At 27.0% G+C, this 72,089-nt stretch overlaps 1 protein-coding gene and 2 long non-coding RNA genes across 4 annotated transcripts; 1 reads left to right on the top strand and 2 right to left on the bottom strand.

Annotated features, from left to right (window-relative positions):
* Window positions 1-4,825: 4,825 nt before the first annotated feature.
* LOC135927376 (uncharacterized) lies at window positions 4,826-5,609 on the bottom strand. Its single transcript, XR_010572064.1, has 3 exons — window positions 5,295-5,609; window positions 4,963-5,249; window positions 4,826-4,920 (listed from the first exon to the last, which is right to left on the bottom strand). It is a non-coding gene; the product is annotated as an uncharacterized LOC135927376 (long non-coding RNA).
* An 8,230-nt stretch (window positions 5,610-13,839) lies between these two features.
* On the top strand, window positions 13,840-30,442 carry LOC135926349 (uncharacterized). Of its 2 annotated transcripts, XR_010571846.1 has the most exons (5): window positions 13,840-14,101; window positions 14,149-14,301; window positions 14,346-14,489; window positions 28,951-29,901; window positions 30,054-30,442. It is a non-coding gene; the product is annotated as an uncharacterized LOC135926349 (long non-coding RNA). The 2 variants fall into 2 exon arrangements; XR_010571845.1 differs by having other exon boundaries at window positions 28,951-30,442.
* A 1,478-nt stretch (window positions 30,443-31,920) lies between these two features.
* On the bottom strand, window positions 31,921-69,470 carry LOC135925729 (betaine--homocysteine S-methyltransferase 1-like). Its single transcript, XM_065461193.1, has 9 exons — window positions 69,372-69,470; window positions 69,152-69,290; window positions 65,004-65,122; window positions 46,105-46,299; window positions 45,792-45,876; window positions 41,067-41,129; window positions 40,429-40,611; window positions 39,833-40,091; window positions 31,921-32,203 (listed from the first exon to the last, which is right to left on the bottom strand). The coding sequence occupies exons 1-9, from the start codon at window positions 69,381-69,383 to the stop codon at window positions 31,960-31,962; spliced, it is 1,299 nt and encodes a 432-aa protein (XP_065317265.1). The 5' UTR covers window positions 69,384-69,470; the 3' UTR covers window positions 31,921-31,959.
* Window positions 69,471-72,089: the final 2,619 nt, after the last annotated feature.

Below are 72,089 nucleotides of genomic sequence, written 5' to 3'. Positions count from 1 at the left end.
ACGAAAATGCTCGAACTATCTTTGAACACCAAATTTAAGCTTTTTATTAAAGTATCATAATTTATCATTTCTAAATTTATTGGAAAGTGAAAGTTCTTAATTTTGATAAGATTGTCTGTTCCGATATAGGCTAAAAGCAGGTCTTTTTTTGTATTTAAATCTATAATATTTCTTACTTTATAAATTAACTCCAAGTTAAATAAGTAGTCCTGAATATTTACTTTTTCTTTGACGAATTCTGGAATATGGAATTTAATAGGAACTACTTCCATTGAGTCTTTAACTTTAATAGGGACTACTTCCATTGAATCTTCAACTTTAATAGGAGCTACTTCCATTGAGTCTTTTACTTTAAATTTAATAAATCAAATAAATCTTCTCTAAAAATCGTCGCCAATGAAGTGTTTTATTAAATAAGTAAAATAGGTAAAGTAAGTAAAAGTATATTTAATACAAAATATCACGTATATATATATCATGAATTCAATCCTTCAGGTTATGTAATTTACAAACGAAAAGTTAATATTATATTCAATTTAAATTCAATTTACAATTACATTTATATTACACATGATATATTAAAAATTCATTTATTTGTGTTATAAACGTATCTGCATCTAAGATATACTCTTCTACTGATCCTATATTAATGTTTTAACGATGAACTTGCCTTGCTACAAGTTGAGGGAGACAAATATTAAACACGTATAGCTCTGCTTTTGACTCAACAATAAAATATGAAATTCTTCATCAATATTAGCCCTAATTTCCTTGAGTTCTGATAAAATGCTCTCTGCTATTCTCATCTTCTTAATCAAATCAATGTCATGTTTTTGAAAAGTAATACTTAAAATAGTTGTATAATTAAATAATACATTCTAATGAGAAATAAAATTTGGAATAAGCATTGAATCCAATAATTTTCTTGCTTCTGATGAAATATCTCTTTCAGGCTATTGTGATATTTCAGTAATAGCAAATAATTGGCTCTTCTAATTCCTTAATAGCTGTTAGTGATGGAAGAGGCTCTATCTCGATTTTCAAGGTTGCAATTTCTTTTTCCCTGTTGGACCAGAAGTTTCAGATATAATTATTATTTGACTAGAAATTATGGTAGATAAATATTAGGCCACTAAAGATTTGAAAATAATAAGTAAATATTACGCCGGAAAACTTGAATGTGATAATATATGTAATAAAATATACATTTAATATGTGATACGAGTAAATATTAACAAATATAAATTAATATAAACAATAATATTTTTGAAAAATATATCCCATTTTTTGGCTTTTTTTTGGGGGGGGGGGATATGTCCCCCTGCCCCCCCCCCTCCCGCTGCGTATGCCAATGTATATATAATATTTTGATATGTTATTACAATTTAAAATTTAACGAAATAACATATCTTAAGGATATACAACAAAAATTTAAAATATTAAATAATTTAACATTTAAAAAAAACAAAAATGCAAAGAATATGGGTGGTTACGATATTGCGCGAGGTGCGAGTCAGTAAAAATATATTTTATTAACTAATTTCTTTTTCTTTTGTTAAGGTATTTATACATTTTCTAACATATAAATTAGAATATAAAACGAAATACAAAAAAGTAAAATAATATATAAAAAAGTAAGGTTACGCCGTTTATAAAATAAAATTAGATTATAACAAAAATAATAAAAGTTCAAATGCAAAAAACAAAAAATAAGATAAAGGAATAACGCAACATTCTCCCTCTTCTGATAATTTCATCGGAGAAGTCATAGAGAGTTTGTTGTTCTAGAAGTTTTTCCCGTTTCGATTGTATTCGGTTTCTTCTTGGTTAGCGCATAAGTCTCAAATGTTCTCGTAGGTTTGATGAAATCGTTGAACGTTATCGTTAGCTTGATATCCTTCACATTTCTCAAATTTCATAATTAATCCAGTCGAATATTGGAATTTGGAATAAATCGGAATATATAATTTGGAATAGTTGATCAAATCAAATATATGAATAATATGCACGAATAAAATTTTGAATTTTGGAACAATAAAATATATAATAAGGAATGATAATTTATGGAATAAGGAATAAAATTTTAATCCAGAATAAGGAACGATAAATCATAATAATTATTATATTATTTTTAAGTTAATCATAGCGTTTTATACTTTTAGCGTTTTATATTTTTAGCGATTTATATTTTTTGCGTTTTACATTTTTTAGCATTTCATATTTTATAAGCGTTTAATTTTTCGTGTTTTAGTGTTTAATTAATTTTTGTTTATTATCTATCTCCCAGGTTAAAATATGCAAATAATATATTATTCACATTTCCCTCTCTTTAAATAAAATTTTAAATTTCACACCCTAATTTTAATTCAAAAAAAAAAATTCTTCATAAGATAGTTTTGAAAATTCACCACATAATTTAAATATATTTTTCTAAAATGAATGTTTTTTTACATAACTTTTTGTCTTCAAAGCTTTTAATTTCAAAAACTTTTTATCATATTAAGTATTACTTATGAAGGTTATTTGAATCAATCATGTGATTTAAAAATTACATTTTAACATATTTAAAATTAAGTTTTATCTTCTTGTTTAGGATTTTTAATATTTTTAATTATATTTAAGAATTCATCTTTAGGTTTTGTTAATTAACAACAATTCGTCATTATTCAAGAAATCAAAAAAAATATCAATATTATCCATTATGATTTTACATTTTAGTAATTTTAAAAATTTATAACATGCCTTTATCCTGGCATAAAATTTTAATTTTTAATAACTTTTCTTCTTACGTGGATTAGAATAATAAGTAATCATCATTGGTCTCACAATATAGAATTCATAACCTATCGTTCAACTTCCATATCAGTTCTTCCTAGGTTGTCACATTAGGTTAGGTGCTGGCTATTATATTCCAGTCCAACATCCAGAGCCGGGACACCATAAAGAAAGAAGCTTTTTGCATGAAAGAACGTACTAAGGTTTGATTCTTGGTCATCTCAGTAGTTTAGGTAGTCACAATAGATAAGGTAGTCATAACATCACAATAGATAAGGTAGTCATAATAGGTAGTCATCTCCATAGGTTAAGCACAAGGTAGAGTCATAATAGGTAGTCATCTCCATAAGTTAAGCAATCAACACAATAGGTAGTCATATAAATAGAGTCATCACAATGGATTAAGCAATCGTCACAATAGGTAGTCATATAAATAGAGTCATCTCAATGGATTAAGCAATCGTCATAGATTAGATACATAATAGGTAGTCATATCAATAGATAAGGTAGTCATTTCAATAGGTAAAGCAGTCTCTATAGGTTAGATAGTCGTCACAATAGGTAGTCATCTTTTTCTAGTCCACCACCCAAGGGGCACCATGCAAAGAATAAGGTTGGTGACGATATGGTGCGAGGTGCGAGTCAGTAAAAATATATTTTATTAACTAATTTCTTTTTCTTTTGTTAAGGTATTTATACATTTTCTAACATATAAATTAGAATATAAAACGAAATACAAAAAAGTAAAATAATATATAAAAAAGTAAGGTTACGCCGTTTATAAAATAAAATTAGATTATAACAAAAATAATAAAAGTTCAAATGCAAAAAACAAAAAATAAGATAAAGGAATAACGCAACAAAAAATCAATCATATTAACATTCCATCCTCTGAGGCAACCCTTCATACTGTTCCTCATTTTATTCCTTTTTACCCAGCCTTCGGCCGGGTTATTAATCCTATATATATTTTAGAAAATTTTTAACAAATAATAAGCATTTTTATTAGTTTATTGTTAATAAAGATAGATCACACAAAAATGTGGTATTAATTTATGTTATGTCGTAGGATAGATCATACAAAAACGTGGTAATAATTTATGTTTTGTGTAATATAAGATAGATCATACAAAAATGTGATAATAATTTATAATGTTACATCTAATTTTCTTTTAGAATTTGATAATTCATTAATTATTTCAGTATTATCTGGTGTTAATTCCTGATGAATATTTTATAGCTGCGAGGTAGTATTTCGTAAGTATGTTTTTAGTCTTCTTAAATTAGAGAAAGTTCTTTCATCTGTACATGTCGTAATTGGGAGGCATGCTAAAATTTGAAATAATTTTGTTATGTTTGGAAAATCAATTAGTGTGTGTTTACAAATATTCAGTGCATTTAATGCATTATCAGGCTTTATATCCATTCTTTTTAAATTGGCAAACCAATATTTAAATTCACTTATTACTTCTAATTCGGTCCCTACCATATCTTGCAAATAAAAATTATATAAATACTGAATTTTATTTCTAATGTCATCCGAAATGTTCACAGATGGATTAGAGGATAACAATTGAAAGTTACTTAGCAAAAGTTTATGGTTTAATAAACGTTCTTTAATCTGAGTTAAAAAAGTGTCCATAAGTGGTATAGAAATAATAATTTTGTAATACTCCTCAATTGATTGTAAGGAAATATTATTCCTATATACTTGTCTTGATACTATTATTGGCATGCTTATTATCATATTATAAGATTGCACTTTTTTTTGAACTTTGTTAAAAATCGTTCTAAATTCACAATCAGCATTTTTTCTTATCTGTAAAATAGCATTATATGCATCTTCAGCTAAGTCAATGCCAGAACCATATCTTGGTTCACTCTTTGCAAGGCTCTGCATAATAATATTGTGTGGCAGAAGAGAGTGTTAATGCAATTAATGGCCAATAAAAACTCAGGATCTTGAATCGCGGGTCAACTAATTCAAGAAAAACTGCAGATTCATGTCGTAGGATCCATCTTGTAGGGCAAATTTTCACAAGTTTATGATGATTATTGCCAAATTCTTCCTTTGCCAAAATATTTTTGAGGACATAAGATCTTTTTGGATACTTGAACATATTATATACCTTGCCTATTGTGCCTCTTTAAATATATGATTATAATTAAAATAAAAGTTTAATAAACCCATGGTACTACGAATAACGGGAATTGAGCAACAATCAGAAATGGCTAGATTTAGGGAATGCGATGCACAATGTACATAAATTGCAGTAGGATATTTTTTTATTAAATGTGATTGGACACCATTTAAATGTCCACTTATAGCAGGGGCACCATCATATCCTTGTCCCCGCATAAAATTAACATTAATTTTAAATTTTTTAAGATGAACATCAATTGTGTTAGCAAGACATTCACCTCTCATATCTTGAATCGGAATAAATTGCAGTCTTCTTTTATTTGAACTTCATCTATATAAATGATAATAATTTATATAAATTAAATAGAAATTTTACCATTTTCAGAACATAAATATCGAGCACACAAGGACATTTGCTCTATGCCAGATATATCAGTTGATTCATCTGCCAAGACTGAAAAGAATGGAGACTTGTTAATGTTGGCAACTACCTTTCTTAATATTAAATCATTACACACATCAATGATTTCGTTTTGAATGGTGGGGCTTAAATATGGATCTTTTTTCGGTACATTTAACAGTTAATCCTGAGCTCATCATCTCCAATTGCTCGGTTTCTGAGAATAGCTCTAAAGTTCCCATCATTTTCATTTGTATCATCCTTAAATATACAATCTGAATATTGATGACCTCTTAATGCCATACATTAATTATTGCATCTATTAGAGGAGATATTTTCGTCTATTTTCATTTGCTATTTTCTTTTTATCTTGATCTTTATAAAAAATAAATAATTATAAGGCCATAAAATATGAAACCCAAAAGGTTGGCCAATTAAACTGGTACCTTTGTGGGTCTCTTATAATAATTTTTAATGGTTTACCTATTATATGAATGATAGAATCTCTATCATTAGCATTAATTGCTCTAAGAGATGATATAATATTTTGTGTATTTTTATGGTATAAATTGTTTTGTTGATTTTCAAAATTCTCTCCTGCATCTTTCCAACGTCTATATGGGCAATTCACAAGTCGCTTTAATTTTTGTTCACCTTTACCAGCATATTTTGGTCCAAATAGAACACAATATTTACAATAAGCCCTTTGTGAAGGTGAGTAAGCCAACCAAGGTCAAGTGGTAAACCAATTAAATTGAAATTTTAATTTCCTGCTAGAAAGATCTCTTGGAAATTTATAATTATTGGGTGACCTATATATACTCTCTAGTATATTAAAGTCTTTGGGGGCTACATCCAATTGAACATAATTGCTTATGTCAAATGGTAAAATACCTAAAATTTACATATTTTTAAAATAGAAATTTTACTATCCATATTTTGAACTCTTGACTGTATAAGATTTACTGCAGATCTTTCATCAACAACATTAACTTAAAAAAATGCAAATTACATAATGATATTAAAATAAAATACCTATTGGGACTACCTGGATGATAGGATTACTTTTCTCATTCTCTAGCACAATCTCTAATATTTGATCATCTTTTTGAAAATCAATAACAACTAATAATAATGATTATGTTAATATTCAAATAGTTTTTACTTGAATCAAGGTCTCTTATATTTAGAGAATTATTATCGCCCAGCAACATCACTAAAAAAAGATATATAAATTCATTATATTATAAAATATACGTTCGTCAATCCTTGTTAAATTTATTCTAATTTCCTTCTTTTTTGATATATTTTCATGATTGTTACATAATATTTCTGATACCCTATTTTCACTTGAAATTGAATCAATTTTCTTGCTATGATGATCTTGGTAGGAAATTAATGTTTATTATAATCAATATAGAATTACCTTTTTCATTTACATTCTTTAAAAGATATTTTCTGATGTCCATATCAACTTAAAACAAATATAATGCTTGTTGCTCGGTCAAAAAATTGCAAAATATATTTTAAAAATAAATTGGAAGGAAATTTAAAAAAATGGGAATATGGTTATGTTAATTTTTTATTAAATTTATAAATTAATTTTATTAAAAATTTTGGAATTAAATTTTACTTTTATTAAGAAAAATAAATTAAAATAATTCACTATATAAAATTATAATAAATCATATTTATATATTATTTTACTTAGTATTTTTATAGATCTATTAATAGTAATTATATAAAATTGACTTTTGTCTTATGACTTATATATGGCTTATATTTCATTTTTTAAAATACCTTTTTGGTATCACTTTTTTTATATATATTTATATATAAATCTTTAAAAAAAAGAATTATAGTAATAGTTTAAGTTTAAAAAATTATTAACTCTCATTATTTCTTGCATTATTGTTTAAGAAGATATATGCATACATTTTTGAGAGACAGGGAGTGGGGAGGGAACTAAGGAACGTATTTTTTATTAGTTTAAAATAATATTTAAGAAAAGTGTTATATTTTTGAAGGGGGGGGGGGAATTTCCCCTTGCCCCCCCCTTGGCTACGCCTATGTAAACAGAGTTTGTTGTTTTTCCTCTTTATTTTTTTGAGTAGAGCTCATTTGTTGAGTAGAGCTCATTGTTATTCCTCGATTGAGTAGAGCTCGTCGTTGTTCCTAATTATATTATGGTTTAGATAGTCATCATTATTTTGATTAGTTTATGCTTCACTTTTAATAATATAAACTTCCTTTTATTCCTGTTTTATATATTTTATTTTTTATGTTTTATGTTTTATTTTTTATGTTTTATTTTTTATGTTTTATTTTTTATGTTTTATTTTTTATGTTTTATTTTTTATGTTTTATTTTTTATGTTTTATTTTTTATGTTTTATTTTTTATGTTTTATTTTTTATGTTTTATTTTTTGTTTCATTTTTAAATTTAATTTCTTGTATTTCACATTTTATTTTTTATATTTTACTTTTTATATTTTGTTTTCTATATTTTACTTTGACTTGTTTAATTTTATATGTCATATATTATTTATTTTAAATATATTTTTTCATTATGATTTAATTTTTTAATATAACTTATATCGTTTATTTGTTTCTTTTATACTTTATATTTTCAAACATTTATTTTTAAGTCATCACATTCTTTCCCCTCTCTCTTGTAGAGGAAGTGCCGACTTTCAGCACAATTTGTATTAGAATGTGGAATCAGAAGGGGTTTAAATTTAATTAATTAAATAGATGAAAGATAGAAATTTCTCTTTAAAAGCTTTTGATAAGTTTTTATAAATTATATTATTAATTTTTAAAATTCTCAGTAATAATTCTTTTATATTATTGAATAGTTCATTTCTCTTTTCCTTGTTCGAATTGGATATCTCCATAAAGTAGTGCTGGGAGCATGTGATTATCATTTCTTTGTGTTAATAATATAAATAATATTTCGTTTAATGGTATTATCAAAAAAAGAACTAGCTATCTTCCTAATGGATTTTTCATATCTTTTGCCTATTATGATAACGCAAAATTTAAATATTTCTTAGTTAACGCGAGGGCGCAAGTTTGAGACTCGTCTTGGCCAACATAATGAAATCTTGGTCATCCGTTTATAAACGTGATCTAAAAATAGATTTGACTTATTTTTTAACGTTACATTTTAATATTCTAATCAAATAATTTATAAAGCGTAAATATTTAAAAAATTACATTTGTCTATTTTAAGGCGAGGGCGCAAGCTTGAGACTCGTCTTGGCCAACATAATGAAATCTTGGTCATCCGTTTATAAACATGATCTTAAAATAGATTTGACTTCCTTTTTAACGTTACAATTTAATATTTAATCAAATAATTTATAAAGCGTAAATATTTAAAAAATTACATTTGTCTATTTTTTTTTCTTTTCTACCATGACAATAAGAATCAATAGTTACATTTTTATTATCTGCTTTTACAAGTATATATATATAAATAATATTTTAATATATTAATACAATTTACAACTTAACGAAAAATAAATGGAAACATATCTTAAGGATAAACAAAAATTTAAATATTAAGTAAGTTAAACATTTAAAAATAAAAACAAAATGCAATCATATTAACAGAGTATAACGTTATTTGTGGATTTTGCCCAACTGCGCACAACTTCCAATGAATATATTTTAACCTTAACATTTAGGCAAGGGTATTAGGGAAAAGCTTTTAATATATTTAAATCATAAAAATAGGCTGAGGGCAAATATGGAATATGATAAATTGGAGGCATTTCTATTGATATCTGTTTAAAGAGAATTGTTGCGCAGATTTAAAAGAAAACATATTAGTTTGCCTAGTTTAATATTTATATCATTCGTCATCATTTATTTATAGTCTATTTGTGAAATTATATAAAGTTTCCAATTTTATATGTATAATAATTCTTATTCTCGGTGCAATATGATATAATAAATTATTAAAATTTTATAGTGCTATATAAGTAATAAATTTATATATGAGATTAGCATTTTATAGTAGAGAGCATGATTTTAAATGTGAAATTCATAAAATATGTGATTATCTTGTCAAACAGCTACAAAATATAGTGTTTAGTCATCGTTTTATACATATTTTTGTCGAATGTAAGAATAATAAAAATTTTATATAATAGGAATAAACTAAAGAACTTGCCGTAACCCAGCAAAATGGGGAGTATGAGAGCAAAATCCTCCAAAAAACGCTGCTAGAAAAAATGCTCACTAGACCACAGCAAATGACTTTTAAGGTTAAAATTGTTAAATTACGGCACTTTTAAATTGGTTAAAAATTTTAAAAATTGGGTATATAAATTTAGTTCATAAAATCTAATGCAATTTTAAAATTTATATAAATCTATCATAAAATATTCCACATATTTTTATTCAAAAATAATTCCTTAAATAAAAATATATAATAATAAAAATTTTAAACAAAAAAGCATCTAATTTTTATTGTATTATTTTTCTGTTTAGTTTTCTAATAGAAGAAATATTATTTTATAAATTAATTCAGTTTTACATTTTAAAATTTTATTAACCAATTTGTAAAAGGGAATACAAATAACAACAACTTCAATGTAATCGACGATGCCAGGTAAAGACGCAACCTCCCTATAAGGAATACAATTTTAAAAAAATTCCCCTGATTAAAAATTTTTTATTGGACATATTAGATATTCAGCTGCTTCACACTAAAATTATGTGCATCCTTAAATTTGATTTCCAGAATGCTTTAAACTATATTCACCGTGATCTTTTTATTCTGGAATTCCTAAAAATTTCGTGAACTAGTTTGATATATTTTTAAAGTTTAATCAAGACCTCATTAACCTTGAAAAGGAAATCAACAAGAAGAACCCTTGGTCCTGCTCATTTCTCTGTTAGCCTGGGCATTATAAAATATAAAAAAAATAAAATCAACAATCTCCTTATATTAGGTCTTACTATTTGGTATGTACGGAACTCTTGTCCCTCTCCGAACTCTTCAGAATACTTAAAATGATTGAGGAGCGTTCTTCCCAAATAAGCTATATTCTCAATATTGACACACAAAGCATATATATATTAAAATTTATATCTTCCTCATTATTTTCCTTTCCAAAACGGGATATATGGGGTTTTTCGTTCCATCTTTCGATCGAAACCTTCACAAGGCTTCCAACCATGACGACGCGTCCATAGAAGCAAGGGATTGTAAGTTTTCGTAAAAAATATTCAAACATTAATACAATTTTTTAAGTTGAAAAAAACTAATATTATTAAAAAAATATATGACTACTTTTTTACCATTTAAAAAAAATGAATAGTGTTTTTACTGTTAGAAAATAATATATTACATTACTTAAAAAGGTTGCACTAAAAAAAGGATATGATATTCGTCTAATTGTCATAAGGTGGGACTTTTAAGAAAGATTCTGTTAAAATTCATATGCAAACTTGAACATGTCTTTGTCAGATGTTGTTATATCAACTAATCCCAAGCCAATTTGGTTTTGAAATCAAAGATAGGTTGAAGCAGTAAACTATCCAACAAGAATCACCTTCGAAAACCTGCCACTCGTCACCCATTTATCAAGTTTGATATAACTAACGCGTTCAACACACTGAATAGTTCCATATTAATTAAAAGATTTTTTTAGATAAATACCCTGATTATTTTAATTTCATACGTTCATTTAAAAACGATGATTCATATCCACATCGAGGTTTCAAGAAGAGGTACCTGTATGACAACAATATCAGGACATTAACAATAATAGTAACCATCCTTCGATGTCGTTGTTTAGATAATGCCTCTATTTCTTACTCTTATAATGTATTAATAAAACACTAGGGATTTTCATTTTCAATTTTCAACATATAAACTTTTCAAAATTTTTTTAAAAAATTCAAAATTTATCTAGCCATACAATTTTTGCATTCATCTTTGACAAATTTATGCTCATAATAAAAACGAAATTTGGGTCTCAATTATGGGGTTCAGATAGAATCCAAGTTTTAAAAAAATGTTCACGCCTCAAAGGTAAATGGTGTAACTGTTTACCTTCGCCTCAAGCATTTTATTTATTCAATTTTTTTTACTATTCCCAAGCATATTTATTTGCTTTTGGACACCCAGAACCATTATATTTCTCAATTTCTCTATGCTACAAAACTAAAACGAAATAAATATACTGAAGAATATTAATCGTAAATTTTGCGAAAAAACGAAGTTGCCTTCCAACAAAATTAGGAGGGCTAGACATACATTCCTCTTTACTCTTATCAATTGCATCCAATATATGATATTCATTTTATGATTTATAACATCACTTATACTAACCAAGAACTCATCTTCAAATTAATAAGATCTACCGATTTATTACTCTATCTGGCATATTTTGCTAAACCACAAATGTAAATAAAAATTTGATTGTCCAACTTACAGATCATGAAATGATTGATGCAGCTTTCATGTTACACCGTTAATTACTATCTTTAGAGCAATTACACCCAGCCAGCGTCTACATGACAGGATGTTCACTGGATGCAAACCCCCTTCAGAAACCTTTGCCTACCCCCCTAAAAATTATCATTATTTTCAAATATTTATTTATTGATACTCTTTTCAAAGAATTTATAAATAACTTAAATTAATGTATCTCTACTACCAACTATCGATATTTTGTGAATATAAAGAATTTATTTTTTAGATAATAAATTCAATTAAAACCTCCATTTTTACAATGAATTAATTATTATGGCATTATGAGCTTGCTAAAATATCTAAACCTTTTAAATTACATTTAAATGGATAGTTTATTTGGAAAACAATGTGTATGTGTTTGCAATATATAGACTTGGTCGATGAATTGTATAATAATAATACTATAATAAAAGTATTAATTTTTACAGCAATAAATTTTGTCCTATTTCATCTCAAAATTTAACCCCCCCCCCCCCCAAATTTGTCCTACATCCATTAGAGCAGCTAACCTCCTACCCCCTCAAAAAAATAGGATGCAAACTGTTCCTATCCCTCCCGCTCATGTAGACGCTGCACCCAGCAGCTTACAAACCTTGGCTCTTTTTAGGGTTGGATAAAAGGCTACCAATTATAGCAATTGCTACCCGAATTGATGCAATTATAACTAAATAATTGTATTCAGCAGATATAAATAAATTGAACATAATAAAATCAATATAAAATAAACCGACGTTTTATCAGATGCTGACGGATTCACTTTTATGTAATGCAGTGGCGTAGCTAGGAATTTTCCTTAGAGGGGGTCCATACATATGTAAACCTGGCCGGGTTTATCCTAAAAATCATAACCATATCTTCGATAATATATTTCAAATATATTTTTTAAATGCATAAATAATATGTTATTATAATTTAGTAGATTATTCTCAAAGACTTTATAATAATACTATCCAGAATAACTTCAATAGTAATATAATATCCTTCCACAGACATCAAAATCAGAAAAATATAAATATTAATGGTATTTATTTGATATAAAGTCACTTTTAAGTCTTTTGAACGTATAATCTAAAAAAAAATTTTGCTCTGGGAGAGGTCCAAACCCGAAAACCACCCCCGTAGCTACGCCACTGTAAGTAATGATTAATTATATGTAATTTTACGTGATATGGCAGTTTGATTGATCATGTGTTTTTGACCATACGTTATGTGAAACAAGTGAAAGAATTTAATTATGATGTGATAGAAAATTAGAAACCATTTTTTTCTATATTTATGTTAAATTGTTGGTTTTAGAAGATTTTTGAGTTATTAGTTTTACTATAATTTAAAGTCTAAAACATGTACTTTTTTTATCTTCTATATAGATTTATTAATAACCTATCCAACTACACAGTGGCGTAGCTACGGGGGTAGTTTTCGGGTTTGGACCCCTCCCAGAGCAAATTTTTTTTTTAGATTATACGTTCAAAAGACTTAAAAGTGACTTTGTATCAAATAAATACCATTAATATTTATATTTTTCTGGTTTTGATGTTTGTGAAAGGATATTATATTACTATTGAATTTATTCTGGGTAGTATTATTATAAAGTCATTGAGAATAATCTACTAAATTATAATAACATTATCTACTAATTTATAATAACATTATCTACTAAATTATAATAACATTATCTACTAAATTATAATAACATTATCTACTAAATTATAATAACATTATCTACTAAATTATAATAACATTATTCATGCATTTAAAAATATTTATATATATTGTCGAAGATGTGGTTAGGATTTTTAAGATAAACCCGGCTGAAGGCCGGGCAAAAGGGCCGAAGGCCCGTTTAAGGGGGTCTGGGGGTGAAGCCCCCAGGATTTTATATGTATGGACCCCCTCTAAGGAAAATCCTAGCTACGCCACTGATTACTTATTTGTAAATATGTCATGAATTACCGTTTAATAATAATTTAAAAATAATTTTATTGTATTTTGAAGAGGTGATTCATGCATATTTTTAAAATACTAATATGTGTAAAATAAAAAATAAATAAAAATATATTCCTCTGCTCCTTGAAAAATGCGTATAAACTATTAAATATTTTTTATAAGAACACTTCTTGTTAAAATTTTTATGAACAAGTTCGGTTCTCCACATGCTGAATTGAATGGAAAATGTTGAATCAAAGAAGTTGGGAAGTAATCAAAATGCTTCATATAAATATGTTGATTCATTGGTCAATATAATTGATAATAATGATGTATCATTAATAATCGAAAATCAAGCAGTTATGTGAGTTATTCAATGTATATTTATAATTAGTATTTTATCAAATTAAGTTTAGAACGTTTTGAAAAATCAGATGAAATGCTTGCCAATTTAAATAGCTTATTAAAATCACGATACGATATTACGATGTTACAAATTAGAAAACATGCCAACATTTTAATATTAATTAGAAAAGATTTAGAATATATTCATAAAAAAATTAAGTAAATTGCTCATATTATAACAGTTTTTAATTATATTTATACAGATCAATTAAATTAAAATTGTCATGAAAATATATCCTCAGATTACAAAATTATGTGAATTTGAATAAATATTTATTACAATTAAACAATCTTATATTTACTAATATTTGGCCCATTAAGATGACATATTAATCAGTCTTTAATAGGTACTGATCTGCTAATTATTCACAGATATATGATATTTTTAAATATTAATTCAACATTGATCTGATAATTGATATTTATTTACCATCTATCAATCATTGAACCAATCTCATAAGAAAATAATTGTTTTCTTTATATTGAAAAATTCTTATTGAAAATATAAAATAATTCATTCCAAAATATATTGACAGAATTTTTTAAATAATTTTTAGATTATAATTATAATAATCTAATGATAAAGAACATGCAATCAAGTTCAAAAATAAAATGTATAATAATATATGCTATGCCAATTTTTAAGGTTGAATTGAATATATAGCATAAGAAAAATATATTATCTTTCATATTTTTTTATTTTTGATCCAATTATTAGTATAATTTAAATTTCAAATATTAACACATCTATAGAGAATTTAATTTTTGAATAGAATATTTTATCTTATATTAATAATTATGTAAATATTTTATCATGTTCTATGGTTTCGCTTTAGGATATGTCTTGGTCCTAGACAAATTATTTTCAGGGGTAACTGGTATAGTTAAGATTTTAAGGCAATGTCATGATTAAAATCCACCTATCATATTTAAATAAAAATTATAAATATCAGAGACCTGCAGAAGTACATTTGTAGACCTGGCCCAGATTTTTTTCACCCAGGCTTAGGTTTTATATTTTCAAGCTTGGTTTTATCTGGATTTTTTTTAAAAAATTATTTATTTTTAATTTTTGTAGACAATAATGGTGATTTAAAATATTTGGTTTTAAAATATCAGGCCCAGCTCAGGTATCATTTTTAAACAAACTTTTGTAGGCCCAGCCCACTACAGATATTTAAAAAAAATTAGGCTTGTGGGTGAATATTCGGGGCCGAATAAGCTGGTTTCCCGAACGATGGGGTGGGGAGGGTTCTATCACTATCGAATCTTGGTGATTTTTCAGGGTGAGGATCTGGGGGTCCAACTTTGGCGGTGCTTTCACCATAGTTTATAACAACGTGTAAATAGACGACAATAATCGCATCCCAGTATCAACAGGGGTTTGGTTAAATAAAAATGGTAAACCACGATCGTAAGCAATTAAATTCTTAGTTGATCCGTAATTCTTTATACGGCAACCAAGTCCTATATGTTGATCCGTAATTCTTTATACGGCAACCAAGTCCTATATTTTATAACGGTGATGGCAACGCCTCTCCCCAGTATAAGTGCGGATTTCATATTAACTTGTAAACGAAGGAACGGATTGCTCCTCGCCGAAAGATTTGTGTGGCTTTCATCTATATTTAATTTAGTGGGACGGTACAGAGCCGATCTACATCATAGTCTGTAATATACGTTACCAATTAATTTTTAAGTAAAATAAAAAAATACATTTTTCGTAATTTATTTTTCTTCAGTCAAATGAATTAAACTACGTAATAGCAGATAAAATAAAACTAACGTTTTTGGTAAAATAAAAATAAGATCCCAAATTACATATCCTCGTATATAATATATATATACAAAAAGTTGGTCGAAAACAACCTTTTGTTCTCGCAATTATTAATCTGGATTGGACCAGTTTCTAATCGCTAATGGTCATGTGAAAATAATAAATAATGTTTTATAAAACCGTTTATGTCGTGGGAAGATGTAAAAGAAACATGTAAACAAATTGCCTTATCAAACAAATTATATAAAAAAACTAGGACATAACACTGGCTATATATACAAAAACTAAAACACCCCAGCCTGGGTGCCCGGGCTTATGCCCGGGCCTGCAGATCTTTGATATGATAAATAATTATTTCTATAATGAATACTAAATATAATAAAATAAATTTTTTGAAAAAACTTATGCGTATGTTTTAATTAAATTTTATAAGTAGACATTCTGAATTTTTCACTGAACCCAAATCCTTTTTAAAATGAGGGTTCGTTGCCTGATATTAATTTTGTTGATCTAACTTCTTTTAAAAAAAATTATATGTTAAATTTTTTAAAGAAAAATTTATAAAATATAAAAAGCTTGTTTTGACACATTAAGTATATGAGCGTTGGAGGTTATTAGTGCTGTAAACATTTTTAAAAAAATCGAACGCGTTCGCGTTTATTGACAAAAATCGAACGCGTTCACGTTCAAATTCAAAAAAAGGAACGCGTTCAAGTTCATGAACGCGTTCATACTTACAAAATTTTATGATAAATTTTTTTTTAAATTTAATTTGATATAAATAAATGCCTTATATTTTTTAACACAATATATTTAGCCATGATAAAAAATAATAGTTTTATTTTGATGATATAATTATAAATACAATATAATAGAGCGATAAAAAAATAAATTTATAAAAAATTTTTCTTATTAATTTTTAATAATAATTGCTTTTCAAAATTTTCATCTGATAGACATGAACGCTTGTCAGTTAATACAGCGTTAGCTATACTAAAAACTCGCTCAACAGGGGCAGATGAAGGGAGCGGTGTTATACTTGATAAATAATTCTTTTAAAAGGGGGAATTTATTAAAAACATTTAATGTTTTATCCATTGTTTCAAAAAATTGAGCTATGTTATCATCCTCCAATCTGCCCTCTTCTTCCTCGTCAATAAAAAAGGATATCTCGGAATTGATTTTAAAACAGTGAAATATTTTTGATATTTGGGCCATGGTAATTCTAATTCATCTAATATTGAATTTTGATTTTCAGAATCTGATGATGAAATATTTATATCCATGCAAATGCTAATCTATTAAATTAAAATATAAAATATTCAAATTAATAAACTTTAATCTTATCTTCTCTAGCAGTAGCACTATGGTACGTTAATTGCAATATGAAAAAGGAAAAAGTAAAAACAGCTGATTAAAAAATATAAGACTTTTTTGTTAAAAAATTGGATTAAATATTAATTTTTCAAATAAATAAAAATATAAGACTTTTTTGTTAAAAAATGCGGATTAATATTAATTTTTCAAATAAATAAAAATAAAAAGTGTTTTTAAAATTGAACGAACGTAAAATTGAACGCGTTCATCAAAGAAAAGGAACGCGTTCACGTTCAAAGTTTGTCAAAAAAAAGGAACGCCGTTCATCACCTTTTTTCAAAAAAACGAACTTCGTTCACGAACGCGTTGTTTACAACACTAGAGGTTATACATCTAACAAATTGTAGCTATAATCAAATATCCATAATATTGGCACCTCCAAATTCAAACATTAACAGTTTGGGTATTAGTATAAGCTAAAAAGGTATTGGTGCATCCTTCCTTTAATTTATGAACAGGACAAGAATTACCATGAAATCTTCCGTTTCTCATGGCCAAATATTAGATTATCAAGAATGATAAAGCATATATATGGCACTTATCTGCTATCTCCTTTAAGATAATTTATTTAAACATTTCAAATAAATAATATTTTGGTTCCTTTTATTCTTTAAAAAAATTATGTATAACATAAAAAATATAATTATAAATACAATAAGACGACCGTTTTTTTTTAAAAAATATCAGCCCGATCCGATTTTTTTTTAAAAACGGTAAATACAGGTTCTGAACTGATAATTAATGAATCTTTTTGTCTCAACGATATGACTATTTAATTGAATTTCCAAAAAACAATAAAACTTAAATGGAATCCAGGAACGGAACTTGGAAAAATTATCGAATGGGAATGGTGATTCCAGGGACCGTTATGGAGCGTTCCTAAAAATTATATGAAGATTTTAATTTATTTTGTTACATAATTATAAATATTCGTTCTTTTTTTAATTCCAGTTTGCTTCACATAACATTATCATTCATTAGTATTATGTAATATTGGGAATTCCGTTTTTTTTGAAAAAAATGATGAACGACGTTCCTTTTATTTTTGTTGAACTTTGAACATGAATGTTCCTTTTTTACGTTCTTTCAATTTTAGAAAATCTTCTTATTTTAATTCATTTAAAAATTAAAAATATTAAGAAAAAGGTATTTTTTAATCAGCTGTTTGCTTAATCACATCTAAATTTTTTTAACCAGCCACTATGTATCCTGTTAATTTATCTTATATTGTTGGTGAATTCCATATCAAATCAACCAAAAAAAGTCGATTCTCAACCCGACCCCCTTCAATTTTTCTTAAATTTTGCATAATGGTAGTAGATACTATAACTAAGAAAAAAATGAAATTTTACCTCCCAACAAGGTTTACTCGCTAATATATGGGCGTTTAAAGCGCGGAAAAATAGTACATTTTTGACAAAATGTGCCTCATTTATTTTCAAATATCTCGAGAAATAATTAAGTTAGAAAAATAATTTAAATTTTATTATGTAGCTTAATAATAGTTCTTTAATATGACATAAAAATAAATATGATATAAATTTGATGAATGTCCAAAACCGGATGTATAAAACCGGAAATAGCCATAGAAAAAAAAAGGTATTTTTTTCGAAATTTTTTTTCTGTAGATAGATATAACACTGCTTTATATTTGTGCCAAATCCTAGCCTGGGATGAAAAAGGGTCTAGGAGTTATGACTCTTTATATGGCTTAAATTGATCAAAAATATCTTCATTTAATGAATACTTATGAAATAATGTTTTTTTTAAAATTATGTCTAAATGATAGGCCCTAACTTTTTTTTATTTTTAATTGTTAACATATTGTGACTGAAAATTACTTGACAAAATAATTCTAAACCAATTTATAACTTTATTTTTCTGAAATGCATAATTACATATAATATAATAATTCATAATTATGTTTACAATATATCATATATTAAATTATCTAAAGAATTGGAATAAATTTTGACTTTAATTTTATTTTCGTCAAGGGGAATATAAGCATGGTATTTTTGTTTTCCCGGAATTTTTTTTGCTCTCAAAAATCTGCTTTCTAGATGATTTTCCATATTATTGTATTCATTATTGCTTACAAAAATAATTTACTCCATGTATATTATTTGTTGCAAAGTCGAATAAATCCATTGGTGTCAAAATATGGTTTTGATATGGCCGTTGCAAGCTAGCTCGAGCTGCTAGCCGTTTTTTAATACCTCCTAAACTGTCACACGGACTTTTTCCATGAGCTGTAGCAAAAAAATGCCACTCGGCCTTTATACCAAAATCACATTCATGATTATAGTATGAAATTTTTTTTATTTTTATATTGGGTTACGGCCCCATCAGAAAAATAATAAATTTTGGTCAATATATCAAATCTTTCTTTTAAAAATAAGATCATTTTAGTTTGAAATAAATAAAAGGCACAGGCATTGTGCTTTAAGCAATCTGATATCACCACTAAACTTATATGTTTTATAGTGTTGTCCTGACTATAATAAATGATAAAAGAGTGAATAGTGGACTGATTATTTGTCCAATGAAATCCCTGTGCATGGTCTTGCACTTTTCCCAATAATATAATATGATTTTATTATTTTTTTAGTTTATAATAATTTAGTTTCTTTTTCCCAATAATATAATAATTTTATTATTTTTTCCGTTTAAGAATACTATTTTCGATTCGGAGAATTCATTTTTCTTTAATATAAATGAAAATTGTAATTATGATTTTAAGATGAAGTAAAAGTTATAGAGCTTACACATTAGGGGTTACGAAAACTACAATATGAATGTGAATTTATCAATTAAATATGATGATATTTGTTGAATTTTAATTATGATAGTTTGTTTTATGCTAATAAATAAAAAAAAGTAAGGGCATATCATTTAGACATAATTTTTAAATAAACATTATTTCATAAGTATTCATTAAATGAAGATATTTTTGATCAATTTAAGCCATATAAAGAGTCATAACTCCTAGACCCTTTTTCATCCCAGGCTAGGATTTGGCACAAATATAAAGCAGTGCTATATCTATCTACAGAAAAAAAATTTCGAAAAAAAAATACCTTATTTTTTCTATGGCCATTTCCGGTTTTATACATCCGGTTTTGGACATTCATCATATTTATTTTTATGTCATATTAAAGAACTATTATTAAGCTACATAATAAAATTTAAATTATTTTTCTAACTTAATTATTTCTCGAGATATTTGAAAATAAATGAGGCACTTTTTGTCAAAAATGTACCATTTTTCCGCGCTTTAAACGCCCATATCTTAGCGGGTAAGCCTTTTTGGGAGGTAAAATTTCATTTTTTTCTTAGTTATAGTATATACTACCAGTATGCAAAATTTAAAAAAAATTGAAAGGGGTCGGGTTGAAACCTTGGTTGATTTGATATGGAATTCACCTGTTGTATTTCATAGGCTTATTAAGTTATTACAATAGATACATAAAGTAAAAATAATTAAATAATATATATTATATACAAAGATAAAATAGTTGATATCTATTAGAATTTCTCTATTTTTATTGTAATTATTTGAAATTTGTTTTTTTCAAGGGTATATTTTAAATTTAATAGTTGAACGCAATTTAAGTAATAAATTAATAAAATTTATAAATAATTAAATTTTATATGATATATAAAAGTTTTAATATTATATATATAAACTAGTTAATAACCCGTCATGAATGACGACGGAGTTGAGGGGTAATTAGTTTGTGTATATGGTGCTAAATATACTTTATTAATATATTCTATAAAAATATTAAAATTTAGGCAAAAAAGAGGTAAATTTGTGAATCACACCCAGGGTTGCCAGGTCAAAATTTTCAAATTGCGGGATAAATTTGGTATTATGCGGGAGAAATATGAAAATTGCAGTAGAAATATAAAAATTGCTAAATAAAGGGCCCGCAAAATAGCTGAATTGATTTAATTATCCGCCTATTATTTTTTATAATTAGTTTATATAAATACAAAATCGGTAACTATTTTTCAAAATAAAATAACATCTTGATTTATTATTATATTAATTTATATTTTATGCGAATGTCCCGCAAAACGACCTCAATTGGAAATCTACCGTGTGTGTATAAGATTATAGGGATAGGCGCTTAATTATCACTATCACGTTTAAATACATAATAATGTACTCCAAAAATAAGAAATAATAAAGATGAAACTACAGTTGCGGCAATTGTAATCACTTATCTTGTAATACAACATTCACAGACATACTTATCATCACAATGTTGGTACAATCTTTTTCACATAATATTTAACAACTAATATAAATGAAAACTACTTGTAAAACAAAAATGAGCAAGGCTATCATCAATGTTTTAGGACCTAAATCCAGGTCAATTCTTGACGATTTGAAAAATGGGTATACATATGCAATTCTAACAGATGCATCTAATAAAGGAAATATTAATATTGATCCTCCGCTATTTCAACAAAATTAAGGTCGTTTCAATAAAACTATTAAATTTTTTCCCCTCAAATAGTGAAAAATCCAAAGACATAGCTAACCATAATGGTAAATATAGCAGATTCGAGTACTGTTGTTAAACGACTGAGTCGAGTTGACTTAGTCGAAAACTGAGTCTAAGTTTTGGGTCGAAAAAATCGACCCAAACTGACTTGAGTTATGAACTCGAGTTGTGAACTCAAGTCGTGATTTCAAATTAGTTTTTATTATTAATTTACAATACAATTATTTTTTTTAATTTAGACTTCCAACTTGAGTAAGTCGTGAATAGAAATTACAAGCATTAATTATTATTTATTTATTTTTAGTAAATAATTTATTTATATTTATTATTTAAATATTTATTATATTTTAGAAATGATATAATTTAATATTTTTTATTTTATAATATATTATGAAAATGAATATTTATTTGATATCTTAATAAAAAAAAAATGATATGCAATGTAAGTTAAGTAATATCATTTTTGTTATAATTAATAGCGATTTTCACGCCCAAATTTTAAGCAAAATTTGATTTGATTTGAATTTTAAATGATTTTTTCTTTTTTGTTAATAAACTTTTTTTATTAATTCTTTTGTAAATTTTATTTAAATAAACAATTTTTTAGTTGAAATCTTTTATTTATAGGTTTATTTTTATCATTTTTGTAAAATTATCTATTTTTTTTAGTATATAAGAACTAGTTTAAATAATTTATTTTTAAATATTTAATTAAACTTTTATAAGTTATTTTACATGATCGTCTTTGTGATAATTGTCATGTTATTTTTTAACATTTATGAAATCTTTGACAGAAAAGGATAAAAATATAATTTATATTATAAAGATGTTTAATTATAAATTCAATGGTGATGATCCTTTCTAAAAATGACAATTATCATAATCGGTATTTTTAAACATATTAGTTTATTTTTGACGCTAATGGGTAAAAACATAAATTGTAAATATGTTAAATTAAAATTTCAGTGAAGATGTACCCTAGATAAGTGACAATTGTCATAATCGTTATTTCTAAAGTTTTTTGACGCATATAGGTAAAAATATAGATTGTAAATACGTTTAAGTAAAAATTCAGTGAAGTTGTACCATAGATATGTGACAATTGTCAGTTATTTTTAAAGTTTTTTGAATTTTTTTGACGGAAATAGGTAAAAATATATAGTGTAAATATGTTAAATTAAAATTTCAGTGAAGATGTACCCTAGATAAGTGACAATTATCATAATCGTTATTACTAAAGTTTTTGAATTTTTTTGACGCAAATAGGTAAAAATATAGATTGTAAATATGTTAAATTAAAATTTCAGTGATAGATAAGTGACAATTGTCAAAATCGTTATTTCTACAGTTTTTTGAAATTTTTTTGACCCACATAGGTAAAAATATAGATTGTAAATACGTTTAATTAAAAATTCGATGAAGATGTATCATAGAAAAGTGATAATTGTCATAATCGTTATTTCTAAAGTTTTTTGAAATTTTTTGACGCATATAGGTAAAAATTTAGATTGTTAATACGTTTAATTAAAAATTCGATGAAGATGTATCATAGATTAGTGACAATTGTCATAATCGTTATTTCTAAAGTTTTTTGAAATTTTTTGACGCAATAGATATGTGACAATTATCATAATAGTTATTTTTTAACTTTTTTGAATTTTTTTAAAGTAAATAGGTAAAAATATATATTGTAAAGATGTTAAAATAAATTCAGTGAAGATGTAACATAGAAGAGTGACAATAAGTGATCTGCATCGGGCCTAATTTTTCAAGCCCGGCCCGGCCCAAAATTTTTTTAAAAAAAGTTTTGCCGGCCCAGCCCGGCCCGAATTTATTTAAATATAGAAATTAATCTTTATAATTACTCAAAATAAAAGACATTAAAAAAACTTCTCATAGCTCATTTATTACTATTAAATGAAGAGTTATTGCGAGGTAAGATAATGAATTTAACCCCGTCCAGATATCGATGGTAATCGACAATTGGCATGTCACATTATCTAAGTTTAAGATAGTTAATAAAAACATTAAGAATTGGTATCGACAGACATCTTCTAAACACTTATCTAATATTTATAATTTGGCTAAAAAACATTAAATATATCTTCAAATGATTCATTATTGAATATATGAAACGCAATGTTATTTTTTTATAAAATATCTAAGAATTAGTATATTTAAATAAGTATTTTCAATATTTGATCAGTTTTCTTGTACCATACAAGGTCTCTGATACCATTTTTGAATTATCTCTTTCTTTGGGATGCACTTTTCTCATATGAAAATCTATTATTAAAGCGTATTATACTTGTTGCAGTACTAACCTTGTAGTGTATCGCAACGTTTGCATTTTCGCCTAGTTTTTTTTGGCGTATCTGTAAAGTTGGATTAATAATTGATGGACTATCTAATCGAAAAGTTGTTTCATCTTCTAATTCCCTAGTGGGACTAAACTGGATTTACGTCTAGACATTAAAAAATTAATAGCATTTCAATATAGTATATTTAATCAATATAGCTTTTTATTAAATTTACATGGTTAAAATCATTAATAGGACTTTTATATAGAAAAGCCTGCGAGTGGGAAGAAAGATTTAAATCAGAGTAAAATCAAACATATTTTTTTATATTTTATTTTAAAATTTTGTTTAATATCAATATAAGTGGCCGTTTATTATTGAAATATTAAATTTCCATAGTAATAAAATAATAATCTAATATTTGGGAAAAAAAGATGTAAGGGGGGAATGTAAATAATTATAGTTTTTAATCTGGAAAAATAATTTTAAATAAAAAAAAAGGATGGGAAAAAATTAGTTATTAATAAACATTGTTATGGCCGAAAACTTTAACGTATCTGGGCAGATCTTTCGTAAAGTTTTAACATGCCGCACCCAATTAAAAAATATTATATTCAACTTGCATAAGTTTACGGGCTGAGTTAGAAAATTTTTCCATCGATTTCGATAAAAGCGTCGGAATCTCTTTCTGAATTATGATCAAATAATAATTTTACTATATTATATTATTAATCAGAGACCTGCAGACCTGGCCCTAAGCCAAGCCCATACACAGGCCTGGTTGTATTTTTTTAAATATACGCGAACCGGGTGTGAATTAATGCCTGGACCGGAATTTTAGAACTTAATATTTGAAATCCCATCATTAGCTAACTAAAAATATAAAAAATAAATATAAAATATTTTTAAAAAATCCTACCCAAGCCTGTAAATTTTTTTTTAAAAAAAAATCCTTTTTTTATATAATTTTCTATATAATTAAATATTAATTGGTAGTATTGTTAAATGGCTCGATTTGAGCCAATTTTTAAAAATAGTTAACTCAACATTTTTTCAAGAAACCTATTATGCAAGCCTTATGTTGTCTTAGATGGTACAAATGTTTGGACATCTATCAGCGAAATGTCGAGGTTTAGGTAATATTAATAATAGCATGGTCATATTCTTAAAATAATACACATAAGTCATTTCGAATATAAAAATATCTAAATTCCCGAACCAAAGTGGTTAAAATTGTTTAATATTTTCATCATGGAGCAAATAATAATAGCAGTCCGATTCAAAATAAATTTAGCCGACTCATCACGCCTACTCATACGGCTCATTGAGCCGCTCAATTTGAAATGAGTTTTGTGACTCCAACATGAGTTCAGAGTCGTAAAAATTCGACTATTTAACACTACAAGGTGGTGTTAAGAACAGGCGTAACAGACACTCCTACAACAGCTGCGGCTCAAATAGGCAACAGGTATTAAAAAATATATACAATTTATAATACTTGATTTATTTAAATATAAATACCACAGCCATGGGTAAATCCCTTATTTAATTATACATGTGTCTCATCCTACCCCAACAATATAAATATCAACTTAGCAGAGACTAAAAAATACAAAGCCTCAGCAATTTCATATTCTTGCCAATTGCAACTTTTACCAAAGGACGGTTTGCTCCTATCGCCTTTAATTTAAAAAAAAATTTATTTCACAAAATTAAATTGCAAACACTTCAACCTAGGAAATTCTTTTTATATAAATAAATATTTTTAAATTTAACTATTCCTTTTTTAAGAACCCAATACAGTTATATTTCAAAAGTAACTAGTTACATAATAAGTTACTTCATACATCATTCATAAACGCATTATTTATTTACTGAACGCATTTATTTAATATAAAAAAATTAGGAAATAATAATTATAATCAATTATTTGAAAAATATACAATTTATTTATATAAAAAAATAATTAAACAGAAAAAAAATATCGGAAAATAGAATATATTTAATAGACCTGCAGGCCCGACTCTAAACCCGGTTTGGGACGTATTTTAGTTTTCTTTAAAATATTATCAGGCCGGGCCTGAAATTTTTTTTAAAAAAAATTTCAAGGCCAGGCCTTATATTTTAAAACCAAATATTTGAAATCGCTATTAGCTATAAAAACCAAAAATAAATATAATATATTTATAAAAAATCCGGGCCGAGTCTGAAAATTTTTCTTATTAGTAAGTAATGATTACTAATTTAGTAGTTTATTCAAAAAATATTTAATTTTAAAATAATCTAAGTCTTTGTCGTTCCTTATACTAAGTTCTATGATCTAATTTAGTAAAATTTTTAATAAAAATATATTTATATGTAATTCTATAAATATTACCAGCAACTTGAGGGCAAAAAATATGGAATATATTGTGCTAAATAGGTAAAGAAATATAATATTAAAAAATAGGTATATTAAAGCAAATGTAACAATTTAAGAAAAGAAAATCTATTTGGAAGGGAAATTATATTATTGTTGCATATCCTTTGTGAACACAATCAGACATTTAAACAAAATTTTAAATTAATAAATTTAAAAAAATTATTTTCCTTGAATCGGACTGCCCACCTGGAAATTTTATTGTATAGGGCAAAACTAGCTTTACACACCTAAGTTCACCCATTGGAGGTGAAAGTGCTATATTTCATTCAGAGATTAATTTCTTGTCAAATTTAATAGAATGAAAAATACTTTAAAACTACCTCCTCATCAGGCTTTTTATTTATTCAAATATTTTTTATTCATTCCTAAAATTTTACATGCCTTTCGTTCATTAACAATTTTCATGTCCCTTGAAATATTATTTTGAGGTTCATAATAAAATATAATCTCGAATCTATTTTAAATATCAAATTCTCTTCACTCTTCGGCATGCAAGCTGTCCTTCCACCATAGCTAGGTGGTATAGGTATCCATTCCCCCATATCTTTAAGTATTTCAGCCTTTTTATCCTCAGTTGCTAAATTTCCATACACACTTGGATATTATCGAATAGAGATCATATGTCAAAATTAAACCTCTGGGGCAAAGATTCTCCAAGCCGCTCATATCCAAATTTAAGACAAAGAGACTGGAATTTACCATTGATACAGCATTGCGTTGAATACTTACACTTCAAAGCTGTTCAAGTAAAATCTCCATCGCTCTTTCACCCCTTAAACGCAACCCCGAGTATACATAATGACGTTACATTTCAAAAAATATAACTAGTTACAGTTACAATTATTTTTTAGCAAAAATGTAACTAGTTACTTTAACAACACTACAATTATGTTTCTCTTAAAATTATTTAATCCTTTTTCTTATATAAATACTTTTTAGTTTTATATATCTTTCTTAATATTAGAAATAAATTAATATTATATAAAAGTTTTAAATATAAAAAATGAATAAAATACCAATAACATGATTTAAATAACTAACATTAAATTGTATTTATCAAACGTAAACAAAGTTAATTATTTTATATTAAATTTGGCAAAATAAAAGAAGCCTCTATTAATGCAGTTATATTAAACAAAACCCAAAATGTTGAAAAGACTGGTTTATTAAGCTTTATATTCAGGTATATATAGATGTAAAAAATTATTTTCTGACATACCATTGATAATTGGGAGTAAAGTTGTCTTGCAAACCTATATTTCCCAGTCCAATTAACCTTAGAAGTAGAACTAAAAGAACCTCATAAGTCAGGGAAACATCAGCGTCTTGTATATTAATAAAATTTATCGTCATAGATCAAATACCTGACGTGTATTTTGTAGTTTAATTCAAAGACCCAAACCGAACCGTTAAAAATTTTATTATCCAAACTTCTAAACAGGCCCATGAACCAGTTTAAAACATTTAATATTTCAACTGTTTTAAAGATTTATATCAATCTATTATGATCGGTGAGACATTATCAACCTCTATTTTAATGATTAACATTTATATTATATTTAATGGATATTAGATAGGGGAGACTGGGGTTAGGTAAATACGGGGTTCGGCAAACCTATTAATCTCATTTAAAATTAAATAGACTAGAAAGTTTAAATTTTATCCTAATATAGCTTTTATGTGCATCTATAGGCAACACATCTTTTGAAATAATTATTTATTAAAAATTTTATTTAAGAAATAAAATTTTGATCTAAAATTTAAAAGATTTTTACATGACAGAATTTTAATTTTTAATAAGTTATATAATCCTTTATATAATATTGAATTTTAGTAAGTTTTAACCCATTTATAATTTGAGAAGGTTTTATGAGTAATTATTTTGTCTAGATACTATTTCAATCATGATTAGCCAATTTAGAGCTTGCGGAGTCTGCTTAACCATACAATTAAGGTAGTTAATATGAAAAATATATTCAAAATCTTGGAGAGAAAATTTCATAGCTGTATATGATTGGTATTAGAGGCATCATTAGCCTTTACAATCTCAGGGGGCTTAAAAAAATTTTAAAATTATTTTCAAGATTTCCTTCTTTATTTAGCTAACATTATCCAAAATTCCCTATTTTTTTAATAAAATAAAAATATTCAAAATTTTGAGGGGGCTTTAAATTTTTCAAGGGACTCGAGCCCCCCCCCCCCGCCCAGCAGTGATGCTACTGTTTTGTATTTAGATTTATGCTAAGAAAATAATCTATCATTAAGATATTTATTTTTATATGTCCAAAATGTTAATTAAATTAAACAAAATTAAATTTCAATTTTTATATAGCTTCAATTTTAAAAGTAATATATTTTGAAGAATAAAATTATACTATACTTATTGTTAAATATATTTTATACTTAATTTACCAGATGATTTATTTTTGCCTATGGACGCAATGTTACCGAAAGATGGAAGTTCAAGTTATCAAGAAGCAATGTATATATTAAAATGTTTTTGTAATTATAAATAGGTAAAGGAGATATATAAAACATATAGATCAAATAATATATCTTATCATAATAAAAATTTTTAATGTCAAAATTATAAAAATAACCATAATAATAAAAACTTGAATAAAGAATTATGTAAATTAATACCAAATGTTAAAAACGAAATAAATTCTTATAAATTAAAAGAAATAAATCTATGATAACAATTGAAGAAATAATAGTGATTAAAGACAATAATAAAATAAAAATTAAAAAATAATAAAATAAAAACTTTTATAATTAATAAAAAAACTTTGGAAATAAAGAAAATTAAAACAAATATTAAAAAGAGAGGCAAGGTAATTAAATATCTTGATGTTGAAAAAGTTTTTAAATTGAGATCGTATGTTGAAAATAGAAGGAAAAAGAGAAATTTTTATAAAGAACAAGTTGAAGATAAATTATATAAAAAAATTGTTTAAATTGAAAAATAAAGGAGTAAAATTAAAAAAATAAAAATAATTGAAATTGAATAATAAATAAAAAATTATTATATAAAATGCCACAATTCAAAATATTCTATTATTCAATATCCCAAATTATGATTATTATTCTTATTCTATGAATGAATCTGATAAATTATTTATTCCATTATCATTTCAATTATTCCAAAATTATTTTATTTGAGATATATTGATCATAATATCTATTTACAAACATTGATAAATAAATACAAATGATAATAAATAACGAGATGAACAAGCTAATGTGAGGATGATGTTCAAACGAATGATTAGACGATAAGGATAATAAGCTACGAACAAACCAATGAAAAAGATATGACTGAGGCTAAACAATGAACATAATATCAAATGAAAATTCTACAACAAAGTACAAAAAATTTTAGAGGGGAAAGAAGTGAATAAGTTCAAGTTCGAGGTCAAAATTCACAAGTTCAAAGTCAAATTCGAGAATATGACTTAAGACCTAGAAAATGATTGTTATAAATAAATAAATAAAAAATATATATAAAAATTTGAAAGCGAAATGGAAATGGGAAGATCAATACAAACTGCAAATCAACAACGATGTTTTACAAATGATGTTCAACAAACGATAATTCGATGGTCAAACAAACAAACTCAAGGCATACTAACAAATGACTAATGGAGCAATCGAGAAACAAATGACGAATGGTAAAGAGGAGAAACTGAAGAAAGAAGTCACTTAAAAAAAGGGAAATGTTAAATATATTTTTAATGTTAAAATTATTCGTACGACCTCTTGTACTTTTTCTTTTTGTAAAATATATTATGACCTTATTGTACTTTTCTTTTTTTATATATGTTAAAATAACTTTTCTTAATATAACCTTAAAATATACAATATTGTTAAAATAATAATATATATATAGTTGTAAAAAGATATAATATTTTTTAGAGAGAGAAATAAAGATAAAATAAATATATCGATATCGCCTTCTATGTAAATATCACTTATCATTAATAAAAAATAAAATGCATTTCAATTCATTAGAGCCTAAAAAAAAATAATAGTTTAAGAAGCCCTTTGGAGTGGTTTGCCTAACCCCGCTATTGGGGTTTGTTGGGCAAGATATCAACTTTTATAACAAATAAAATTTTAAAAATATGATTATATTCTTAAAAATATTTATAAGTCACCTTTATAGAGTATTGTTATATAGGTATCGATTCATATATTGATCTTTATAATATTAAAAAAAACAGGATAAAATCGGTTCGACTAGCACCAGTCTCTATTTATTATAATTTAAAAATATGATAAATAATAATAAAATAAACATTAATGTATATCTAATGAGAAATTCTCTGCTTTATCTATTCTATAAGTTTGTATGCAAAAGAGTTCGAACGAGTTTTAATTCAAACCAATATGAAATTATTTACTACCGGATTGAACCCTATACAATATTTATATATGTACCTAAACTTAAACCGAACAAATTATTTGTTACGGTTCGAATCTTTGATGTAATTTCCTCCTGGATGATAAGTATTTTTACGCCAAGATGCCCAATACTCTTGTTGAATGGGACCTTTATCTCCGACAGACCCGAAATATCAGATCAATCCCAATCCTTGCCAGCTTGCAAAAAAATATTAATTATTTGATTGGATAATATATGCTTTATTAAGTCAGTTAAAATTAGGCTAAAAAAATTGATTGAATCCATTGTCAATCCGTGATACAATAAACATAATAGAAATAACTATAGACAGAGAACGGAGATTAATTCAATAGCTAAATACTTCTCTGCAGTGCAGGCGTTAGGCTATTTTTCATTAAAGGTAAATTTTTATGATAGTGCCCCTCCTTTAAATTTTATATTAAATGAGTAAATGGAGTAATAATAAATTTATTTACTAAATGACTAGATGAACATAAACAATTGTTATTTTCATTATTCAAATAGTATAATATAGAAGTCAAAATTGCGATTTCATTTTTTATCTAATAATAATAGTTTAAATTTTTTTATATGAGGTTCCCCTTAAAAATGAATTTCTCCAGCCTGCCTGCTCTGTTTGTACCTAAAACCAAAATTGCTTATCTGCTAGTAGAAATAAATGACCTCTTCCTGTACTTGAGTTATCCAGCTTTGCTTTATCTATTAAAGTTGTTTATTTGATTTTATTGAAGTATTTAACATTGAAATATATTAAGAATATTTTTTTATAATGATATAAAAATATTATGTTAGAAAATATATTAAAGTGCTAGGTTTTTGGTCCCAATCTAACCCAAATATATAATTGTTATTATGATCTAATAGGAATTATAAAGTAATCGTAAAAATAGGTGCATATTTTGTATAAATAAGATTAGTAATAAATGATAAAATTCAAAAATTAGTAAATATTTATAAAAGTGATACTGTTTTGGCATCAAATAAAAAATTAATAGGTTTTAATTAAAATCGAGTAGTAAGTTGTCGGAATGATTGCCATCGCCCCCTTTAATATGGTGTCCTGTTTTACAATTCTCAAGCACCTTTAATAGCTCGGCTTGATCTTCTTCACTCGTTTCTTGAGGTCCTTGCTTTAGGATTTTGTCTCCGGGGTGCATTTCAATATCGTGAGGTCTAGAAAGACTAGCACAATATGGTCGACCAGACGCAGGCTTCAAATTTTCCCAGTAATTTCTGTTGGCTCTAATATAAAATTTTTAATATTAAGATTGAAGTAAAAATCAACAAGGAAAATTGTAAATAGCTTCACTATATTAGGATCAGCAAGGTCCGAATTAGACCGTTAAGATTTTTAGCCTAGCTAAAATTTTGTCTCGAAGTAAATCATCATATTGCATGTCAATTTTATAAAGGAAAAAAGGTGGTACCGATATTAAATATGGAATAAGGTCCGGTGTTTACCGTTTAAAAAGAATCAGATCAGACCGATATCAGGATTGGGTGCAATAATTTTTTAAAAGGAATTAATTATCAAATACAATTGCTAGTAATCATGCATTTTTTTAGTTAATGGGGAAACATGTTCCTTATATAATATATAAGGCTAAAATAATGTAAAAATAAGTTCTTTTGAGAAATATCATAACAGATATATTCTGTTTTGTTAATTTTCTTAGTTAGTATTACTAAAATACCTTACATAAAAAAATTAATAAAAGATAAAATAAATACAGCAGAGTGTTCATATGTTCAAATATAAAATATGAGTAGGATCAGAGTTAGATACTGTAAATATTTGTGTCTAATATAAAAGATACTAATAAACTTGTACTCTTTAACTTATTAATATTTAATAAGAAACTTGTATCTGTATCGTATTTTATTTTCAAAAGATTCTTGTATCATTTTCTCAACAAAAGATACAGACACTTTATATTTTTGTTTAAAAAATATAATAATCATATATAACCTTATTTTTTCGTAGATTCTATTTATTTCATTATTCTTCTATTGTTTAAAAATTTAGAGTACAACAAAAATCAAGTTAAGTAAGTTGTTAACGCTCCTTTTAAAAGTAGCTCCCGTTCCCACTCTTACCTTCTCAAAAGGAGCTAGCTCCCGTTCCCGCTACTACATTTTTAAATGGAGCTAAGCTCCTGCTCCAAGTAATGGAGTGTAACTCCATTGCCGCTTCTTTGATTTACATTTTTTTAGATAGTACACGAAACAAAATCATATTTTTATTATCAAAAAATATTTATTTATATTAAATGATATATCAAAATATTTCAAATCTTTTATTAGCTTTTAAAAGTAATATAATTTCTAAATTTGAATCTAACAAACTTCCACGCTTCTACTCTAAAACCTATTTAGCAATACTAAACAAGCGCTCAACAGGAGCACTAGAGGGAAGCGTGGTATTGTATTTTATAAAAAAAACTTAATTCAGGAAATTTATCAAAATAAGTAATTTTGACATCATTATTTATATTTGTCCAATATATTATCTTCCTGATGATCATTTTCATGGAATTCAAAAAAATCTTCCAAATCATTGCAGGGTTCTCGTAAACTAGTAGCTATTTATGCATCAGAAATTTGTTTTCTTAAAAAAATTAATTTGTATTTTAGTTCCATATTTTGTGCATATATCCATTCCCAATTTAATTTGAATGCAGGATGGATAATAGCAGCAATGATATTTTCATCAATATAAACATTTAAAAATCTGCAATAAAGCTATTTAAATGATAATTTATATTTTTATTTCAATTTCTTCTTCTATGATGTCTGGATCTATAATATCAAAAACTATTTTTTACCATATACCTATAAAATGAATATTAATATGACTTACACGATTTTCCAAAAATTTTCAATATAAAAAGAAATAAAAACTTGATGTTTAATATTTTAACTGATTAAATGAAAAACCAATAATTGCATAAATTTAAATAAAATAAAATTTCATTTTTGTTGAATTTTAATTAATAAATAAATAGATTTATTATTATTTAAAAAATAATTTAATTTATACATTAAATTTAAAAGAGCGGTGAAGCGGCGCTCCTCCACTCCAGCCCTAAAAGGAGCTAATTCCCGCTCCTGATTTTTAAACGAAAAAGTGTAGCGCACTAGGAGTGCCGCTTCTTAACAACTCTGTCAAAAGTCTACAACTTACATCAAGATAAACAAAATAAAAGCTTACATTTATATAATGTAGCTTAATAGAATATCACCATTAAATAATATTTTTTTAATTTGTAGGACGATTAACATTCATGACAATGAATATAAAGGTAATGACACTAAATTATGAAAATAAATTCCTAATTTTAGATATTTTAAAAATCTTTTAGTGGATATAAAGTATGAGCTGAATGTCAAGCCTGTACAAGCAAAAAAAATAAATAGCACACTTTATCTTAGTTGCTACTTAAAATAGTCCTTTTTGAAATATGAAGTTCAAAATCCCTTAGAATGATTCACTATTATGAAAAAATGTACTAAGCTTTGGAATGCACGTGGAATGCCCAACAAATCTTCAAGTCGTTAAGATAAATATTAAATATTAAAAGAAATCTGGTAATACAAATCTCACACGAATGGCCTAAATCTATGCCAGGACACCATTCAGACGTAAGTTATTAAGAAGCAGAATTGTTAAAAGATCTAGATACAAAAATGTGATATCGGTATCTAGATGTATTTTTAGAGATAGCTATATTTATTTTAGATATATCCTGATAAAATATCATTTCACATTTTTATATATTAAAATAAATAATAATTAGAATTCAATTCCTTAAATATTATGTCCGAGTATTTCATTAAAAAAACCAGAATTTTATTTTACGCAATGGATGATAAATTTTAAGTGATATTAAGCGCCTAGCCCTATGCGTTATATATAAAACAGAACAATGTTTGGTTCTCTCAAAAAAAATCCATCAAACTGGGAAAATAAAAATTTGTGGAGATTAAATATAAAAAGGATCATTCAGTTTTTTGTGCTGGCCATAATTACCTGATCGCATAATAAGACGAGTTTGCTATTTAAACGTTTAAGGGAAGTAAGAAGATAGAAAAAACCCCTATCCAATTAAATAAGGGTCGAATAGGGAAGGATTTGGGTAGGTTAAGTTTATTAAATATTCCTTATGTTGTAGTGTAACTGTAAAGTAAACATAATGATAATTATACAAAATGGTAGTAAAGTTTAGATCAAAATAACAATTTTGTGTGTCCCCTTCTCTCTCTCGCTACTAGAAACCAGGGTTGCCAGATTCTTTCAAATAAAAAGCGGAAGAATTTAACCCATAATTCTTAAAAAAATTTTTTTTATAATAAATAAGATTAATTTTTTTTTCGGTGATTATTTCTTTATTTAAATGAATATATATAAACGCAACAGTAAAATAAAGAAAGATGGTATTTTATTTTTTAATATAAAATTAATAGCTATTATTTAAAAAATCAGTACATATTTTTCAAAAATTTTTATATTATTAATTAAATTTTAATTTTTTGTTACATATTCTTTAAAATCTTTACAAGCATAATTAAATGTTTGATCATTAATTCCGCTTATAAAGATAACCGATTACGATCTTTCCAAACTAAATATGCGCTTTGAATCTGAGTTTGAATGTGGTAATGAGAATTATTGCATATTTGGCGCAATGTTCATTGGAAAAAAAGTATCCATTTGTTTTCATGAGCCATTTGATATATAATTATTTTGTTTTATAAATATATTAAAGCAATCTTCTTATTCGATATCTTTTATATTAAAATTATTATTATTAATTCAACTTCCTCGAATTCGAATTTATTATGGAGCTTCATAATACTTAGATTTTCCTATTTATTATTTGTAAATTCATATATTTTTTCTAAATATGAAATGATAAATTAATATTTATTAGTTACATTTTGAAATGATGTTATCTTATCATGATCATTACATTTTATAAGATTTTGTCTTACAACCGAGCATAAAAGTTATTGATACTTGGGCTTTAAGTAATTTATACATTAATGAAAACATCTCCACTGCAATTAAATTTTAGGATTGGGATTATTTACCCAAGTTGTTTAAGCTCGTCCATATATTTATAACTAAATATCTTGGGAATCCATAATTTTTTTAAAAACAGATACACTTTTCGTGGATATGCTGAATTTGGCACAATATTTCATAGCAATTATTTCTATATCTATTGATAATGAAGCATAATCCTTTCTTCCTGCATTGAATTGTTTTCATTCAAAACTAATAATTCCTTCATTACACTTTGCCTTTTTCCGAAATACACACTTGCGTTATCGGCATAAAAGGTGTTACATTTAATAGTGAAAGGTTGCAATTTTAAAGGTTCTGCACAAGCATTGACGCAATATCCGTCGATTTTCCCGAGTCCGATGAAAATATTTTTAGAAGTTTACTTGAAACACTTCTTTTTTTAATAAAATATGGCAGCATTATTGGGAATGTTTTAGTATTTCCATTATTTGATGCATAGTTAATAGAGAGAATGGTCTATTTTCCTTCAAATCCTATATGATGCGTTTCTTATTCAGGATCTAGGATATTTAACACAATTTTTGAGAATTTTGTTCTTCTATATTTTATGCTTTGGGCTATTTTTGTAGCAGGAAAGAGTATAGGGAATAAGTTTGTAGCGCTATTAGATATATAACTAAGTGAATGTTTTATGTGATAGATGAAGGTTATTGTAGTATTATCATCACATAAATTATTATTTTTGAAGTATGGTTGGATATTATTTGATGATTCCTTATTTTTTAAATTTGTTTTTTTACATTAAGGATTCCTTATTAGTATATATTAGATATGTATTGCATATTATATAAAATACATTTAAGCTACATTTTTTATCTTCTCTTACCTATGAATAAATGGAATTCCAGTTATTTGCGATTTAAATTTTTTTATTGGTTGAACTTTTTTAAACTGTAATTTATACATAATTTAAATTAATGGAATAAAATTGGAAAAGAAATGAAATATCATGAGAAAACTATATTTAGTCAATCAAAAATTATTATTAGGCTATATAAAACTGCTAAAATATAAATAATACTGCTTACTTCTAAATATCATTTTATATATTGTTATCTAATTCATTGTGTTTTTTTCTTTCTTCAAAATATGGATCAAAAATTTTAAAAAAACAAAATGCCTTTTTAAATGTATGATTGAATTAAAATAAAAGATAGCGTAAGTTTCTGGTAAAAAATCGGGAAATTACGCCAAAAGCGGAAGATCTGGCAACTCTGCTAGAAACATATGATATATAAGGGTATGTTAATAACGGTTTAATATATTAGTGTTTATATTAAATAGAATTTTAGGTAATTATTAATAATGATTAATCTGGTTTGTTAACTAGTGTAGATATTTACATGTTTAAACGTAAATATATAGGAGATATCCTATATTGATGCAGGATATTATATTGCATATAGCAACAGTCTAAAGCCGCATTCCCTCTAAGTTATCTTTATTATTGAAGAAAGTAATACTGTTATATTATTTATTTTTTAATTTTAGATTTTTTCTATCTATATGAAATAAATTGAAAATTTTATGCGTTTAAGGTGATCCATTTATCTATTCTACAAAAATTCTAGAAAGTTGCCTAATTCTATATCTCATCGATCCAAAGGATGAGAAATATGTTAAACCACACATAATGATAGTGCAAATTAACGGTATAAATGAACAGGAGATAGATACTGGCGCCAGCGTCTCCTTAATTGCGAAAAAACGTTTCAAGATCAGGTTATCCCACGTTTAAAAAAAGCCATATACAGAGATAATCAGATCCTATGCCAGTGGAGTTATAAATTCATGGATAACATTAAAATTAATAGCACTACATTCCACTAATCGTGAGCAATGACAATAACACAATTATTGGGAGTGTTATCAAAAGAATAAGAAAACATTATTACTAACAGATTTCCCTCAAGTTTCGAGAATAAATTCGACAAATTTCCATCAGAGGTATATATATAACAGTGGCAGAAACCACACCAAAATTTATAAAACGAAGAAATGTGGCGTATTCACTCAAACTAAAAATAGAAGAGGTGTTAAACAAATAGGAGTAATCAAAAATGCAGGTACATTTCCTGGGGATCAGCAATTGTGCAGCAAAAACCGATCCTTTTGCTTATGTATAGATTACAAAACAATGAAGAACCTTCATATACAACCTGAATGCTACTGAATCCTTGAAATGAGGAAATATTTAGAACACTACGAAGAGGTAATTTATTTTCGGTAATAGATTTAAAGGAGGCATATATATAGATTCCCGCATAAAACAAGTAAAACTCTAACAATTAAAACTCACTTAGGATCGTAACTTACTGCCTGCCTTTTAATAGCAACATCTCCCATGACTTTTCAAAGAACAAAAAATATGAGAATAGCAAGATTTTTTAAAAAAAACGATTATATATTTAGATGATAGCTTAGTGTCCGGAAGTACCCCCAAACACACCAAAAATAATAATTTGTTTAACCACCTATGACCTAAAAGTTAATTTAAATAATTGTAAAATTGGGCAACCTTCAGTGGAATACTTAGGCCACATAATAAATGCAAACGCTTTATCACCAAGTCCCAAAAGCATGGTAGGTATTTTAAAATCCTACCTCCATGCCATTGTGTTATTTTTAATTAGACTAAATTAGCAAACGGAGTTTTAAATATATTAAAGAAATTTTAGCATATCCCAAAGTTATGTACCATTATAGCCTAGAAACCACGCTCGCTTTGATATGTAACGCCCCAACTTTGGAGTTGGAGTAGGTTTATCAAATTTATTTGACAAAGACACGGAGAAACCAATGGCCTGCATACAATACTGGAGCATTACTTCGAGTTTTACTTTCAACATTAATTATAAACCAGGGTCATTGAACATGAATGACGACGCGTTATCACGATTATCTATGAGGGTTGTTCCAGAACCAGCAGACACCAAGGAGAAATGAAAAGTGTAATTCAAACACAGATCAAGGATATATCTTACACCTGGATGGATCAATGATTAATTTGAATTTAATTATTTATTATGATAATTAATTTTACTTTTGAATTTCTTAACGTTTAAACATTGTAATAATAATGGCAATTTTTTACTTCTGATTAAATTTTTATGAAAACTCGTAAAATTTTCTTTTGTTATTTTATATATAAATCGCCTTCCATTAAATATTTAGGTTGTATAAATTCATTACCTGGTTATTTCTTAACATCTGAATTTACTAAATAAAGGATAGCATCCCAAACTGACTTGTCATATTAATTATTTTAGGTCATTTTCTACTTACACAAAATGGTTAAAGCAATTACTCCTAACACTGAGCTAGTTGGCGCCTGAAATCCCATCCCATGTGGTCCAAAATTCAATTTATTTATAATGTTTAAAAAAAATCAAATTATTTAAAATTAAAAATTAGCTAAAAATGTGATATTATTATTTTAAAATATTATTTGCAACAAGAAAGTATTAATGTCGAGTCATAAGCTGTAAACATAGTCCATATATATTTTTAATAAGATTATTAATTTTAGGGGGAGTAAAAAAAACTACACTTACATTCATGATAATGCACTAAAAATCACCTAATCCATAGAAACGAAAATTTTAAAGTGTTTCTTGTTTAGTTCATAGTTTACAGTTAGTTATTTTTTTTATGACATTGGTAAAAAGAGATGGTAAAAATAAATGTAAATATAGAATCAATGAAAAATTATATCAAGATAAATTAAACAAATTAAATATCAAAGGTTTATCAACATGATGAAATTTTTTTTCTAAAAAAACCTAGTTCTGACGAAAGGTTTGGTATGAATTTTAAGTTCGGATCCCCATAAGCCGTGTTTATCTAGAGCCGCTGGTGTTTCATAGGGGAATCCATTGGCGGATCCAGCGTGTCTCTTTTCGTTAATAAGTTCTTCGGTTATGGCACGGATGTGATATGGTTCGAACCCACAACAACCGCCTATGTATCGTATACCGGACTCGTATGCTTTTCTGGCATACGCTTGAACGTCGAATCGCGTCACTATACGTGGTTCCAGGGCTAGGAATGTATTAAAAAATAAGTAATATAGTATTAAAAAAGGAACAGCATTCTGCTTAAAACAATTAAGATTCCTATAGTTTTTTTTATTAGGCAATGTATGAGAACATTTTAAAAATGTTAGAACAGGGAGGCAGAGAATCGAGGAAAGAATTGTAAATTATAAGATTTTCACAATGATTTTTGAAATTATTCTCCGAAAAACCGCAATTAAACGAAAAAGAAGAATATTGGTAAAGGAAACTAATTTTTTGAAACTAGAAATGTATATTTAAAAAAATTATATTTTTTTCTTATTAGAATCATGGAAAAATCTTTAAAAAGAATAATAATAAACCAAAAGGGAATTCTGGGAGAGCAATAAATCCCTGCTTGCTACAATCTGGGGTATGATAAGCTAAGGGTTGGCACATGTAATGCACTTTAATGCCTTCCTTTTCGCAGGCCTTTTTCATTAGACAAACTGTTTTAACGCAAGTTAAAGGGTCGAAATGGCAGTTTATTCCTATGCAGCACGCTCCTAAACAAAATTTATAAACAAATAAATATTAGATTATCGTGAAGTTAATAATTAATATACACAAAACATTTTTTTAATTTTATTTTAGTAAATCTAAGTTATAAATGATATGTATTTTAAAGAGGTTTTTCACACGAATATAATTTATAACAAATTCAAATTAATTGGGGCTAAAAAAATGATGTGAATATTATAGCACAACATGCGAGATTATAAATCTTAATTTGACTATAGTTCCAATATTTCTATAAAAAATCAATTTTATAGGAACGATTTTAAAACCAGGTTAATATTATAACATCAATTTAATTATTTAAAAAGGTATAAAATTAATTTTGTTGGGGATATTTTAATGTATTGGACCAAAAATAGAGTTAAGAACCCTATAAAATAATGTGGAGATATGCTAAAATTTTCTACAAGTAACATTGAATATTCTTAATTTTATAATAAACCTGCTTTGGCCAATCTTACACCACATTCACCGAGTGACACGCCACTCATATCGCCATTTGGACCTGTTGATACAATTATAAAGAAATAATAATAAATTACGAGAATAAAAATAAAACAATATTACAAATTAATTTTTCAAAATAGTATTTTAATTTTGACCAATTTTAACTCAATAATTGATTTTAAGCGTAGTGTGATTCATATTCATTCGGAGTTATATAAGAGACCCAATGGCCCTACAGCTGCATAACCCCAAAACTTTCACATTAATTCATACATGAGGTAGGGGGTGGTATTGGTAAAAAGCTTTCATCGAAGCGACTCCAAAAAAGAGTAGCCGAGTTTTTAAACAAAAAAACCGCCCCGCCTCAAGACTGAAACGAAAAAAGCTTTTAGTATTTTAGATTTGACGATAGATCCAGGAAATCCTAAAAACTAATTTTCCAATTAGTCCCGAGGCTTAAATCGATTTAAAACAAAATTCAAGAGGAAATATATAATATTATTAAACCTATCTTTATTTAATATTCATGAAAATAGATATTATTCTTTACCCTTAAATATGTCCAAAAGTAAAATTTAATATAAAAAATATTCGTAGGCTGGCTTTAATAACTAATGAAAAGCAAAAATTGATTAGCTGGAATCTAGGATTTTTAGGATCTCCCAAGATACTTTTTTCGACTCAGTATCGAGGTGTTTCTTCGCCTCAGGCTCAAGATGCTTTTTCGATTCAGCCCCGAGCGAGGTGGTTGACAACGCTATTAGGGACCCACATAATATTTTTAAGGAAAAGCCTTGAGAATATTATTACACCTCTCTGTTTGGAGGAAATTACTTCAAGGAATGATTTAACAATTAACTTAAATGATTAAACGATGTACAGAGGTGTCATGATAGGCTTTTCAAATTTTTATATTATTACATATTTGTAAATATTAACTTTTATTTTTATTATTACTCAATTTATATTACTTTTAAATTGTTAATATGAGTTTGCAGCTATGTTTTATAACCGTAATTGATTTACATTTTATAAAAAAAGATATATTTTTTTATATATAAAGCTCATCTCTCCCAAAATCCTACCTTCAGCCTCATCGTGGCGGGGGAGTGGCAACGTCTTTTGGCGGCTAATGGAGGTCTAAAAGGTTCCTGTGATCTGGGTCTAGAATAGGATCACCGTTTCCTCGAAGGGTGTAAAAACCACTTAAAGAGGTTGATGTCAGGAAGGGCATCCGATTGTAAAAACCTTGCTACAAAATTTCCCTATGGTTACAACAAAGCATGGGTGGGGTACAGCCCAAAGTACCCCGTGGGCCTCCTCACCCGCCTACGACAAAAAGAAGGATGGGAAACCTGGTGGAACCACTATTCATGAAAATGAAACTTATGACGGCCATAAACGACCTGATAAAAAGTGGAGAAACCAGTTTACGGGTGATCGAGTTAGGGTCGCGACATGGAATGTTGAGAATATGACGAGAAGAGCGAGAGAAGTCGTCGATGTATTGCACAGAAGACATATAGATGTGTGCTGCATACAGGAGACTAGATGGAATCGAAGTGGGACCAGAATGATTGGCAAGACTAGCGAAAAGTATAAATTCTTTTGGCAAGGAGGTAATGATGGTAAGGCTGGAGTTGGGGTATTGGTTGCGGAGAAATTGGTAGACAAAGTAGTCGAAGTGAGAAGGCTAGACAACCAGATAATGGTTATCAAGATGATTTTTGGTAGAAAGCTATATAATATTATCTCGGCATATGTTCCTCAGGTTGGAAGAAGTGAAGAAGAGAAAGATATATTTTGGGACAGTCTATTGGGGGTGACATCGAGACTGGCAAATAAAGAGGGGATTATCCTGGCTGGTGATCTGAATGGACATGTGGGAGCGAGTAGTGAAGGTTATGAAGGAGTACATGGAGGGTTCAGTTACGGCATGAGAAATTTGGAAGGAGAGAGGATTTTAGAATTTAGTGATGCGATGGATATGATTGTCTGTAATACAATGTTTAAGAAAGAATCAGAGAAGATGGTGACTTATAAGTCGCGTAGTACCAAAAGTGCTGTGGATTACTTGTTATTAAGGAGATGTGATCGATGTATAGTAAAAAATGTGAAAGTGATACCGGGAGAGGAATGTATAAATCAGCATCGACTAGTTGTAGGAGATCTCACTCTTAAAGGTGCCAGGGTCACTAAAAGAAAGTTTGTCCAAAGGCTGAAGGTTTGGAAATTGAAGGAGGAGAATGCTAGACGTCAATTCAATATGGCATTGGCGATTAGGGAGGCGGAGGTGGCACAAGCATCTGGGGTGAATGACAAGTGGGAAGTTATGAAGAAAGCCTGGGTAATGACAACTGTGGAGGTATGTGGATGGACAAAAGGGCCGCCTAGACATAAGGAGACTTGGTGGTGGAGCCCGGAGGTAGCGAAAGCCGTGGATGAGAAACGGAGGTGTTTCAAAGTATGGTATAATAGCAAAGAAAATAGTGATAATGATATTTACAAGATGGCTAAAAGAAATGCTAAGAAATTAATAGCGAAGGCTCAAGAAGAAAAAAGACACGAGTTTGCTAAAGAAATGGAATGCGCTGATGGAATTGGAAATATGGTTCGAATGGCAAAACAGATGTCAAAAAAGAGGCATGATGTGATAGGTGTAAAGTGTTTGAAAAATATGGAAGGAAAAATGACGATTGATAGTAGTGGTATTAAGAACACCTGGAAGATTTACATGAAAGGACTTTTGAATGAAGAAAATGAATGGAATAATAATATTAGTTGTGCAAAGGTAGAAGGTCCAGGGTGTAAATTTGGCAAGGACGAGATAAAGAGAGCAGTGAAAAAAATGAAGAAAGGGAAGGCATCGGGTTTAACGATGGTGGTATCAGAGATGTTTAAAGGTTCTGATGATTTAGGGATTGAATGGTTAATGAATTTAGCAAATCAGATTGTCACAAAAGGTACTATTCCAGAGGACTGGCGAAGAAGTATAATTATCCCAGTATACAAGGGGAAAGGTGATCCTTTAGATTGCGGGTCTTACAGAGCTATTAAACTCTTGGAACATGCAATGAAAGTATTTGAGAGAGTGTTAGAGAAGCGGTTAAGGAAACAAATTAAAATTGATGAAATGCATTTTGGTTTTACATCGGGAAAAGGCACGACAGATGCAATTTTTGTGGTGAGACAAATTCAGGAGAAGTATATTGCGAAGGAAAAGAAACTCTATTATGCGTTTGTTGATTTGGAGAAAGCATTTGATAAGGTGCCGCGTGAGATTACAAGATGGGCCTTGAGAAAATCCGGTGTGGAGGAATGGTTGGTTACCGCAGTGATGGCAATGTATGTGGGAGCACAAACAGCAGTACGGACGGATTATGGTGATAGTGAGAGCTTTGAGGTGAAGGTAGGACTTCATCAAGGATCCGTGCTGAGTCCATTATTATTTATCTTAGTAATGGATGTGGTGGCTAGAGAAATATGTGAAGGACTTCCCTGGGAGATATGCAGATGACCTTGTAATAATGGCAAACAGTGAGGGAGAATTGAGGGATAAAGTTAGTAAATGGAAGATGACTATGGAAGCAAAGGGCCCGAAAATGAATGCATCAAAAACAAAGGTGATGATTGGTGGGGAAAATCTAAAGATGGAAGAATCCGGTAAGTGGCCTTGTGGTGTATGTGGGAAAGGAGTTGCTAGAAATTCTATCCAATGCACCAGATGCCAGAAATGGGTACATAAAAGATGTAGCGGGAAAAAAGGCAGTTTTAGAAAGAATGACCTTTATTTGTAAAACATGCATGAAAGGGATACATAATAATGATAACCTAAAAAATGGTGGTCTGGATATTGGCAATGGGTTAACCCTAGAAAAAGTGGATAAGTTTTGTTATTTAGGTGATATGCTAAACGCAGATGGTGGTGTAGATTCTGCCGTTGTTGCAAGGATCAGACAAGCTTGGAAGAAGTTCAGAAAGATGTCGTATATTCTTACAAATAAAAAAGGTTCTCTGAAGTTAAGGGGGAAAGTTTACGTAAGCTATGTGAGGAGTTGTTTAGTTTATGGTGGTGAAACATGAGCAATGAAAGCTACTCACGAAGCCAAATTAGAAAGAACAGAGATGAGGATGATTAGATGGATGTGTGGGGTATCTCTGAGAGAGAGAGAAAACTAGCAAGGAATTGCGAGCAAGATTAGGTATAGAAATGATTGGTATGGTAATGCGACGAAATAGACTAAGATGGTTTGGGCATGTGGAACGTATGACAAGAGATGACTGGGTAAAGAGATGCACAATGATGGAAGTAGGAGGATCAAGACCTAGAGGAAGACCCAAGATGACTTGGACAAATGTGATAGCGGCGGATATGAGAAGCATGAATCTTACAAGTATTGATGCTCAGGACCGTCAAAAATGGAAAAGAAAAATCAGAGGGAAAACTGGCCTACCCAGGTAAACCTGGAAATCGCCATAAAACGGAGAAGAAGAAGATATATAAAGCTCATGAGAAAAACATTTGATCAGTTAATTTTACATTATATTCAATTTAGTTGATTTCATATAATAATAAAACTGTTTTTTGCTTGATAAATTAAATCCTTATATTTAAATTGAGCTAAATTCCTACAACTAATATATTTTCTACAAACAATTCCTCGCTATACAGACTACCAATATTTTATTCTTTTTTATATATAATAATATAATATAAAACCTATGCACATAGTTGCTGCCACGGGTTTTCCAGTCTCTTTACAAGCTTCAATAGCCCATTCAATCTCTTCTATGTGTTCGAAATACTAAGTAAATATTCGTTATTGGGTATTACAATTGTAGGATTTTATTGAATAAAATTGTAAAATAAAATTATTTATCATTCCCCAGTTTATATAATACCAGTGATAAATTTATTTAAAAAATGTGTAAAATAATTTTATTATTTGTTAAAAATTTCGAATAATTAATCACTACAAGTATAAAATACAATTATTAAGTTAATAATTAAAAATAAATATGTAAATAATAACTTCGCAAATCAAGAAATCCACGTCATGTTTAACAAACACCTTGAGTTGCTTCCGAAACTCGTTTTGAACGGCATCTTTGCCTTTGCCATCGAGGTAAGAAGGGGTTTGGCACACGCCTCCGGCCACCAATGTATTTTTCCTTTCAGCCGCGACACTTTTCGCCAACTCGCAAGCTGCATAATTAATAGCTTCGCCCTGTGTCATTTGTTTAAAAAACCGTAAATTAAATAAGAAAACAATATAATTTTAAATGGCTATCTTTTTAAATTATCTATATTATATAATCGCTTGTAAGGGTATTTTTAAGGTAAATATAAAAATTTGTTCCGTGATGCTCATTTGAATTTCGATATAAGGAACCAATGCCATATTTGCAGTGATTATAAATTTTAAGCTTATTACAGAGACTTTCATGCCCCGAACTAAAGCCCGGGCTGGCATCAAATTGATTTGATTTATAGAAATAAAAAATAACAAGCCTGAGTCGGGTATTTTATAATAAATAGTAATTCGCTTTCCTTTTAGTATCATTTACAAAATACCGCTTTAATTAATTAGAATAACTAAAAACCAGGACCACGTAAGTAAAATGATCAAATTTTAAAAAAGCGGGGCAGGGTCTTATTTTTTTAAACACGAAATGAACTTCGAAATTGGTACCTTTGCAGGTATCTTATCATTACCATATTTTTTAAAGTGCTCGGCTAGAGACTTAAGTTATAAGTCATATATGAAATCTATGTATGAATTGAAATTTCATAAAATATAAGTTGCTAATTATAAATTATCATTGCTATACAATAATTGTCAAAGAGTTTTATCTGCCAGAAATTAAAATTATTAATATGAATCTAATTTTACACATATATATTGTATAGGTTAAAATGCGGAAAAGGAAAATAAGATTATCCATGGACTTAAACTAACGCTTCTAGATTTCCAGATTCTTATTGTCTCTACCTTGGGACCATCTCCAGGATTTATAGTTCATTATTATGGGGGAAAAAAGGTAAGGGGAGACTTTTGTATGATTTATTCCAAAAAAGGCTAAATAAATCTTTAGTTGACTTTAACAATATACTTCAAAATTGGTTTCTACACAGCGTGAAAATGTTGTTAAACGGCTTTGTGCCGATTAAAAACGGCTATTCAATATATTATCCAGAAAAATTTTAACGCCTTAAGATTTTGTTTATATAAGGCACAAAGGTCATCTATTAGCGAAATCTCAAGACTTGCAATATTTTTAAATAATAATATTCAAATTAATAAACTATTCTATAGAACTAGTGTTGTAAACGAACGCGTTCAACGAAGTTCGTTTTTTTGAAAAAAGGTGATGAACGGCGTTCCTTTTTTCTTGACGAACTTTGAACGTGAACGCGTTCCTTTTCTTTGATGAACGCGTTTAATTTTACGTTCGTTCAATTTTAAAAACACTTTTTATTTTTATTTATTTGAAAAATTAATATTAATCCGCATTTTTTAACAAAAAAGTCTTATATTTTTATTTATTTGAAAAATTAGTATTTAATCCAATTTTTTAACAAAAAAGTCTTATATTTTTTAATCAGCTGTTTTTACTTTTTACTTTTTCCTCTTTCATATTGCAATTAACCTACCATAGTGCTACTGCTAGAGAAGATAAGATTAAAGTTTATGAATATTTTATATTTTAATTTAATAGATTAGCATTTGCATGGATATAAATATTTCATCATCAGATTCTGAAAATCAAAATTCAATATTAGATGAATTAGAATTACCATGGCCCAAATATCAAAAATATTTCATTGTTTTAAAATCAATTCCGAGATATCCTTTTTTTTGACGAGGAAGAAGAGGGCAGATTGGAAGATGATAACATAGCTCAATTTTTTGAAACAATGGATAAAACATTAAATGTTTTTAATAAATTCCCCCTTTTAAAAGAATTATTTATCAAGTATAACACCGCTCCCTTCATCTGCCCCTGTTGAGCGAGTTTTTAGTATAGCTAACGCTGTATTAACTGACAAGCGTTTATGCCTATCAGATGAAAATTTTGAAAAGCAATTATTATTAAAAATTAATAAGAAAAATTTTTTATAAATTTATTTTTTTATCGCTCTATTATATTGTATTTATAATTATATCATCAAAATAAAACTATTATTTTTTATCATGGCTAAATATATTGTGTTGAAAAATATAAGGCATTTATTTGGTTTATCAAATTAAATTTAAAAAAAAATTTATCATAAAATTTTAAACGTATGAACGCGTTCATGAACTTGAACGCGTTCCTTTTTTTGAATTTGAACGTGAACGCGTTCGATTTTTGTCAATGAACGTTGAACGCGTTCGATTTTTTTAAAAATGTTTACAGCACTATATAGAACAGAAATAGTGGCTGGTTAAAAAAATTCAAATGTGATAAAGGAAACAGTTGATTATAAAATAACTCTTTTTTCTTAAAAAATTTGATTAATATTAATAAATTTTTTTTTCAAAATAATGATAAGATTTTCTAAAATTGAACGAACGTAAAAAACGAACGGTCAGTCAAAAAAAGGAACGCGTTCACGTTCCGAGTTCAAAAATTAAAGGAATGTCGTACACCATTTTTTCCAAAAAACGAACTCCGTTCACGAACGCGTTCAAAACATTACTTTTTCAAAAAATAATCTAAATAAGAACAATAAATATTCTGAAAAAAATAATATTATTATATGATATAAAATTTTACAAAATAATGGTGGTAAAAATTAAATTAAAAATTTTTTATGTAAAAGATAAAAATATCCACGAAAAAGAGTTATGTGAAAATAAATAGAAAAAAAATCTCTTGAATCCTTAGCCCACACTTTTGAAAATGGTTCGAGATTAAGTTTAGTCAAATCTCGAGGGTTCGTGTTTAGGATTCTCAGCCCTGATTTTTAACTTCATAAGCAAAATGTTATAATAAAGTCTCAAAAGGAGAAAATCGAACAGAGTTAAATCGGTTCAATTTTTGAAATTATATTAATTTTTTTTTAAATGAATACCACTATAAATTATTAAAAGAATAAATAATAATTTCTATTTGCATTTGGTAATTACTCAATTTATTATTTCTAGTGCTGTAAAGTAACGTCAAAAAGTACGTCGTATCTAACGGCGTTACCTTTTTTGATGAAAAGGACGTCATTTGCTACCTTCTTCTAGAGGTAACGAGTAATGGTAACGCAAAACATTATTCGTTATTTTAAATTTTTTCTTAAAAAATATAAAACATATTTTATTTAAATAATTTAAGCCGAGTTTTTAAATCAATCACCAAATTCCTTCATTTTTATTTTAAATCTTCGTTGTTAAATTTTCAGTCAAGAATGTTAATCTAATTATTATAATCAATATATGTTAATTTATATTCTTATTTTCTAATATTATAATTATAATTTATTTTATAAAGAATATTATGTAATTGTACATATTTCTTCAGATGAATATGATTTAACTTGCCCTGACCCCCATAATGAAACATTTTTTACACCAATAAAAAAATTAAGGGTACCAAGTCTACATATTGTAAAAATGTGTCCCACCTAAAATATTTCCTCAATTGTGGAATAAAAATAGGCAGTCTCGAAGCTGTGTAGCCATTTTTAAGGAAAAATAAGAAAATATCTAATTAAACTTATAACAAGATGGAACTCTTTTATAACTCCTTAAATTAATAGACTTATTAAGGAGAATAACCAATATGACAATCTTGTGATAAATCCGAATTGCAGAAATTTTCAGATAATGATAAGTTGTTCAAATATATATTGTAGTATTAATTAAAAAATATGATATGCATATATGATTTTATAATGGAACCTGTTGTTACGGCTCTTTCAATTTTAGAACACTTGGGATATTTCACTCCCACGAAAACTATTATAATATTAAAACTTAAAAAATTACTTTAAATGATTTCAAATTTTTAAGACACTTATTCAGGAAATCCTGCAAGATATAGATAAAAGGTATGCAGTTGAAATATTTTTACAATTTATATTTTGACTATATTTTCAATAGATTCGAATATAAAGATGAATATACTATCTACAATAATTTACCTGCTACTTAAATTAGATTAGCCCTGGATAAATTTATTGGTCAATGAAGGTAGAAAGCTTGAACTTATTTCCCGTTTGATAAAATATCTTGATAAAGAAAAATAGACTTTGATTTCTTTAAAAAACAACAAACATATCAGATAATTTTCTAATAAAGATTTAAAAATTTGATGAAGATCTAAATAAAGATTCTTTTAAAGATGGTCTATTATGCTTTTTTCAAAATAAGGATTATTCTTTAATTTTTAATGAATTTCCCCATTTAAAATTATTATATATTAAATATAATAGAACTCTCCCATACTTCGCGCCAGTTGAACGTGTGTTTAGTACTGCGAAAGATGTGTTAGCGCTCTCTTGTTTATCTGATCAAAATTTTGAAAATCAATTGTTGTTAAAATAAATAAAAATTATTATAAAAATATTCTATCTTATAATATATTTATTTATATTATATATAGGAAATTTTTATATATAATATTTAATTTTTCAAGTAACGAGAAACCAGTTACTTTTTAAATAGCAAGTAACGCGCGTTCCTTTTTCAAAAGATAACGAGTAATGGTAACGGGTTCCTTTTTGACGTAACGAGTTTCTTTTTTGAAGTAACGTTTACAGTACTAGTTATTTCTTATTTCATGTTATACAGTATTTTACCTAGAAAAGCATCATTTCAAACATAAAAAGTATTTTTAAATACGTAAAATCAGAGTTGTTAACGCTCCTTTTTGAAAGTAGCTAGCTCCCGCTCCAAGTAATGGAGTGCCACTCCATAACCGCTCTTTTGATTTTCATTTTTTAGAAGGTATACGAAACAAAATCATATATTTTTTTATAAAAAAGCTTTATTTATATTAAAGATCTATCAAAATATTGATAACCTTTTATTAGTAATAAATTTTCTAAATTAGAATCTAATAAACATCCACGCCTCTCCCCTAAGACCTGTTTTGCAACACTAAATAGGCACTCCATAGAAGCACTAGAGGGAAGCGGGGTCTTGTAAGATATTTTTTAATTCAGGAAATTTATCAAAAATAGTAATTTTGATATTATTTAAAAAATATTTGTCTAATATATTATCTTCCTGATGATCAATTACATGGAATCCAAAAAAATCTTCCAAATCATTGCAGGGTCCCGTGAACTAGTAGCTATTTTTGCACCAGGAATTTGTTTTCTTAAAAATTTTATTAATTTGTACTTTAGTTCCATATTTTGTGCACATTTTATCCATTCCCAATTTAATAATGAAGGATAGATAATAGCAGCAATGATATTTTCATCATTATAAACATTTGAAAATCTGCAATAAAGTTATTTAAATAGATAATTTATTTTTTATTTCGATTTCTTATCAATAATATCAAAAACTATTTTTTATCATATATCTTTAAAATGAATATTAATATGACTTACAAGATTTTCCAATAAATTTTCAATTATAAAAAGAAAGAAAAATTTGATGTTAAATATTTTAACTGATTAAATGAAAAACCAATATAAAACTCGGATCAACATTTGATATGCATAAATTTAAATAAAATAAAATTTCATTTTTGTTGAATTTTAAATAAATAGATTTATTCATATTTAAAAAATAATTTAATATATACATTAAATTTGGTGGAGCGGCGCTCATCCACTAGCCCTAAAAGTGGCTAATTCCCGCTTCCGCTCCTGATTTTTAAAAGGAGGGGCACTCCAGATGTTTTTGAAAAAGTGTAGCAGCGCTCTAAGAGCACTCCTTAACAACTCTGGTTTAGAAGTATCTATGTTTTTGTTATGGACGAAGATATGATTGATAAATGTAAGGTAACTTTTTAAGTTGTTTAGTATAAATGAAAAAAATTTTCAGGCCAATGTCTAGCCCATTTAAAATTCAAAAATCTTAAAGCACCTCTATTTTAAATTTTATCCAATATGATTTCCATCACATTTTAAATTTTGATATTTCTAATACATGCTCACAGTATACATTACAACAACTTTACCTCTTTTACTCTTAAATTTTAATATTTATATAAAATTTATTAATAAAGTATATTTAATACCATACACACAAACTAAATAATTACCCTTCAACATCTATATAATTAATATTTTAAATTATATTATATTCAAGTTGGTGCATGCGTGAAACTTTAATATATATATAATTAATATTTTAAATTTATTTATATTCAAGTTGGTGCATGCGGTAAAGCATATGCCTTTGAAACGGGAGGCTCGGGTTCGATTCTCGTAGAGAGCAAAAAATTAACATTACACTATATAGTCTCCTTAAATTTAAAATACATTAGGGAGATACGAAAACGATCGTGTTATGATTATGGAGATTAAATATATTAGATTAGATATGATTATGGAGATTAAATATATTAGATTAGATATGATTATGGAGATTATATATATTAGATTAAGTAAGAGAAACTATGAGTGTTAGCTAGTGTTAACTTTCACCGAACATTATAACTATATATAAAATCATTAAAACCATATCTAATTGACTATGTTGTATAAATTTTTAAAAAAAATACGGCCCGGCCCGGGTATTTTTTAAAAAAATTTTCAAATTTCAGGCCCGGCCCAGGTATATTTTAAAAATTTAAAATACGGCCCGGCCCTGCAGGTCTCTGATAATAATAAAGTTATTAATGTTTTGATAAAAAAAATTTTATATTTTCTATATTAATAAATAACTAAAAAAAATAATAATTAATGAACTTAACTATTTTTCCCTAAAATAATTTTTTTTATTCCGAAAAATACCCCCCCCCCCTCTCTCTTCATAGTGACGCTGCTCTCAATAAAAATATAGTAAGTATCAATTTTCATTTCAAAAATTTTTTTGGTAATGGTAGTGATAGGTAGTGTACAGTTTCTGATATTGCGAAAAATGAAAATATTAAATAATTATTTTATTGTATTTTCTATTAATATATATTTATTTAATTCAAATTTTAAAAATAAATATTTTTATACTCGTTGTACTTCTTCACAGTTCACACCATAATTTCTTGGTCAAGTATTATAAATCTATAATGCTTGAATTTTAAGCTTTAAACGCTCAATATTAAAACTGAAAATATTTTTGTAAAGTTAAAATAGGTATCCAATAAAGTATAAACCCCACAATAGTTTTGAAGATGGTTAAGTAACTATAAACTAATAATTATATATGACAATTTAACATAGTCTGAAAGAGAAAAAATTGTTAGGTCAAATATACTCCTACCAACCGCAATTTTAACAAATATTTAAATTTTTATGTAGAATTTATAATAGTTTTAATTTATAATTAGAATAATAATAAGATTAGTAAATGAGATTTATTTTTTCTTAGTTTTCATTATAAAAATTCCATTTTTGTATACTTCGCCACAAATACGCACTAACTGTGAATAAAAAAAAATGTTTACTCTACCCAAGGGAGCTCTGCAAATTCAATTTTTTTTGGCCTGAGCCCATTGCAATTTATTAAAACGCGATCTCAGTTATACCTATTTGTAGGCACTAGTAACAACCTCCTTTACCTCTGAGTCTGAAAATATTTTAATTTATTTTAAATAAGCTGTTTCGACCAAGCAAATTAACAACAGTAAATATATGATTATTTTTCTGTTAATATTTCGTCCTCTATGCATAAAAATATGATTGGGTAAAATATTCACAATAATATAATATGGTTTGAAGTAGGTGCTCCGGTCCATGTTAAGGTCAATGAAAGGAACCATTTTTAAAAAAGGAATCTAATACTATGTAAATATTGAAATATTCGTCCTCTATGCATAAAAATATAATTGAGCGAAATATTAATATTCAGTGTTCACAATAATGTAATATAAAGGAACCATTTTTAAAAAAGGAATCTAATATTAAAAAATATATATGAATATTTCTGTTAATATTGAAATATTCGTCCTCTATGCATAAAAATATATTTGAACAAAATATTAACATTCAGTTCACAATAAAATAATATAAGTTGGTGATCGGGTCGATGGATTTGGTCGACCTTTTGGTTTTGGTACATTTTTTCGACCTAAAACCAGAAAACTATAATTTTATTATGTAATATTTACTATGAGTATTAGCTAGTATTAACTTTCACCAAACATTATATTAATGATAACAGAGTTGTTAAAAGATCGAATCAAAAGATCGACGATCCTGGATTCGATCGCAAATTTGTCAATTTTACGAGATTTATGATTCTGACTTAAATTGAGGATCGAGATCTTTTTGTTTAAAATTCGATCCCGATCTTTTTAAAAATTAATTTTTTACTTAAAAACAATAAATAAAATAAAAATTTTGAAAATTAAATTAAAATATTATTTTTTAAAAAAATATCTATCTTCATATTTTATCAACTTCCATTCCACCATTTATTTAATAGATATATTTATTCATTTCCTAAATTTTACGAGATTTAGAGCTCTTACAAGTTATTTAATATAAATTTATAATAATATATTAATATTTATTTTAATAGGTAAATGTAAATGTCCATTTTAGATTTAGAAGATTCTATTGCTTCTACTATTGATGTAACAGCAGATATAAGTGAGAATGAGAATCTTTTACCATTTTTGAAATTACGTAAGTATTTTACTTTATGTGAAATGGATGAAAGCAACTCTTATAATATGATCAGCACCAAATGCCGTCTCTGTAAGAAGATAATATCATCTTCCAAAATATCATCCTCGAACTTAAAGAGACATTTACAAGTAATTCTTTTAAATTTTTTTTATTTGATAATCCTAATGTCAACATGTTTAAATTTAATTTATTACATTCCTGAGTTGAGCAGATCCTACAGAAATAGAATCTAGATACAGATTCTTTATAAAAAAATGAATTATTAGATACAGTATAATTAATAAAATATTTGATGAAGAGTTAATCTTGGTTTTGTTATTTATATATAATAATTAGGCATTTATTTTTTAATATTACTATTATATTAGTTTAATTTTCAAAAGAAGAGTATTTATAATAAATGGAAGTGTAATAACTAATAATTAAGCCTTTATAATGTATTTTGACTTTCTTTAATATAATTAAAACATCCAGTTCAATGTTATTTGTATTGAACTTAGCAATGTTTCACCAAAAGAAAAATAAATATCTATTCTATTATTTCTTTATTATAATATGTTAAATCTAATCAATTAGTATTATAGTTTCAGTTTGAGCTTGATTATATAATCCTCTTGACAACATTTTTAGGGCTTTTTTAAATAATATATTTTGAATTGAAAGTATTTTTTGTATCATTTGACTCAATCCATAAGTTCTTAAATGCCAAAAAGCCTCATTATATTAATAATAGGAAAATACTTTATCAAAATCTTTGGCCCATATCATCTTGGGCAACTTTTAATAATGATAGACAATATTGTAAACTTAAATTTTCAAGATAACCTACCCCCTTTTAACCACTAATAAAACATACTTTAATATGTTTAACAATTTGTTGAACCCTTAATCCATAGTTCTTAAATGTCAAAAAGGCTAATTATATTCATATATAGGAAAATATTTTATCAAAATCTTTAGCCCATATCATCTTGGGCAACTTTTAATAATGATAGACAAAGACAATATTGTAAACTTAAAATTTAAAATAACCTATATGAACCTTTTTTAACCATATATAAATTAAATAATATACTTTAATATGTTTAACAAAATTTGTGTTGAACCCTTTATCATTTTTTTGTTTATATAGGTTTTACATTCAGCTTGTACATTGTTTTTTTTAACTTTAAATTTCCATATAAAATTTTAAAAATGAAATTTGATTCAGGAGAAGTTATTTTCATCCAACTTTGTTACATACTATTTTTTTCTTTTATAAAGAAAAAACAGTGAATTTAAAAATGAGATTACCAAACACCTCAACGAATTCTCTACACAAAAAAATATATCACTGCAAAACCAAATTAGTTCTGGTTGCAAATCCAGACAATCTAAATTAAATTTTAACAATCTAAACATTCCAGCTGTATCGCAAAAAACAGCAGACAAGGTTATCATGGATTTTATTATTGACACCTTCCAACCATTGTCTCTGGTTGATGATCCTTCATTTGAAAAAATGATTAAAAATTTTTTTATTGCGACAAAAATTATTTGTCGCCAAACACTGGGCAACAGGATATCTACTTCCTTCTCTTATATGACGACAAATTTTATAAGAGATTTGTCTGAAGTTTCTTATGTATGCACCACTGCTGATTGTTGGAGTGGTCATCGAAGGTATATTATATTTATATGAATTTTATAATGTTTATTTTATTAGGGCTTTTATTGGACTTACTGCACATTGGCTGGATCCTTTAACCCTCAAGAGAAGGTCAGCCGCTTTGGCACTGAGGAGGATAATTGGGAGGCAAACATATGATGTTTTGGCCAACGAAATCATGGGTATCCACAAGTTCTATAAAATTCATAATAAGGTGGTGAAGATGGTGACTGACAATGGAACCAACTTTGTCAAGACATTTAAGTAATATTTATATTTGGCAAAAAATATTTTAATAAATTTATTTTTTCTAGAGTTTTTGGAGAAAATGAAGAAGGTATGAGGATATGGAATTGATAAATTTGGATGACATATTATCCGTTGATGACCCAATTATTCCTCCTACCAAAACATCAACGTTGTTGTTGCCATAATCTTAACCTTATTGCAACAACAGATGCGGAGATGGCAGATAGTGATCTCAATTATAAACGAATATCTAGATCCACTTTTGCAAAATGTTTTGCTTTAGTTAATAAACAAAATATGTCGTCAGAAATGGCGGATATTTTATTGGAGAAATTGGGAAGATATTTAATAGCTCCCAACAAGACATGATGGAATTCTTATTATCAATCCATGAAATTAATAGATAAGATGCTTTCTGAAAAGTTTTCATAAGTAGAACAAGTATGTGATCAAATTGGATTTGCAATGTTTAGGCAAGAGGAATGTTTTTTTGTTAAAGAGTGTGCAACAGTAATACAATGATATTCTCTAAATAAATTTAAATTTTATAGGTTATGGAACCTTTGGCGATCTCGTTAAAAATCTTGGAACGGGAGGATAATATGGAGAAGGGATATCTAACTCCCGTTCTATCGATATTGATAGATAAATTAACGCGGTATTGTCAGCCCCTTGTAGATAGTGTTCTTAGAGGTATTGATAAAAGGTAATATTTTTTTATGCAATTATTTTATATTATAAGATATCTGCAAAATATATTAAAAAATTGCAAAGATCTGGCAAATTTAGTAAAATATTTTTAACAGGCCAGTTCTACTAAACCTCTGATATCTATTAACATATTAATGGGCCTTTGAAGACATTAAAAATTTATTAGATTATTTGATTTTATTAGATTATTTGAATTTTAAGCTAATATTTTGATTAATATTCTTTGTAAATAAATTACAATGTTAATTCCTTTGTATATTAAGTATTAAGTTTACATTTAATCAATATTTATGATATGACCCAAATATAAATAAATACCATACAGATGATGTGCCAGACTTGACTGTAAAATTTAAAAGGGTTAAGTTTTGCAGATACTTGATCTGATTTATATGAATAAAATGAACACTTATTTAATAATATATTAATTATCATTTCATAATATAGATTTCCTTCACTGTATGAAGACAGTAACATTTTGGCAGCCATGATTCACCCTAAATTTAAACTTAATTGGCCTTATATTAATCTGCCACAAAATATGATGGTAAAAGAAAGATTAGTTGCCCATTTGGAAAATATACAGGAACAACCATATGCGGATACCTCAAATGAATGTATGGATGACATTGATGCTTTTTTGGGGAAAAATACTGTACAAAATGCTTGTTCCGTTAAAAAAAAATTTTATTCAAATGATGATTCCATGAATATTTTTAATACTTATATTAATTTTAAAAAAATATTTATTGATTATAATACACCTTTGCCATCAAGCGCTCCTGTAGGCGCTTGTTTAGTAAAGCTAATCATGTTCTAAATGAAAGACGCGGATGTTTAAATGATGATAATTTAGAAAAAATTTTATTATTAAAAGCTAATTTTAATTTATATTTATTATTCAATTACAATAAATTTCTACCATATTTAATTTATTTTTATATTAGTTAATTTTGCATCGGTAATATTATATTACTATTCAATTACAATAAATTTATAACATATATTAGTTAATTTTGCACCTGTCAGAAATTTCCTTCAGAAATTTAAATAGAAAAAAAGACTAAAAAAAGGTCGATCCTGGATTTCGATCCTCTTTTTTTGAAAAGATCGTGATCGGGATTCGATCGTTTTAAAAAGATCGGTTAACAAGCCTGAATGATAACTATATATAATCATTATAACCATATCTAATTGACGAATATAATAATTCATGTTGAATAAAATTTTTTTAAAAATACGGCAAAAAAATTTTTCAGACCCGGCCCGGGTATATTTTAAAAATTTAAAATACGGCCCGGACCTGGTACCAGGGGTCCGGGCCTGCAGGTCTCTGAAAACAATTGTTGTAAAAAGAAATGTATAGCCATAGAGGAGAAATATATGGGCCTTAATTGAGACTAAGGAAAAACTAGACATATATATTAAAAATATGATGGCAGGAAGATTCGCACAAAAAAAATTAAAGGGGCGGCGCGGACTTTTTTTTTAAATTTTAACAAGCCAGGCCTCACCATCCGTAAAATTTTAACAGCCCGTGGAATGCAACTTGTGCAAAAATATTCTTACCTGGTCGAAACGAGCCAGCCTTTACAGATCTCAATGCTATGTAATAAAATAAAAAATTAACTTATTTCTTTTAGTTTCATTTTTATTTTTTAAATCATTTTTTTAGAATATTATAGGTAAATTTATTAAAAAAATATATGTTATTCTATGGAAGCCCTCTTAAATTATTTAAAATTGAGAAATTCTGAATCCACATAGATTCCATATCCCAATATGACATACAAGGCTAATTTAAAGTATCGAATGGTGATAAAAACAGATTAATTTCTAAATTTGAACTAACCGATATAAATTTGTTCAAGAACTATACCGTTTTAAGATTTAAACTAAAAACAGGAAGGAAACTGAACCGTTATACATAACTACGACATCAAGAACAAATGTATAAGTTGGTTCATTGAATATAATATAAATTTTTCTTCAATTCCTCCTTGTTTTAAATTCATTATATTGCGTTCAAGTGATATGCTAATTTTATTATAGATTTGAATAAAATCGATTCCTTGTTGAGAATTTTTTACTTTAAATCATATTGTTGTATATCCTTAAAAGTATTAATAGGTAAAAATCAAGGTTAAAAAAATGATGGCAAGTAAAAATAAAAGGATATTGTCATCAGACATGGTCTGAATTTTTTTAAATATTTTCTCGAATAGGGCCCTATATTAAAATTTTTCTTAAAATGCCGAATTTCGGGGAAAAGCAGCTAAGCTTTTCTGACAGGGATTTGGACTAATTATAAAATTATAAACTAAGATGGGTGTCTGATTATGATTGAGACATTATATAGAAAAGAAAATAATTGATACCATCCAATCCAAAAAAATATTATTGTATGTAGATTTTTCGATGTTCCGCCATATCCTAACCTCCATTAAATTTTTTACTATAATTATATTGTTTTGAATTAACATTTGAAGTTCAAACAAAATTGCGTATCTTATAATTTTAATTTGGTAATTCAAGTCATCAACATTAAAGTTATTTTTCAAAAGTAATTACATTAAGATAAACCCAGCCTAGAATATGATTAGTTATATAGATGATGCTAATTATAGAACTACTTAATGTATTAAACACAGTAGATCTACAAAGAAAATCATATTATTTTATATGTCGTAGGAGTTTAACATATTCAGAGATATGCCTCAGACCTTATTTTTAGTAGATTCAATTTATATCTTTATATTAATCATCAAACTTATAAAGACAATCTATATATATATAATCATTAAATTGAAATAAATATTTGTGATTTTATAGCTCAAAATGTCAAGGTAAAAATCTATCATTTATAACGATTGAAAAGGGCATGTAAAAGATAGATAGTTAATTAAATAAAAATAAAGGCGATTGCAAATATATAACGATTTTCGCGTAATTTTTATATTAACCAATCAAATAGGAGATAGGATAAGGGTGTCGAATCTTTAAGTATAGCGGTTCAGTTCCATTTCCAATTTTTAATTTTAAACGGTTCAAATCCATTTCGGCTATTTTTGAATGTAAGGAATTAACTTTAAATAAATTGTATTTTGTTATTTTGGTGTAAGGATACAATTTATGATAATTGATTGATTATCTCATAAATGTACTTTCGATGAATATATAAACATATTATTGTAAAGGTTAAAGCATCTTCTGATATTTTCTCATTTTTATTTTATATTAATAAACACCACATTGAATAAATTTATATCGGTTCCTTCGGTTTTATAAGTGTTTACGATTTTTTCAAATATACAGTAAAAATATGATTTGTTGATTTCCATAATGTGAAAAAACATTCTTATATAGTTTAATAATTTTCCATAATTATTGTAAAAACTTGTTGAGATTTTTTTAAAAACCTTTAAAAACTTGAAAAAAAATGTTGAGAAAAAAAAATTAATATTTTTAAAAACTTTTGGTAATTTAACTTAAATTAAAACTTTTGCGACAATTTTAATTTTCAACTTCTAATAATTTTTCATAAGTTATAATTTTTTTCCGATTAAACACTTATATTTCTATTTTTTTTAAATGTCAAATTTTACTATCGCTAGTATTTTGAATCTATCAGTTTCAGGTTTGTTAATATAGTATTAAATATCATATTTTTACCACCCTATTCGCCAAAATTAAATTCGATCGAAAAAATTTTCGGAATTATTAAAAATTAATATAGATCTAATTCTCCTAAACCCATTAACCGAATAGAAGTTATTGCAATTGTTAAGAGTATTTTGAGCAGTTATTTTACATACAATTTTTCGAATTTTTATTCTCACACCACAAAGTTCAATGAAGATGGAATTCGATGCATTAAATGATTGAATTTATAATTGATTTATTGTGTAATATTTTATAATGGTTTTTTTTATTTTCGTATCCTCGAATTGATCATAAAAAAATCTAAACAAATAAAAATTTATGAAAACCCTAAATTACAATTTTCACTCATGTTTATTAAGAAATTATTATCCTGATTTTCATTCTTTATATAACTAAAAGTAAAATTAATATATTGTAATAATATTTTAAATTTTAAAAAATTTATGTATTTTTAAAAATAAGTTATAGTAAAAATCTTAAAAAATTTAGTATGAAAATGTATTTATATATATATATAATTTCTTACCTATGTTCATCTTTTGGAAAATCTTCCTGGTTTAGCGTATTTTGCCAAAAAATTATAAAAATCATCCTCCAGTATAATATTTATTTAGGAAAATGTATTTATACTCATTATTTGTATACGTGTTAGATGAAGTCTTAGCTATAAAATAAAATTTATCTGAAGTTTATAGCTTAACTAGAAGTCACGCAATAATAATTTTTATAATATAAAGGGTAAAAAGGTTATTATGTTCCGTCTGATTAAAGCTGCAAAAAGAGAATTTTGAAATACTAACGTTTAAAACATATAAAAAAATGTTTTTGAGAAAAAAGGAACATTAATCAATAAACAAGCAATTCTCAATTCCAAACACGTCGAATTGAGCCTCGATTTCCTCCAGAAACTTACGTGAATCAGAGCACTCTATCCGACGAAGAACGCAAATCTGGTTGGGAATACACACCCATCAATCTAGGTATTGATTAAAAAAATGAAATGCGAGGTGGCTACCAATGAAACCATACTTGAAAGATGGCGTGTAGATAGTTGGCCATCGAAAACAAAATAGGAGAATTATAATACCCAGACTCGGTGAAAGAAACTATGCGAGGAATACCATGATGGGGTGTGAAGCCTTCCAGATTTTTTAATAGCAATTTCCTTCAATATTCGATGTCAATCAATATAATTATGATTCTAAATTAAATTTGTATATACATAATCATGATTTACCAATATAATAAATATATTTTATTGCAAAATTTTGTCAAATTTAGTCTAGATAATGATATTTAAGGATGGATATTGTATTTATTACTATAGCAAATAATTTTTACGAAAGCAAGAAATACATAGGTTATTTTACTGGGGTATTTTTTTCCAAGTACCAATTTGAACTTCAACATTTTATCTTGTTTAAGCAATGAGTAATCTTTAAATAATAAATTAGGACCAAAAATAAGTTTAGCTTATTAATATATTATATTTTTTTCTGAAATACTAATTTGTCTATTAAATATGAGTATATTCATTATAATACATATAAAAATTTACCTATATTATTAGTTCTTGAGTAAATTCTATAAATATGAAAAAAAAATTCCGGGGTTTTTTTTCCAGGATTCAATAAAATTTCAAAAAATCGTAGCAAAGGTTAGGAATAATTGAAATGTACGATGTGCCTAAGATGGGGACACTCAAAATGTGCTATTTTTGATAATTTATTTACATTCCCTTATTGTATTCATTGGTTTATACTTACATCAAAATTGCTAATATTTTGTTCAATAAAACAATAAAGTTGAGTCCGAGTTTATTTTAACCACTTTGCCCTGGTGCATAGCCATTTTACTCTGGGTATGGGGTAAAATAACGAAAATGGCATACTTCACAAATTAATCAGAGCTTTAAAATATTGTAAGTAGAGAGCTAAACTTATTTATATTTTGTATATGAGGAATTGGGCTAAATAAAATTTTATAAGTTGTTCTTTCTTTCTGTTTTGCATTATATATTATATATATATAAATAATGTCTACCAATCGTTTACCCCTGCCTTCTCTATTTTTATTTTATTATTATAATATATTAATAAGAAATAACAAATTTGCACCACGATTTATTTTTAAGTTAATTAGAAAAAATTAATGAAATATATTCTATTAAAATAAATAATATTTCAAATTATACTACTTAAAATAAATAAAATATTTTAAAAACCCGTAACAGGTTCAATTTTTAAAACGTTTAGGTTCTTCCCTTTTTTCTTATAACGGTTCAGTTAGTTACCAGAAAATTATAACAGCTGATTTAAGTTCGGTAATTTGGTTCGACCCTGTGAGAGATAATTAGCTTGTAAAAAGGAGATAGACTATACATAAAAATCAACCTTGATTTAAAAATAAAACCAACAATATCAACTTGATATGGCTATTAAATATTTTTTTTACATTTAATGATTTTTTAAATAATAATCTTTTGAATGATTTTCAATGGCCTTAAAGTGTCTTAAAAATACATCCTTTACATTATATCCTTAAAATATTATGTTATTCGGCGTTGTATATGTTATTTACAGTGAAACCTTTTGTAAGATGACAACTCAAGGCTGGTATTTTTAATCAACATAGAGAGCATATTAAATATATAAAAAATTTTGGAAAAGAGAAATGAATCGATGTAAAGGTATCAAAATAAGGATGTGGTCACTTTTAAGGGGTTACATAAAAGTGCACACCACTGAGCAACTATTGGACAGTAAACTTTAATGCCCAAGTGATTTTAAATTAAATGATGCTATAAGAATATTTGTTGGAAGCGCTCAATTTAGACAAGCCATAGTTCTACTTTATATTATTTACACGATATTTTATTTAAAATAAAAGGTTGATAAACTATTCCACATACTTAAGGCGAAAATATGTTTAAGCAGAAGCAAAATAATATATGATTGAAGTTCACAATTCCTCGTGTAACCTAATATTAATATTATATTTTGTTATTAAAAAATTAAATATTATACTATTTGTTTTAAAAATTTAATAAATCTACAAAAAAATGAACAGATGGATAGACAATGTACATCTACATAAAAAAATATATGTAAAATCAACTAAAATTAGGAAAAATGTGTGTCCAATTATATAAGCACGCCTAGAACGTAAAATAGTATGATTTTAAGTGGGCTGTAGTGTTGGGTTGAATTTTAAAACGGCCCGATTAAGATTTTCGCCAAAATATTAGTAAGCCCGGAAATTTTGCTCAGAGGTGAGAGAAAGTTTTGAATCTTTATTTGCCAAATCTCAAGGCTACATAATATTATCTTGGTTAAAATCTTAATCGGGCCGTTTAACAGCATTAGGGCTTGTTTATTAATTTAAAAAATACAAACTTAAATAGGATTAAATGGAAAAAAATCAAGGCCTGGCTGGAAAATTTGAATCCGCTAGGCTTAAAAATTAAACTTCTGCAGATTTCTTGTATACTAAAAATTTTAAATAAAATAAATCCTTTAATTATCTGTTCGTTCCATTATTTACTCCCAAAATTCATTAATTGATTGTTGAGTTCTAATTCCAAATCTTTGTTGAAATTAAGTTAGGCCTAAATTTTTATTTAAGCTCCCTTTTTTACATTAAAAAAACCTCATATTATGATCTCATCAACTTTTATATTTTTGAGTCTCTTGTTCTTTCTTAATTTTGTTCAATATATTTTCTTGTATATATTAAACAAATATTATATTGATTTGTCTAGTGACAAACTGGGGGCTTGGGCCACAAATTCAGCATGCCTAAAGATAATTGGCAATGCAATTATTTTGCATTAGATGGAAATATAATTAACTTTTTAGTCCTTAGCATAAATGATAAGAGTTGGATTAGAAAGAATAGTTTGGTCTATATAAATATATTTAAATTTTATTAAGAACCGTGTACAAATGTTTGGCTTGATTTCCACGATTCTCTAATTTGTCATCACTGGCATAAAAGGTCAGAGCTTGCATTACATCGGCACCCGATCTCAGAAATTCTCTGTGAAGTTCTCTAACTGAATTTTAACGAAAATGAAATAAAAATTCGTTATTTTTCCTTTATTGATTTAAAAAATATTATCCTTTTCAGTCATTTTTGTATAAAAAAATTCTTTGCAACAAATTTATTTTGAATAGAGACCAGAGTTGTTAAAGTATCGCTTTTTTAAAAATTATTAGAGAGTAGATAACGTAGCGCGTTACTTCACTACTTTAAAATTTTATATAATTAAATATATAATAAAATATTTAAATTTTGTTTATAATTCCGTAATTATATTATATTACATCTAATTTATCAAGTAATTTAAATGCCACCAATAGAAATAGAGATGAAAGAGAAGTTTGAGACAGATGATAACCATAAAATTTCATTAGAAAATGGAATTCTGGAAATACCTTTTTTTGCAAAATATTTCGAACTTAATAAAAAAAAATTAATACAGGATTTATATTTAGAAGAATAAAATATTGAAGGATAATATCGTTGGATAAATCAAGCAACTTCAACCTTAAAAAACATCTAAAGATATTCATCATAAATTTTATTACAATTATTATATACTGTTTTAATTTTAAAATGTTCACATCTAAAATTTCAGAGATTGAAAAATATCTCGATAATTTTGGTGTACTTGAAGAGGCTGCATCCAACATCAGAATCAGGTGTTTCTCAAAAATTAGCTGATAAAGTCATAATTATTTTTATAATTGATACAGTTTGGCCAATTTCTTTGGGCGATAATCCTCTCATTTATCAAATTGGTTATATTATCTCTTGGTACCAAGATATCTTGCCCTCAAAAGATTTTAGGAAATTTTCAAGAAATGAGTTTTTTAACATTAGATCTATCAGAAGTCTCTTTCATCTGCACAGTTGATTGTAGGGACTCATAATATAAGGTTAAATAAAGTATTTATGTTCTGATCTTATATCAACTTAATTGGATATAAATAGCAGATAAATAGGTTATTGGAAATGTTGTCTAATCTAATACTCAAAGGAGAAACATATTAAAATAAATCCTCTTGTCACATTTTTTTAAATTTAAAAATACTCAAATCAACATTTATGATAATTTTTCTTAGAAGTTTAGAAATTAAATTTAGCATTCCCTTCAAGTGCTACTTGTTGAGTTTTGACCGACGGGTCCCACCGTCTGAGTGGGGAAAAGACAGTCCGTGATTGGGAGTCCGGGATGGTCGATGATGGGATCCTGGGGACCGTGTTAGGGTAAAGTTTTAGTCAAGGTATCACGCGGACAACGTAGTGTAAATATTATTTTTAAGTAATCCCAAAGCCAATACAACCGAATTGAGGTAAAACAAATTTATTTTAAGAGTTACAAAAAAAGAAATTAATAAAATCATTCATAAAAAAAATCACTAATCAAAATTTCATTTTTCGTGGTCTTTATATAGATAAATTAAATAATAAAAAAAAAGAATGTTAATAAATCCAGGCCCATCTCGAAAACTGGCTAGAACCAGTTTTGAGGATAAAATCAAAACAAGCTTGGTATAGTGAACAAAGAAAAAAAAAAGATATACAATAATGAGAAAAACTCATCACTTCTAATTGAACAAAGAAAACAAAAATATAAATGGTAATATAAAAATATATCACTAGAACAAAGACATAATAACTATTATAAACTAGTTAAAACACAACACTACTGTTGCGTAATTATTTGATAAGGCAAAATTTATCCTTTCCAACTGTTGCTCTGACTTGGGGATGATAATATAGAGACGATTTAATTATTAAAAAATAAATAATGCATTTACTTTACTTTTTTTGTCAAATTTTTGCATTTTTAAATTTGAAATGTTTATTTATGGACATAGATTAGATATAAAAAAATATGAAAATATCTTTTTTTTTAAATAAGCTTTTTAAAAGGTAGCTGAAGCAATAGCATGCTAATTTTTTTGCCAAGTAGCATTTGCTGTAGTGTGCTATTTTCAAAAGCCATATTAAACAACAGTGATAAAACTGATATAGGCCAGGTGCATAGCCAGTGAGAAAGGGGGGGGGGGGGGAGGGGGGGGGGAGAAATAAAATTTTAAGAAAAAATATAAAAAGTTTTGTGAATTATGAATTGCAAAGTATTATATTTCAAATAGGTTATACTCTATATTAAATTTTAGAAAAAAGTTATATTTAATTTAAATATCCCACAAAAATTTAAAGTATATTTTCTTACATTTTTAAACCTTAAACACTGATGAATATAGAATATAATCAAATTGCACAAAAGAATTCTATTTAATTTTTATCTACTAATTACTATTATTAGGTAACATTTCTAAAATGCATGAAATATCCAGATATCCAGGGAGATGAAATTTATCAAATAGAATTATTTCTAAAACTTCTTGTGCTACAAGAAGAAAGAAACTGCAACAACATTTCCGACAAATTAGAGCCTTCAACATCAAGTATATTCTAGGATGAAAAGTCTATCTTGGATACTATTGGAGATAAGAATGGCTTGAACCAGATATTTCATCTAAGGCAGATAGATATATTATTACATTCAATATGACAATTTCTTTTTGCATTGAAATATATTAATAAATTATTTAATTACAACACAATTTTATTTAATATTTTTCAAAAAATGATATGAATTTATATTCTATGAGGATCTCAAATATTATTACAATACAACTTAATAAATTATGAGATAATATGAACCATTTCACAAGATTTATAAGATAGTTGAGGCAAAAGCAAAATTATATAATTTTGAGATTAGTAAGCCTTGACTTGCTAGAAAAACAAATGGTTCCATATTAACATTAATTTAATGTATTATTATAAAAAATATCGTTGTTATTCCACTTTTAGATATATTTTTACTCAAATCAATGAACGATTTGTGATTCATCAAATGGCTCTATATAATTTACAAATACTATTATCTCTAAATCTTTAGGATATATTAATCTTGATATTGAAAAAATTAAATATTTAGCTAAATTTTATTCAAAGAATATAAATATATCGAAAGACCAATTAATTTCAGAGTTTAAATCCTGGCATGAAAGTTAAATTTTAGTAGATAATCCTCCAAAGAAATGCAATAGAAGCATTGTATATTTAAATAATATTTTGGTGTTTTTTCCAAATATATTAAAAATGCTGCATAATTTGGCATCAATACCAATTAGTACAATTACAAATGAGAGGATCTATGCAGAGTATAAAAACCTATCTCAAAAGTATGATATCGTAAAATAGATTAAATGGACCAGATTTACTTAATACATCAAAATCCCCAATTAAGAACAAATTATTGAAAAATTGGTATAATTGCAAAGATTAAATCTAAATTTATTAACAATATTTTGATTAACCATTTGTTTAATTCTATATTTTATGGTGATTTACATACCAGTTATAGCTAGTGTTTAAAATTGCCATTCACCCCCCCCCATCCTGAAGAAAATTCCTGGCTACATATTTGATAGTCTAGATACAATAGATTTAGTAATTTTTATAGCATCAATGAATCTTGAGAAACTAATAAAATAAACTTCTATTTTGAACATAATTAGAATTAAGAGTTAAGCTCATTACTTTATCTTGTTATCCCCTATAATTTTATTTCAGCAAAAAACATTCAGTTTTTATAATGTGATCAGGCATATCCAGGATTTTGCCAAGGGGTAGGAAAAGTCTTATAATATGAATTTTTTCCCCATGGGAATTTATTTCCATTTATTGCCTTTGACTATATACGATTTTTATAAAAATAATTCTGGGTTTTTACTGTTTAAATTAAAATCCTTTTTGTTATTTTAAAAAGTTATTAACTTTTACTAATCTTTCTTTCAAATTCTTCCTTTATTTTAGGGGAAGAGGAAGGGGGGGGGGGGATTTTTATTAACTTAAAACAATATATACAAGAACAGGCAAATTAGCAATGAAAAGGAGAATTTCCCAGTTTAAATGACTGTTTGTTATGATAGATGCAAAAAATGATTTATGTTTGTATACAAAAATGGTACAAATTTTAAAAAAGAAATTTTTATAATACCTGCTTCAGGATGTTCAATATTGACTTCAGGAGTCCAAGGTCCTGCCTTAACATAGCCTCTTTTTTCTAATGCAAAAACAAACCCCCCATCTCCAATTATAATTTCACCTGAATTAAGTCTCTCCAGAAATCCAATTTTCTATAAGTTAAATATTTAAAATTATATAATAAGTTATAGCTACATTTAATGATATTAATTTGGTTATATCTTCAATTTTACTTTTTGCTGCATGATGAAATAAATAATAACTAGTTTGAACTGATTTTATCTTTCTTTCTTATTAAATTTAAATTTAAGAATGTATGTGCATATATAAATGACAAAAAGATGATGCTATTTAACGTCTGAGAAGATGGGTAAACATTTTTAGAGTATTTGCTGTTACGTAATAAACATTTGGAAATGAAATGTAGGTCAATTCATTTTCTCGCTGGAATACATTCGATATGGCGGCCCTCCTCCTTCTGGTGATTAGTTTGGTTTTAGTATAAGAGAAGGATTCCATATCTATTGTTGTTAAACGGCTCGTTTAGAGCTGATTTTTAAATACGGCGAACTCAATAATTTAGTAAGAAAAATATTGTCTAATAGTATTGTTAAAACGCCCAATTTGGGTAAATTTTAAAAACGGGCCGCTTAAGATTTTAGCTAAAATAATATTATGCAAACCTCAGGATTTAGCCAATAGATGTCCAAACTTTTCTGCCAGCCATGAGCAAAATTTCCAGGCTTACATGATAAAATCGACTCAAATTAAGCAGCCTTTTGACAATACTATTGCCTAAACCTAGTGATTTTGCTAATAGATGTCCAAGCCTTTGTTCCTTCTACAAACAAACTCTTCAGGCTTGCGTAATACTATTCTGGATGAAATATTGAGTTAGCTGTTTTTGAACAACACTATCCATATCCAATACAAAATTTGATTCTGAATAAATAAATAAAATTGATCTGACTTCCCGGATAGTGCTTGTCTGATCCTATCTAAACACAGTATAGTTTAGGATTAGTTTATTCTATATTTTTATTTAAAAAAAATGATTATATACCTTTTTGTGCGCTGTTTATAGATCGTGCTACGTTGTATATCATCCTCAAGGGGGGGCTGGTCTGAAGCTAATGTAATTAGCCCTGTGAATTGCTATGGCGAGTCTTTGTCTTAAGAAAAAGCCTTCAAGATGTTCACCCGTAAGTTCCTTGAAAAAGGATAATGCACAATTCCAAAGGTTGTTAAGGTTGTGGAAATAATGGGAATATAGTATTCTTGTGATATTTCAGGATATTTTGCTATTTTAAGTAACTCCTTTTTCTCCAGAATGTTGTTTGATTGGATGGAGCCAAAGGATCAATATACGAGTAATCCCAGACCTGTAATTGACGCTTTTAAGGAATTTGAGAAATCCCATCAGGGCGTTTCCCATCGGATCTGAAAAGACCAGAGTGTTCAAAAATAGTGAGAATTTGAGTTGATCTCAAAGCTCTAAGGATATTCGAATTGTATAAATTATGTCTAACAATTCGACCTTTACAAGAACAACAATAGAGACTATGTCTTCCATTACCCAAAAAGAACTGCAACCTGAACAAGTATGGAGTTGGGTAATTAGGCAGTTAAAACGAATCTCAATGACGTGAGTGAGCTCATTTTGGTTAAGTTGTAGTTGTATAACAAAGCGAATGGCTTCAAGGAAAGGAGAATAAAGGACGGTCAGATAATTGCATTTTGGGAAGGAGTTATTCAACGCAGCTTGTAATAATAGGCCCATCCCAGTCCTGCTTATTCTTTTCTGGAAGTGAGTGATCAACCATAATTTGTGATTTCCACTCAATAATAGCACCATTATAGGAAGGGTCAGGTGTTATCCAATTAAAATTACAATATTTATTGTTAAGAGATAACTGTATATGAAGGCAGTTAGGGCAAGATCGGGGGAAATCTGATAGTCCACCCATCTTGGTGGGTAAAGAGGCTTGAGTCCACGCTATTTTATCGTTAAGGTTTAAAATATTTTTGATTAAGACTTTAATCCCATTTTCATATACACAGAGAGGTGTGGGATATTTGAAAATGGGAGCTGATTGAAGCGCATATAGGATAAGAGGAATATCGATAAACTTTCAAAAGGAAAGAGGCTTTATGAGAGGGGAGAAGGTAAAATAAATCAGCCAACTCAAAAAGTGTTCCAATTGTGGAATGTAGGAAGAAAGATATTGCTGTGTATCCACCAACAGAAGCGCCTAAATGATTTAGTTCCTCAAGGGTGGTAAGTTTGAAGTTGTGTGAATTCGGTTCAATTGATTTGACAGAAATGAATTCGGATTTTTTGGGGTTGATAGGAAGTCCAATAAGCAACCCAGCCTCCTTGATTAAATTCACTGCTTTATTGACTTCGTCAACCATCAAGGATATCATCCTCAATATACCAGGCATGCAAGGATAATGAACACGTCGAGTTGATGAATTTAACGATGCTGTTGACAGCGTTTACATGACAGGATTTTCATTGGATGCAAACCCCCTTCAAAAATATTTGCCTAACCCCCTAAAAATTAGCGCCACCTGACGGCGGTGTCTTTTTATTATTATTTTTACCTATTTAATTTATTGATACTCTTTTCAAAGAATTTATAAAGGATAACTCAAATTAATCTATCTCTACTACCAACTATCGATATTTTGTGAATATAAAGAATTTATTTTTTAGATAATAAATTCAATTAAAACCCCCATTATTTACAATGAATTAATTATTATGGCATTATGAGCTTGCTGAAATATCTAAACCTTAAATTACATTTAAAAGGATAGTTTATTTGGAAAACAATGTGTATAATTGTTTGCAATATATAGATTTGGTCGATGAATTGTATTATAATAATTCCATAATAAAAGTATTAATTTTTACAGCAATAAATTTTGTCTTATTTCATCTCAAG

The sequence above is a fragment of the Gordionus sp. m RMFG-2023 genome, chromosome 3 (assembly GCF_954871325.1).
Source record: "Gordionus sp. m RMFG-2023 chromosome 3, tfGorSpeb1-WG-v2, whole genome shotgun sequence".
Classification (NCBI taxonomy): Eukaryota; Metazoa; Nematomorpha; class Gordioida; order Chordodea; family Parachordodidae; genus Gordionus; species Gordionus sp. m RMFG-2023.
Note: the sequence above shows the minus strand (reverse complement) of the source record. Positions and strands in the feature narration are given on the sequence as shown.

Excerpts from the sequence above, each read along its gene's own strand:
- LOC135925729 (XM_065461193.1), bottom strand. Across the intron at positions 41,130-45,791 it reads GGCAGCAACTATGTGCATAG|GTCCAAATGGCGATATGAGT; the intron begins GTTTTATATTAT and ends TTGTATCAACAG. Across the intron at positions 40,092-40,428 it reads TCTCCCAGAATTCCCTTTTG|CCCTGGAACCACGTATAGTG; the intron begins GTTTATTATTAT and ends ATACATTCCTAG.